Source organism: Numenius arquata, chromosome 1 (genome assembly GCF_964106895.1).
Source record: "Numenius arquata chromosome 1, bNumArq3.hap1.1, whole genome shotgun sequence".
NCBI lineage: Eukaryota > Metazoa > Chordata > Aves > Charadriiformes > Scolopacidae > Numenius > Numenius arquata.
In genome coordinates this window covers 108,523,163-108,595,251 of record NC_133576.1, presented here as the reverse complement: position 1 = coordinate 108,595,251, position 72,089 = coordinate 108,523,163, and the positions used below count along the sequence as shown (strand labels likewise).

General features: G+C 41.4%; 2 protein-coding genes across 2 annotated transcripts; one reads left to right on the top strand and one right to left on the bottom strand.

The window, feature by feature from the left end:
- Window positions 1-40,969: 40,969 nt before the first annotated feature.
- On the bottom strand, window positions 40,970-46,071 carry LACC1 (laccase domain containing 1). Its single transcript, XM_074155382.1, has 5 exons — window positions 45,482-46,071; window positions 44,438-44,619; window positions 43,663-43,828; window positions 41,540-41,765; window positions 40,970-41,157 (listed from the first exon to the last, which is right to left on the bottom strand). The coding sequence occupies exons 1-5, from the start codon at window positions 46,047-46,049 to the stop codon at window positions 40,983-40,985; spliced, it is 1,317 nt and encodes a 438-aa protein (XP_074011483.1). The 5' UTR covers window positions 46,050-46,071; the 3' UTR covers window positions 40,970-40,982.
- Window positions 46,072-53,051: 6,980 nt separating this feature from the next.
- On the top strand, window positions 53,052-60,895 carry CCDC122 (coiled-coil domain containing 122). Its single transcript, XM_074159218.1, has 4 exons — window positions 53,052-53,165; window positions 55,387-55,785; window positions 56,963-57,079; window positions 60,731-60,895. The coding sequence occupies exons 1-4, from the start codon at window positions 53,052-53,054 to the stop codon at window positions 60,893-60,895; spliced, it is 795 nt and encodes a 264-aa protein (XP_074015319.1).
- Window positions 60,896-72,089: the final 11,194 nt, after the last annotated feature.

Genomic DNA, 72,089 nt, shown 5'->3' with positions numbered 1-72,089 from the left:
TCACACAGCCCATAATTCAGCCAGAAGAGTCACTGCCATAAATTTTTCACTGCTGTAAATTCACGGCCATAAACTTTTGGAATGCCAAAAGTACAAACAGGTCGACGAAAGAGACTGTGAACATTGGGCCTGAAAGGATAAGGTGGGATCACTGTGGAGAATAGTTTCAGAAGTCCCTAACGTGCAGTTTTTATTCGAGGTTAGGTAGGTCCCCTTTCCTTTTCCTTTTTCTTTTATTCTTTTTAAGCAGCTGCTACCGATAACTGTCAATGACATGATACTGTCTTGATTGGCTTTTGATTTAACTCAGTGCAGCCACTCATGTATAAGATTTAATGGACTGGCTCCTTTTTGGAGTAATTCCAATGTCTCCAATGAATTTGAAGCAGAAATGATTTCCTGCATGTTTGACAATTCCTACTTTGTTTCCATTTCAGCATTTCCTAAGGCTTAAAAGCTGCTCTTAGCCTCTGAACTTTTCCTTTGAGTTCATGTCTTGGTTCTCTCAGTTGGGCTCAGCATTACATTTAGACAAGCATTAAAAAAAAATAGTCTACTGTAGTATTTTATTAAATTGTCACAACAAATGGTGCCAAATGAGGGACTGGAACTCTCAGATATCCCAATGATGGGATGAGGATATACTACATTACTGCCACTCTGGGTATGAACATTTTTAAGTACCTGGCAAGAGAGGGCAGATAAGCTCTAAAGGGCACATTCCTGTACCAGTTATGGCAGACAAGCTCTAAAGGACACATCCCTGTAGCAATTATGGGAAACCTCTGGAAGCACCATACAAGGGCTGGGTACCACTAAGTGGCCATAGCCATCTGGGTCAGGTCCTAGCCCCCTGAGGTGGCTCCCTCCTCCTCTGGCTGTTTCTGTAGAAGAGGGAGGGCCTAGGAGGGCTTTTGGTTCCCCAGGCCAGGTGTGCCCTCAGCTGTGCACCACTTCCAGATGGGGCAGAGGCCCCCACATCCTTCTCCACTCCTTGGTCCAAGTTTCTGATGAAAGGAAACCTTGGGTGTGAGGGTCCCAGTAGATCTTCATGCCTCCGCTTGTCAGGAGCAGCACAGCCTTTCTTCCACCCAGCCTCTTACCGTCACAAACACCGTAAACACTCTGGGGCAAGTGCTGTCTTGTCCCATTGCACTGATACCGCCTACAGGGTCCCGGATGTAATTTGGGTCTCTTATCCAACCTAAAGAACAATAACCTGCTGCCTGTCTCAAAAGTATCTCCACCCTCTATTATGATAAGAGATACAATCACCCTCCATAACCACAGGAAGAAACCACCCGGCTGAGGATGGGGGTGATGTGCACTACAGACCCTCTCTGGCCCTCGCTGCAAGGACAAGAAGTGCCTGCCCTCGGGCTTACTTGAGTGCAGGGAAGCCCTGGACTGCTGCTCGGTAGTGTACATGGCAGCCATGGGCACTCCCTGGCCATCAGGGTCTTGCTGCCAGCTCTCCTGGGCTTCTCCCCCTCCTGAGGAAGTGATCCAGCAAAGCACAGCAGGAATGCTAAACTCTGTGTTATCATCTGTTGGAAAGAGCGATCTGTCAAGGCTAATGCAGTCCACAAACTGAGCATTCAGCAGTATCCTGTAAAATTTATCAAGGACTACAGTATGAGACCAGTCCTCCATCTGTTTCCTGAAAACAAGCTAGAGAGTCCTTCCTCCTAGCTACTGTCCTGCTTTAAAAACAAGCCCTGCAATTGTAAGGAGAGCCTTTGCAAAGCTGGAGCAGCAATTAATCCAGGGCGTCTGATCTCACCTTGACTTGTTCTTTCACAATAGCCCTTTCTTATGGTATTTGGCACTGGAAGAAGGGACTGTTTATTGAGAACCACCAATGGCCTGACTCAAAAGAGACAGCAGCTTCCGTTTTCATTTCCCAAAAGCAGGGCCACCAAAAGGGCAAAGAAGGTTGATGAAATAATTGAAAATAAAGGTGGGTTGAACTTTTACTGGGAACAAACTGGGACTGCCTTTCTCACTTCTGCCCACCCACAGTCCCATGGCAGTGAAGCAGCTTACTGCATAGCCCCAAAATCCAGAATGGAGCAGTATGGAGGCCTGCTAACATTCAGCAGAGCTGATCCTCTGGGTTACATCTTAGAAACCAGTTGCAAGGCTATTCTGTCTTCCTTTGAAATGAAGTTCATTTTTAATGGAAGACAGAACCATTGCAAAGAACTGATGGTTCTTCGGACTCTTGGGACGTCTAATTTCATGTACCTATTTACATCAGTGTAAACAACTGTACTATCTCTTTACTATTAGTGCAGGCTTTAAGTTTAATTCTTGTCCATAGATAGTAATGATAAACCTGTTCTGAGGCTTATTGTGTCAATAAGAACTCTTCCATTTATGTTAATGGTCTTTGTCCCCGTGTTAAGAAAGGGTATTTAGTGAAAAGAGATCATTCCAGTATGCAGCTATCCATCCATCTCTTATCCCCACAATACCATAATGACCATCCCTTGCAGATTCCGGCTCTGCCGCTATTTCTTCTTGCCTTCTGAGACTTGGTTTATGTTCAAGATTTTGAGACTTTCACCTGGCTGGCTTGCTTTCCTCTGGCTCTAGTTTTCTAAATTCACTATTTAGCTTATCCTGCAGGCTAGTTTGTCACAGGAGAAAATCCACTTTTGTTGAATTATTATATCAACCAGACGCTCCTTCCAATACGCTGATGCTCATCCAGAATCTGAATGGAGCTGAGCCAAGCTGAATGATTCCAGGAGTGTTTTCCCTTACAGGGCAACTCCAGCTGAGAGATTAAATATTAGATGGGCACTTACAGTTGGGAGATTGATGGCAGTGCTTCGCAAGGGGTGGCCCTTTTGCCCATCCAGTTCCCACTAGTAATGTCAGAAAGTACATTACACACCAGCACTATCTACCAGTGAGAATTTCTGTCACGCCACCAAGGCCATTTTGAAATGAAAAATATTGCTAGTGTTATCTCCTGTGGCCAGGACTTGTACTTGCACAGGGAGTTTGAGGCTGTGTGTAAGCTATTGCTAATCCTTTGATAGCTCCTTGTTGCATCTATGCTGTTGCTGTATTTCCAGCTAAGCGTCATGACAAAAAGCTAGTTGGTGTTATGGAGAACAATTCCCCCAGTTCCTGAAGGCCTGCAAACTCAGGTGTAAACCTTTGATTGAATAGATATTCTGAAACTCCCTGGTAATTTTGCTATCAGCTTCTGACCCAGCTCTTTCCTGTACGGTTGATTAAGCCTGGCAAATACATCTTGACTAATGAGTGTGAAGACAGGGCTAAGTGTGCTCTTTCTGGATCTCCTCATCCTATGAATGGGCAGACAATGCAGAGAAGGGCAATTTTGAGAAGCAGTTGTGCCTTTGGAAGGGTGGAAAGTCCTCCAGGCAGGACTAAGATGGTCTGTGTAACCACCCAGAGGTAGCTCTGGAGGGAGCAGAATTTATGTTTCATAGCTTTTGTTTTACTTATCCAGCTGTACAAGCTCAGTGGAGGATGGACAGGGAGCTCAGTCTGTTCTGAGTTGACACCAGTTGGTGGTACATTGGATAGCTTGATTGGATGGTACTTGGATGGGCTTTTTGTTTTACAAAAGTGGACACAGATTTAGTATACAAGTGCACGACTAAAGATGGTGGTATCTGCTTGTCATTTATTTCATACTCCAGCATTTGGAGTAGTTCCTCCATAGATACACCAGTACATTTGTCATAGGGTATCAGAGCCAGTATCAAGCTATTGCTTCTACTTTCAAGAGAAGAGGAGCCAACCCTTATCATTGTAACTGACACAGTATCTTGGAACATAAGCACAGAAACGTCCACAGGGGATGTAAGAGGTGATACTATATAGAGGTGATAATATATGAATTATATATTTGGATTTCATATACAGGCATATGTACAAACAAATTTATTTTACTTGACTTAGATATATAAACATACATGACAGGACATACCTGAATCATGTACACTTACAAACTCATGTATACACACACAGCCATTTTCACTCATACACATACACAAGTTTATGTGTGTATGTACATACATATAGACAATCAAATATGACATATATCATATATCATACAGACATACAAATATGTATTTGTACATACGTATATGTATATATTTGTACAAACATATATCATATATCATATAGACATACAAATATGTATTGTACATACATATAGACAATCTCCCAATGTATAACATGTTTCTGTCCCTATCTTACAAAGCAGGCAGAGGCAGTGCTTTTAACCTTAAATACTTCCAGATAAATGGTATCCTCTGTTGTGGGACTAATTGTTTCTAACAGTTTTATTTTAGCTGTGGGTTGGTTCCGTTTTAAGACAGCGCTAAAAGAAATTAAACATTTTTACATTTTTTTAAGCCTGTTTTCTTTCTTTGCTCTTCTTTTAATTTCATGGCTTCAGAACATGTTCACCACCTCCTAGGCTCCTTTTGTGGGATATCAGTTCTTCAATTTGTCTAGGTTACAAATTGGTTTGCTTTGCAGGTTTGTAGTTTGAACCAGAACAGCTAGTGGGAAACTCAAATGAATAAAATGAAAGAGACCCTCCAGGCACCACATGAATTTATAAGCACAGATTGCCAGTGCCACCTAGAAAACAGAATAAGATCAAATACTAATCCATCTATGTCTGCCGGATGCTATGGAATCCAGCATGGCCAAAATTGGATACATCAGCCTTTTTTAAATATGAGTTACATTTCTCATACATCAACAGAAGGATATAGATTGGCTCTCTCAAAGCATTATGAGATTTGTGTATATACTTGCATATATTTACCGCATGTATGTATTTCTGTAGTTAAGTTACTGTAGATATTTTTTTCTTAATGTAAATTGCTTTAAAATGCTCTCAGACTACATTTAATAACACATTTTCCTATACAATGCAATTCTGTGTGTAAGAGCCATTGGCGACCTTCCCTTGCAAACCAAGATGCAATGAATGTGGTGAAAGCTGTACACATTTCTGTGATCCTAGTCAGTAGATTTATGATTTCATAAACAGCACAGGGAAAAAAATTAGCTAAAAAAAACCCTCCAGCCTTGCCACTCTGCCAAGAGCACCTAATTGCTCTAGAGCTCAGTAAGAAGTCACAGTTTAATAAACTCCACCTGGTGTTGCCTCACCAATGCCGCTTCGTACATCTGTATTGCCCAGGATGTCTGAGGCTGATTTTATTGTTCTGAGTCTTTTGGTTATACTCAAGCTAAAATGAAGGATTGAAAATTCTAATTTGTGGTGACCTGGTTTTGTGAAAGGGCCTTGGGATGAGCAAAAACAGAAATGAGGCTCGTGGTCCTGTGTTTTAAACAATTTATTGTTACTACTGTGTACCGTCTCAATTCTGCAAAGCTTCTTTACCTGTGGATTTAAATGTATTTTTAAGACCATTTGTTTTATCCAAATGTAACCATGTGTTTAAATCTATATCTACACATAAGAGCTTGGATCAGTAAAGTCGTAAAGCAAAATGCAATAACCAAGTTTTCATAGCAAATGAGAATAAAGCTGTAACATGGTTCTAAACAATATGCAAACTGTGACATATATTACAGCTAATGTCATAGGAGGAAGGGAACATTTCTGGCACAGGGAAAAGATCAGCACTGACAGCTAATGGGGGAAAAATACAAAACTCCTAAATCACACCAACAGCACACACAAAAATTGAAGCTGTCACTGTGCTAAGAGCTCTATAAAAGAAAATACAAAACTCTCCGTCTGTCTAGCCAACATCAGAAAATGAGGCAAAAGTGTGAAACCAAAGAGGAGTAGAAGTTCATTCAAATTGCTCCCAGATGCCTCAAGCAGGGAAGAGGAGGAGACTTGATTTAAGCTGTATTGAAAAAGAAGGAATCCAATGCATCCAAAGCGGAGCAGGGCAAAAGTAAATTGAAGCCCACATTAGTGGTAGCAAAAAATGGACAGTCTCTTCTAAAGGAGAACTTGATCTGAGTACAAGTAAAATGAGTTCTCTGTTAGATGTGATTTAAGAGGAGAAGAAAAAAAACCCTCATGGATAGACCACAGAACCCAAAACCCTGATTTAATTTTAACAAACTGCACTGAATGCTGCAGATGGAAGAATGACAGGGAGGTCTAAGTGGATAAGAGGTTAGTGTTGATTCCAGAAAAAACAGCCTTTTCAGCAATTTCATTACACCTAACACGGTGCCTGCGGCTTGTTGAGCCATTTGTTTTCTCCTCTTTGTGAGCTTCATGTTTATACTAGTTCAATATTAAGTTTTGCGTATACACATGCTACAGGATCTGAAAAGGTAAAACTAAGAGAAATGGGACAGAAGTCATCATTTGCTTCCTCAGCCAAAACTCTCCCAAAGAAGTGCTGGATAATATATTGCTTCCAATGTTTACTACGCCGGACACAGAATAGACAGCTGTGTAGGAGCTTGCCCTGGCAAAGGAGTGGAGAGGGTAACCTCATCTACCCTTTCAGCCTCTGAGCTTTGATGATTCATATTTTGCAAGAGCAGCTTTGCTTATAAATAAGAGCAGGTTTAGCAAGTGAAACCAGTTAGCCTTTAAATACAAACTAAACGCATGCTTCCTAACAAAAGGAAGAGCTTGAAGTCAAAGAGCAAACCCCTCTTGCTGTGAAATGCTTTCCAGAATTTAATTTTACATGTAGGACCAGTAGCACTCACAGCAGGAAGGCAGAATGAGTCATCTGGGGATGTCGGGAACTGGGATGAGAAAGCATTGCAGAAGTACTCATAACATAAATTGCTTATCATCCTGTCCTTTGTTCTTCAAACAGAGATGACTTTGGCACTGTATCCTGTTCCAAGGAAAGAGAAAAACCAGGAGGGTGCTAGGCTGAAGGCTAGCCACCCACCAGCACTCTTACCATCCCGAAAGGCAGCATAATTGTTTCTTGATCAATGCTATAATGCAAGATAAAGGAGAGAAAATAATATTTTTAGAAAGTGGGACTGCTTCTTTGTTGCTCTGTTTCTGTGTGGGCTGATTTATTTTACAGTAGATGAGAAAGAAAAATCATCATTCTGGTTTGACAGAGTTCCTACCTGTTTTCGGAGTCCTTTGCACTATTCTATATGATAAAATGCAAGGCAAAAGATGTTCAAACATCTTGGCAATGACAGAAACTTAAAAAAACCCCTCCATCCAGTTTATCTCAAGTTTGGTCTTGCCTTATCATTCATATCACTGTCAGGTCAGCTGAGAGAAAAGGAGAGGTTTTGCCCAGCTCCAATCTCAGGACAAGAGTAGACATTCTCAAAACAGCGTATGATGGTTGCTATTTCACAGGGGCTTTTATTCCTGACCACCACCTGCACAAGTGAGGCCACTTCACTTATCTTGTGAAGAAAAAAAAACCCCAAAACTCTTCCCACCGCATTTCTCTGGATTGGATGGTTGAAATGGTGTCTTCAGGCAATGACAGAATAATGGCAGTCAGGGAATAGGTACAAGGATCAGTTCCAGCTGCTAATATTTAGTTTTTTGGTGTTCCGAAGGATTGATGTTGTCGTATCCTTTTTTTTTTTTTTTTCTACTCTCTTTTTCTATTTGTAGGTAGAACAAAATAGATATGTTTCCTAAAAAGTGCCTGTTCTGAACAAGGCAGCAGGTACCGAATGCTGAATCACAAAGTCTGACATTCCTCTCCAATGCTACCTTGGCACAGATCCTGGTACACACATAGCATTATAACAGATCAACTTTTTCAGGGAAAGGGACAGTGATTTTCTTACTGATGTGGTAGGTAATTCATCTTGCTGTGAATCAATGAAATCAGGGCAAAGACAATCTATACTAGCATAGCTTATCCTCCTCCTTCATTAATGTGTATTCCTCTTCTGCTTTTGTTTCTTCCCAAGAAGTAATTGCATTAGACCAAAATCTTCCCTGACGCAGACTAAACAGTCTTCTGCCAAGCTTTGGGAAACACGGAGATGTCTCATCGTGGTGGGGGTCAGTTGGTTCACTTTGTACATATGAGCGCAGCCCGGTGTTTTGTTCCTCTGTCAGAGAGCAGGGTCAACCGTGGGAGCAATGCAAAAGCCCCAGGGGTCCTTTCTTCACCCATGGCAGTCACCCACCTCAGCATAAGGTGGGGGTGAAACACTCCCCCCACGATCCAGTGACATTTAATGCCAGCCTGCGCTGGGGCGAATGGCGGGACTCAACTGGGACCCGAGAACAGAAGCCAACAGCAAACATGCCACAAATGTGTTCAAACAGACGTTGTCCTGGCTCTAAAAGGTACAAACTAGCAAAGCTTTTATGGAATTTGGGCTTATTCTTTTAGTTTGAGTATCTCTGAAATGGGTGCCATGAACTCACTTTTCCTTGATGCTTTCCCTCACCACAGCAAGTTTCCACGGAACTGAGCAAAAGAAGGGTCCTCTGGCTGGTTGGCTTGGGGTTGAGCGAGTCACCTGCTTGAGAAATGTGCCTGCCGTGTACAAGAACCTTCTGCTTTCACATGAGGTCAGCCAGAAGGAAGAGCAGGTCCCTGACAACCCGGGGAAGCTGGAGATGGAGGAATGAAGGGGTATGGCTCTCTAATTCAGAGCCGATTAAAAATATAGTGCTGGAAAATGAATCTGTATTTATAGACTTACCCCACAGCACAAGGATCATATCACTTCATTCAGCAGCAGGATACATAGGAGCATCTATATCCTAGATTTAGGTTTGGTCATTGCGTTTTTAGTGTGGGATTCAGCTTATTTAACTTCTGATGTACACATGTAAGCCAGTCAGACTAAGCTCTCTTTACAGTCAATGGAAAGAAATGGGCACTTTCAAAGCATCGTTCACCTGATCTATTGTAGAAGATTTCTGCAGGCTGAGACAAATGGAACTTTTAATGTCTTCCACCTGTGGTGATTGTTTTCTAATTCTCACAAGGTAAAACATTTGATAGACCTATAGCGAACCTCCAATAAATGCAATCTCCTATAAAGTATCCCAGTGAAGATAAGATCATTTTTACTTTATTAGACAGCTTCTTTCACTAAACAACACTTTATAGATAATCCCTTGAACATCACCTAGCCCGCACCACAAATTAGCACTAAAGGAGCCTGCTGGCAGGGTCCTGTGTCTATAAATGAGATGCTCACTTGGGTATCCCTCACAAATCCCCATCCACATTGCTATCCCTGCCCAGACGCACCGCAGGGTCAGTGAAGTCTGCCTACCAAAGCAGGTGAATGTGCTTACCCCTCAACCTACTACTCCCTCCCACCCCACAGTCTGACATGTCACATATCTGAATTTCAGAAAGCTGAGATGGCATCAAAGCCTGTCTTCTCCTGCTGGCATGCTGGGTCACAGGATGGTGAGGAGCTCCAAATACTTCTTTAGGCATGGATCTTCTGGAAAGCACTACTGAAGCGAAGGATCTGGGAGTCCTGGTGGATAGCAGACTTTCCATGAGCCAGCAATGTGCCCTTGTTGCCAAGAGGGCCAATGGAATCCTGGGCTGCATAGGGAAGGGTGTGGCCAGTAGGTCGAGGGAGGTCATTCTCCCCCTCTCCTCCACACTGGTGAGGCCACAACTGGAATACTGTGTCCAGTTCTGGGCTCCCCAGTTCAAGAGAGACAGGGAACTACTGGAGAGAGTCCAACGTAGGGCAACTAAGATGATTAAGGGATTGGAGCATCTCCCTTATGAGGAAAGGCTGAGAGAGCTGGGACTCTTTAGCCTGGAGAAGAGAAGGCTGAGGGGAGACCTTATCTATGTTTACAAGTATCTAAAGGGTGGGTTGAAGGATGATGGAGCTGGACTCTTTTCAGTGGTTTCCAGCGATAGGACGAGGGGCAACGGGCACAAGCTGGAACATAGGAAGTTTCATTCAAATATGAGGAAGAGCTTCTTCACGGTGAGGGTGACAGAGCACTGGAACAGGCTGCCCGGGGAGGTCGTGGAGTCCCCTTCCCTGGAGATTTTCAAGACCCGCCTTGATGCAGTCCTGAGTAATGTGCTCTGGGCAATCCTGCTTTGGCAGGGGAGTTGGACTAGATGATTCTCCAGAGATCCCTTCCAACTCTGACAATTCCATGATTCCGTGATTCTGGTAGATCACTTGCACCCTAAGAGGGTTCCTTTGAAGTGTGTGCAGTGCCTGGGTGACCTGCAGATCAGAGGATCCCCCGACCAGCTCTACCTGCATGGCACATCCTGGGGTGGGTGAGACACCACCGCTCTGCATTATAAATGCATTAAGCAAAGGTGGATAGGGAGGCAGCCAGGTGGGAGCTTCATGCTAAAACACACAGGACGCGGCAGGTCTGAGGACTGCAGCTGATGATTTCAGGGAGGAGCTGTGTTTAACGTATCCGAGCTGGAAGGACAGGTTAGTCATGCATAGGGCCTAAAACAAGGAAGAAGCAGAGATGAAAGATGGGGAATCCCCAAGCAAAGAGAGGTGCAGGCACACACACCCCCAGTAAAGAAAACCCCAAAGCTTCACTTTGGGAATGGCTGCTTGCTCTGGCATAACAAGCACACAAACAACTGAACATCCGTGAATGCTATATTTACCTTTTTCCCCGTATCAACAGTGCACACATGTTTTTAACTCCCACTAAACCGGAGGAGCGGGTACTCACATCTGATACAGCCTAATGCAGGGGTGAGCACGGCTGTGGCCTCCGTTAATGACCTTCCCTCTGTTATCCTCACTGCTTTTGTACTTGTGTGTGTGTGTGTGCTGGTCATATCCCACAGATTTGTGTCCTGAGAGGTTAGGGGTGCTGGCTCACAAACTGAGCAGATGGCACATAGCCCATAAGACATGTAATTGATCTGCTGAATTATGTTAAATCATAAATATTATTAATTTTCCTATTGGATAGGCCACAGATCCATGGCAATTTTGAAAGCTACTGGTGACCTGCTGGTCCAAATATTTGGAAACCACTCCTGCAGGAGTCCTCCCCAGGCAATTGTGGGAAAAATTGTCTGTCCTTCATGGGACAGAACAAGCACCTGAGTGAGCAGAAAAGGAGGTGAGTTCAACTAAACTTGCTCTAACTCATGCCTAGTCATGTAAATTAATCTTAATCTCTATTATGGAAGTACAAGCAAGGGGATGGGCACGCAGTCATCTGTGGTACTTTTCTGTATCCTTTCTCTTACCCCACACTGCACACAAGACTGTCTGAGATCATGAAACTGCTGACTCTTCCTTGGAGTAACCTCCTGACACAGGGTAGTAACTTCTAGGCAGCTTATACACAACAATACATCACTTAGGAAAAAATTTATTTGTCAGCCGATATCGCTGATACGGGATTGCCATACTTGTATAACAAAGCTTTGTTTTCTACACACCAGGTAGACAGACAAGCCAAGAAGAGTTTGAGACTTTAGGCTGGCTCTGCAGTGAAGACCTGTCCTACTCACACAGAAACACTATCTGAATCACAGAGGATCAGGAAAACTGACTACAGGCTCCCTGAATTTCTGTATGAAGCAATCAGAGTTACACAACTCGTAATTGAGTTTACTGCACTTAACTCTCTGTTCTTTATTACAGTGTTGACTAATGAAGTCTTACTTTAGAATAAAACCCCGCTTCTGGTAACATTGGGGTGTTAACATAATTATTCATTGTCTGTGTGTTGTACTTGTGCCAATGTGAAAGAGCAGATGTTAATAGTGAAATCTGAAGAGTTTATTATAAGCAAAAATAATTAGCTTCCTGTTCTGTAGGAACAAGTCTGCTGTCCACCAGACTAATTAGAACAACAGTCAGTAGTGTCATGTTGTAACCAGATCTCTAAAATGTTATTTTTTAAGGTTCAAAGGCCTGACAATGAGGCAACTCATCTGGACATCATATGAAAAGCCTGACTGCTTCCATTTATCTCTGTACCACCTTGTTCACTGAAGTGTTATTATACAGCTAAGATGCTGCTATAATTATTTTTGTCCTTGTTACTGTTAAATGCTACAATTATAACATTTTATTTTTATTTTTGTAGGGTCTGCAAGCTCCCGTGCACATAAACAGAAAAAGGAAGGGAAGGGAAGGGAAGGGAAGGGAAGGGAAGGGAAGGGAAGGGAAGGGAAGGGAAGGGAAGGGAAGGGAAGGGAAGGGAAGGGAAGGGAAGGGAAGGGAAGGGAAGGGAAGGGAAGGGAAAAAAAGAAAAGAAAAGAAAAGAAAAGAAAAGAAAAGAAAAGAAAAGAAAAGAAAAGAAAAGAAAAGAAAAGAAAAGAAAAGAAAAGAAAAGAAAAGAAAAGAAAAGAAAAGAAAAGAAAAGAAAAGAAAAGAAAAGAAAAGAAAAGAAAAGAAAAGAAAAGAAAAGAAAAGTTGAGTTCTAAAATCCAGAGAAACTTGAAGCTGAAGTCCAAAGCAACAAAAGCAGATAGAGTCCACTTTAGAAAAGATACAAATCCACTGTACAGACATCAAAGAGAACAAAGAGAATGACCAAACATATGAGAAGGGACATGGTAACCATTCTCAAGCACATGAAAGACTACTGCAAATAACAAAGGAATTAATCTTCCTTCCAGTATTCATGTTAGATAGGACAAGATTTAACCTGCAGCAATGAAGATTTCATTAAAACACCAAGAAAAAACTTTCTAATTCCAAGGACAGTGAAGCAGTGGAATAGACTTTCTAGGAAGACTGCAGACAATGTTTTCTCTGAGCAAGTTAGATGTCTGCCATTATTGTGGATGCTGCTGTGGGATAAGATCAGGCGACCCTTGAAGGTTCTTTCTGTTTCATGACTGTATGGGATAGCTGGGCAGGCTGTCAAGGCAGTGAGATAGACATATTCTGAGATGAGAGTGAGGGTCAGAAGAATAGTAGAGCTAAGGTAACTGGGATAGGAGCTGGCAGGAGGCTCTAGTTATGACATGTCAGGAGAGCCTAGGTGACAGCGAAGGCCCACAGGAGCTGCTCTAGGACCAGATTTAGGGCTTCGCGTTGGTTCTAAAAGGCAGTTTAAAGAATCTGTATTGTAAAAGAATTTGAGTCCACAGGCTATGATTGAAACGCAAGCCACTGTCTGACTATGGTGCCATGCAAACACACAAAAGGAAGCTAGTCACTGCCAGAGATGGGTCCACATCCAATTTCTTCAGTACCAGGCTGTTGAGAGCCAATCACCCTCATATAAAGCTTTATCTGGAAAGCACAATGGTTAATGGATAATGGTGACTTATTTTTCTAACCAGCTCCCTGCTCACGCAGGAATTTTTATAGTTGGCAAGTAAAAACTGAGCCTAAAATACCCAGGGTAGTCTCTGTCACTGCAAAACATGCCATATGAAGTATGGAGGAGGGGAGTGGGGCCAGGCACCCAGACATTTTGGCGTGCACTCTGCTCTCCACAGAGCTGCCCGGCTCCTAGGCTGAAACATCACCAAATCTTTTACTACATCTGCTGGAAAAGGCAGGCCAAAAAGAGCAGGGACTCATTCGTACGAATCTCTCCTCAGGTCTGTGTTGTGCAATGCTGGTTTCTGTTCCTCTTCTTGCAATAATAAGCTGCAACTGCTGCTTCAGGGATTCTACAAAGGGTGCAGTTTATGTAATATCCATTTAGAAATGACAAAGCTTTCCTTTCTGGGCCTTTCATGTAGTAGTCCACCCACATGCAGGCGGTGCACGCAAATGACGTATCACCCGGGGGCTGAGACTTGCTGCAGAAATTGATAGTAAGCCGTTGCTATTCTAATTATGTGGCCGTCTTCCTTAATTAAAGCTATGCCACAGGTCATTTACCCTGGTGCAGAGTCCACAAGCATTAATCCTGGCAGTGTTTTGGAATCAGAGAGTTCTCATTAGCATAGGATTGGCTGTGAGGGAAGTATAATCATCTGAAACCCTTTACAAAGGAATGTAAATTAGCATCCATGCCTCCCGTGTACTATTGACATAGTGAATTATTTTACTGACTAGAAATGAAAATGAGCACGGAGCAATGACATTCATATTTGCAGCTCAGGCTGTACTCTGTTTGCAGTGGGGATTTGTGTGTGTGTGTGTCTCTATCCACAGCCAGAAACTCCAATTATCCTCTCTGATGGCTCACCAGCTCTCGAAGCTCACGCTGCTCCCTTTGCAAAGCGCTGCAATCTGTTTACACTGAAGTAATGGCTGAGAATAAAAAATAGACTTTATAATGCCTTATTAATCTTGGTGTGCTTCACTCAGAAGCACAGAGCCCCATATTAGGAGTGGATTTAGGTTCGGGAGTGGCTTCTGAACATCCTTCTAATAATGGGAATAACTCTAACTTGTCTAATCAAGCAAAGTTCAAACTTTCTTTGGTCATAAACCATGCTTCAAGATAGATCTTTGTTTTTGCAAAGATTGAAACAGACCTCAAGAAAAGAAAAAATGGCTGTTTTTTATCAAGTACCTCAGCACTGATTTCGCATATCATCAAGAACATCACCCACGGCTCATCAAAAACACATCCCTCCAAGGAGGCAAGCTAACAGTGATCGCCCATGCTAGAGCTGAAGAAAGGGACACCACACCCAGGAAGAGAAGCCAGATGTTCTGACCACTGGTCCCCTATTCCATCTATCCCACGCTATTGCTTTTGCATTACATGATTATAGCAGCATAGAAATAATAGATGCAATTTTACAAAAGGAATTGTTTTTCTAAACAGTCGAGTTCTTCTTTACTTGGAATAGTTACTTCCCTGGCATAGTTCCCATCCTGTTCAAAAGCAAAGCAATGGTCACGGCTAATAGCCAACCATGGTCAATGGTACCATGGCTATAATTTTGGAAATTCATTTTCAGAACAAAGACTTATGCTCCTGGTAGTAAAATACAGTCAGGACAGTAAGCTGTGATATAAATTAATATAATATCTCACTGGCATGTATCAAAAAAAACGTATTATTCTCCACAAACATAGTCAGAGTAGTTCTTCTTAAAGTGGAAAAAGTCAGGGAGTGGCAGGTTAAGTCCTGTTTTCCTCAGAGTTAAAGAAACTGATTCTAAGGTGTGACCCTCCCGGCAGTATTTACTGGAAGAAGGAAAAAAAAAACCCAAACAACTAAAGAATAGGAAATTGTACATTAGAAATGAGCAAAAATAGATATTGATCTTAAGGGCTGCATTTAGACTAGGATAAAGCAGTCTGCAGTAAAGCAATTTCATTTCTATTTAATTTATATTATGATACTGATAGGATTACCAGTAGCACAGTATCCAAGTAGTTCACAACACAGAGGTGTTATTACCAACATCATAATTTTACAGATGAAGAAATGAAAAGTCCAAATTCTCAAAGCTATTAAAGTACACAGATAAGGTATCTTGACAAAGTGACTCGCACTATGGTGGGTCAGGAAATCAAATTCAGGTTTCTCGCTCCCTCAGCAGCATTCATATAACTTGTCCAAGGTCTCCTTTCAGTGGGATGGTTTTGCTTTTGTTACAATATAAAATAATTTTAACCAAGACCATATGGTGTTACTGACTCCTGTCCTGTATGGATATAAGAACTGTTCAATCTCACTTTCACTCAGAGGAAAGTAACGTATGCTTTTGAACATTCAAAGTGATCTTGTGTGTGTGTGTTTGCTAACAACTCTCAACTAATTTATTTTCCCAGGTATATCTCTGGTTTTAGCATCTATTTGCTCCTCGTCTCCACTCTTCATCACATGGTAATTCAAAACCAGCATACTGGCATCAGAATTATTTGATCTTCAGGGCGAGAGGACACTTCCACAGAGCCCTGATAGAAGGCCTGGAGCTGACAAAGAGGCTCCTTACTCAGCCAGGAGCTGAATGTATTTTGCATCCCATGGTTCTAAGGTATTTAATCAGTTTTCTCTTTTTTGCTGGGGGTGGGGGATGTGTGTGTGTGTGAAGTTGGGACATCAGTTAACAAAAAATGAAGACTGGTCCATAGAGTAGTTTTGGGAGGCAAAAATTCAAACATTCCCCACTGCTGTCTATAATTGAACTTTCGCCCCTGATTAGACATCAGAAAACTTGTAAGCCACAAAGTTTTTTCCAAATAATGTGAAAGCAAAGGAAGGAAACCCATTGATTTTAATGGCCTGGTAATATGACTGTGGGGTGGGTAGGCAGCAGCTGCTGGTTTTAGTCTATGGAGTTAACAAATGTGGCAAAGTTGTGGCAGCAGGACCATTGGCAAGGGGGAGCACCTAACTCAATCAGACATGCACAAGACCGTAGGACAAGATGTGATTCATCAGATGAGGCTGAGAGAGGTGGCCAATGTCACTGCAAGTCCATTCCCTATTGTCTTTGAGAGGTCATGGTAATCAGGGGACGTTCCTGATGATTGGAAAAAGGCAAATGTCACAAATGTGATCTTAAAGAAAGTCAAGAAGGAGGATCCAGGGAGTTACAAGCCACTGGGTTCACCTTTCAGTCCCTAGAGAGGTCAAAGGGAGACCTATAGGAAAGATGGGGAGGGAATTTTTATCAGGGAGTGTAGTGATAGGATGAGGGGTAACGGTTTTAAACTCAAAGAGGGGAGATTTAGATTAGATATTAGGAAAAAATTTTTCACTAAAAAATGGGTGGTGAGGCACTGGAACAGGTTGCCCAGAGAAGTTGTGGACGCCCCATCCATGGAAGTGTTCAAGACCAGGCTGAATGGGGCTTTGAGCAACCTGGTCTACTGGGAGATGTCTCTGCCCATGGCAGGGGAGTTGGAACTAGATGATCTTTAAGGTCCCTTCCAACCCAAACCATTCTGTGATTCTATGATTTCCAGGCATACAAAGGACAAGAGGGTGATTTGGAATAGCCAGCATGGATTTACAAAGGGCAGATCATGCTTCACCCATCTGGTTTTCCTCTATGATGAGATGATTGGCTCAGCAGACAATGGGAGAACAGCAGATGTTGACTTTAGGAAGACTTTTGACACAGTCACCCATAGTATTCTTAGAGCCAAATTGGTCAGATATTGACTGCATAAGTGGACAATAAGGTGGGCTAAAATTTGGCTGGACCTTTGGGTTGAAAGGCTTGTGAAGAGCAGCACAAAGTCCAGCTGGCAGCCAGGTGATGGAACAATGGTGCCCCTCTGGGCTAGACAGCACTCTTCAGTGTCTTAAACAATGACCTGAATTATAGGACGGAGTACACTCTCAGCAAGTTCATGGATGATACCAAATTAGGGAGAGCAGTTGATAAGCTGGAGGGCAGAGCTGCTAAACTGTTTAGAAGGAGAACAGTAGGCTGGAGAAATGAGCTGACAAGAGCCACAAACTTGAACAAAGGCAAAAGCAAAGTGCTGCACCTGGGACAGAGTAACTCCATGCACCAGTATAAGCTGGGGGTTAACTGGATAGACGGCAACTTTGCAGAGAAGGATTTGGGTGATTTGTTGGAGAGCAGGTTGAATATGAGCCAACAGTTTGTGAAGAGGTCCAGCCACATACTGGGCTCTGTCAACAAAAGTGTAGCCAGCAGGTCAGTGGCAGTGATCACTACCCCCTGTTCAGAACCTGGTGCAACTGCATCTAAAGTATTGTTTCCAGTTTTGGACACACAAGAGTGAGCCCAGAGGAGGGCAACCCGGATGGTCAGGGGGCAGGAGCGCATGGCATATGAAAAATGGCTGAGCTTTGTTGAGGGGAAAATGACTGTTACGGTTGACTACAACTACCTAACAGGAAGGTATAGAGAAGACTTTCTTCTCAGAGCTGCTCAAAACCAGCAAAAAGACAGGCTGCAACCTGTTACATTCTGGCTATATGTCAGGAAAAAAAAAATCATTCTGAGGGTGGTAAAATATTGGCATAGCTGTCCCAGAGAAACTACGGTACCTCCATCTTTGGAGATACTCAGAACTTCACTGGATACAGCTCTGAGCAATCTGATGTAGCTGGTGCTGCTTTGAGCAGTGGATTGGACTAGGTGACCTGGTGAGGTCACTTTCAACCTAAATTATCCCATGACAGTGCAATTCCAGGTGAGTCCAATGATTTGCATTGGACTTCTGAGAAGATAGCAAGTCCTAACCTTAAAATTTAAGAAGACAGAAAATCCATTTCTGCTATTACTGCTGGGTTTCAGCTGCAGTATTAGAAGTGAGCTCTTCCTCCCCTTTCAAATTGTTTTCTCAGTTGTGATATGTGAAAGAAATAATGACTGTGCAGAAATCAAAGATAACAGATTCTTCCTTTACTTACAGTAAACCCCTGCCAAAAGGCAGATGTTCATTTTACCGTGCTTTATTAGAACTGCTGCCTACGCTCTCGTCAATTTGTACCACTTGTCATTAACTCCTGGGCGGGTCCTCAGGACACATCGACCTTTTTATGAAATGCTGCCACAACCCCTAATATAGCCTCAAATGGGCCCTCCAGTAATGGTAGCAACACAAATGCAAAGAAACCCTAAAAACACACAGCACATACAAAGGGCTTTTCCCCTCCCAAGTAATTTTGGGATGACAAGCAGGTCATTCCCTCGCCCTCTATTTTCAGTTGGGAGGAAGCCCTTGAGATGCAGGGTACGAGGGCAGAAAGGACAAATGTGTCAGTACCAGCAAGCTGCTTGGGTGTGGGAGATGAGTCCACACCTTCTCCATGGAGAGCCAGAGAATGAGGAGGGCAGGGAGCCTTGGGGTGGATGCAGCTGTCTGTCGCTCCCCACCTCTTACACAGCGGTCCTTGAGCAAGTGAGGCTTTTGCAGCCAATTGCTGCTTTCATACCAGCACCACCACATGCAAGGACTTTGGTCCTTGCTTTCATATTGCTCAGACCACACAGGAAAAAAGGCAGCTGTTTTCCTCAATGAAGTGTTATGAGGCTGCATCTATGTTGTTCATCTGATCGTTTTGACTTTTGCTCCTCTGCCTTCATCCTCCACCCAGCAAGGCAGGGCAGGAGAGGGGTCTCAATAGGCACAGTGCTCTTTCAGAGACAGTGTGATGCATCACAGGGAGGATGTCCCCGCCGGGATGTCAAGCTCAAGGCTGGTCAAAAGTTAAATGAGGCTTCAATTGGCTTTTCTGACAGTGAGAAACAAGGAGGGCAGCTGGTAGGTCTCCTGCTACAGAAAGGGGAGGGTAAGGGGTGGTTGCTCCTGGCAGCTCCATGGGGCATGAGGGGCCATGCAGGGAGAGGCTGCTTCTACTTCCAGGTGCAAACACAGCCCTCACCACCACAGCCTTGACCACAATGGACCACCTGGCTCTGCAGCCTTGACAATGTGGTGATGGGCCATTTTGCAGGTCTGGCCATCAACTCCTCCCGGCAGCTGCCTGATTTGCCTGTGCCCTACAACAATTGCAGAAGAAAATGCCTGAGACTGAGAGGGAAAGCATCCAAACCCGAGCTGACACAGCTCATTTAGGCTTGGCAGAACAACTCTCAGGGAGCAGACCTTCTGGATTCAAAGCCAGTGAAAGGATGGGACTGGCAAAAAGACTCTCTGCTGCCTGTATTTCTTTAGAAAAGACTTGTTTGTTGTGCCACCAGTCTTGGGGCAAGGGCCTTTGAGGGCAGAAGGGCAGAGCTACTTGAGCTACTTCCAGAACTTGGCTCTGGTCTGGAGGGGACATGGAAAGCAGGCCACAGTCTGTTTGTTTGGGGTTTTTTTCTTAAAACATATAAGACAGAGAAAATAGCATACATTATTATACAGAAGGGATGTGCAGCCATAGAAGCCCATACGTGCCCATGGGGTTGTCCATCGAGCTCGTGACTGCTGGGGTCGGCCTGGCCCAGTTCACCTTTAACTGAAACTGAGACCAAAACCAATTAAAATGTTGCAGGACCTTCATGCAAGGTCCCCACAGATTATGTAGGGCTACTGACTTCAGTGGGATTTCAGTACCCTATATAACTTTAGGAGGTCGGGCTTCAGGGTATCCCCAGATGCTGTAGCTCTGAGTCCCTCCTCCAAGCACTGTGCCTGACTTAAAGGCGTTGCTTACTGCTCTGGGTGTGTGTCATATATCAAGTCATCCAACAATAAAAAAATACACATTCCTCAGGCTTTTAGCTCTGTCTGTCAACCACAAAACTATCTTCAAATGTATGTAAACTAAAACCATTTTGCTACCGAAGAACTGGCAAACCCTCTTCCCTCTTGCTTGAAGCACTTGCAATCCTTTGTTTAACAATGCAGGAGCGGTGAGCTAGGCTGCAGGAGCAAGCCTGCTCTCCAAAATGGCAAAACGTCATCCCCCACGGACTCCTCCAAAACACACACACAGAAATGAGGACAGAAATTGCAGTTCTGGGCAGGGAAAGGTGGAGGAGGGAAGTGGCTCCGCCAGGCAAAGCAGACAGAGTGGCCACACGGAGACTGGTAAAGCTGGGAGACTTCCAGTTCCTGAAGCCGGAGGCACATCTCATGACCAGGGAGAGATGGAGGCGCATGCCTGCAGCCGTTCCCATCACCTCAGTCTCCTGTGGAAAGGAGATGTGGCATCCTGCAGGTGGGTGGCTAGTCTGCACAATGTGGGGGCCGGGACACCGGCGTGCCTTCCTACATAGCCCCAGGTAGCCCACACCAGCCACAGCAGTGCTCAGATCAGGACTGGGAGGACTATTGGGATGATGTGCGGTCAAAAAATCAAGGAACTGAACTAATGGAAATTGCAGATCCCATTTCTGTTTGACAGGATTTGAAATGTTTCCCTTTTTACCAGTTTATTTTTATATCCTTCCTAAAACTTATTAAATTAGCTTAAAAACATAACTGCTAATCATCAAATACCCAGATTTCCAGGTAAAAAAAATAGCCATAATTTTCAGAAAGTGAAACTAGAAAACTAGACATGATTTAGATATCGACCTGTACAAAGCCATTTGCCAGAAATATTGTACAGAGCATGGCAAACAGTAAACACTGAATTATTTTAAAGCTGAAAACTTCCGCTGTTAAGTTTCATCTCCAAAAAAAAAAAAAAAAAAGACAGGGTTGCTGAGAACATTTTAATATTGGATCTTTTGAACATCTGGAGGCACAGATGTCATTTCAAAACCAAAAACAAGACAGGAGGGGAAAAAAAAAATATCAAAACACTTCCTACCAAGTCTAAGTGATGAAAAACTCCTTGACGACTGGTGCCGTGTTTGGACGCAAGCCGGAATGGCGTTGAAGCCTTTTGAGTTACCAGCCCACCCTTCACGGACACCCGTGATGCAAACACTCACGATTCATCCACTTGTGTGCAGACCCCCGTGACTTTCCGGGCTGAGTTTTAGGCGAAATGCTCTTTTTCGGGGAAAGGAGGGGGGGGGTGGTGCGTGTGTCCCCTAGCTGAGGTGTGGAGTCACCTGCCCCCCAGCTCGAAGCAGCCCCGTGGCGGTCCCCGAGCGTGCGTGGGTGATGTCCCTGGGTGGGTGTTGTCCCAGGGTGGTCGCAGGGGATGTCCCCGGGCGGTGGCGGGTGATGTCCCCCGGTGGGCGCTGTCCCCAGGCAGTGGCGGGTGATGTCCCCGGGCGGTGGCGGGCGCTGTCCCCGGGCGCGCCCCGCGTCGCTGGGCGGACGGTGCCGCTCCGTGGTGCAGCGCCGGCACTGCAGGTTCGGCGGGGTGAAAGCCCCGGCCCTGGCAGCCTCCCCGGCTCCGGACAAAGGGAAAGGAGGCTGTTGGGAGGTGAAATGACTGGTGTTGCCTCTGGACTCAGGGTTCAGCATGGGCCGGGCTCAAAGGATATAGCTGAGCGCAGGCACTCAAGGTACCAAGGGCTGGTTGAGGGCTGGGGTGGGTCTTATTTTTTTACAGTGGGGGCCCAAGCTGAGACTGCAGCATCTGAAAAATCCAGGCCTCGTTGTAGGAGCCCCTCGAGTCAACCAAAAAATACCCTTTGCAGCAGTGAGGACCCCGTGTTGCAGAGGATCCCAGTCGGCTAAGGACAGGGTGAAATTAAATGAAAATTCCTCTCCTTTTTCTGTCTTGCCTGATGATCCAAGGATTTGGAATGAGGATGTTTATAAGAAGCCTTGTTTTGTAAACCGGGGACTAGCAGACCCTTATGTTGTGCTGCAGCTGGTATTTATGGTGGATATTTAAGGAGGTATTTCGGTAACAGACCAAGAGGGGCCAGGGACAGGAGGATGCAGTTCAAGGCACTGTTCCCAGCTTTCCTAGAGGACTGGAGCAAACAAGTCCCCTTCTCCAGCCTCTTGTGTCCCTTACCTGGTTCCACTGGGCCCCCTCTGCCATTCCTGACACGCTGGAGCAGTGCCTAGCGCAGAGGGACATCTATTGCACAGATGATAATAGGAATAACGCTAACAGATGGCAGGTCTGAAGGGGAGCTACTGCCACCGATGCAGGCTGGCGGACAAACATTCCTGCTCTGGCAGCTGGAACAACGGTAGCACAAATGAAACATGAACAGTTTCCTCCCTGCCAGCAAAGAAAATAGCTCCAGGGAGAACCCAGCAAGAATAATTGTCAACCTCCTCTAGGTATCATGGGAACAGAGGCCATTCAGTAATCCTGGAGTAAACAACAGCTTCTTATTTTTAATACAGAATAAAACCCCAAGAATCTAGGAGCGGGTACTGTACAATTGCTGAATTAGCTGCTCCGGTGCCCACCCCCTCCTGACCTTTCACTGAAAATCATTTAAGTGAGGCTCGGAGGAGTTTTACTGTAACTGAAATGGGCTCATAACAGAGGGTGAATCGTTTGTCACAGAACGATGCAGATACGACAAATGCTTCACATTCTTCCTGCTTCCTTCTTCGAAGAAAATGCTGATCATTAGAGCAGTGAAATTCCTCCCAGCTTCAGTCCCTCTCCTGGGACTTGGCCAGGTTTCTCTTTATGTCTTCAGATGCTTTTTTTTTTTCTTTTTCTTCTGTTAGCCTTGGTTAAAATACACTCCAGCATTATAACATGTACCACAGGCCCGCCAGTGTGTCTCCAGAAACTTTTGGTAGCAGTAAGCAGGGTTGATATTGGCGTTCACAACAACATAAATGGCTTATCTCTGCTGATATCCAAAGAGCTAGACCAATGCAGAAGGCCTGTAAACCTCAATGAAGTCAACATCCTGTAAATACCTGCAGGTAATTCATAATAATATACTTATGACTGGTTCACTGGGACTATACCTCGCAGAGGGAACTGTGTCAGATGAGCAGAACAGCTGTATTCAGCTATAGTAAGTCTGTCACACCCAGACTTTCCAACAGCAGCTAATTATGGATACAAAGGGAATAATAAAAGGATAGACATACTTCCCTGATGTGTTTTTCCAGTTTCCATCCCATGCCACTGGTGCAGTACCTGGCCCTTTGTCTCTTAATATAGCGAATGTCCTTTCACATACTGAGGAATTCAGCAGATACTCTTGTCCTCATCCTAGCAGGTACCAGAACTCCTTTTGCGCAGAGGTCTCAAGCTCTGTCGTGCTCATTTTATGCCACAGCCTCTACTGAAGTACTTGCAGATGAGCCTGTTTAAGAGGTTTCTCTGAAACACAGGGTTGGTATATGGATGGTGCAGTAAATATATATGGCTACTGGCTGTTCCTCTCTGCAGTAACCCACTGAGCAACACACCTCTGGTATAAGAAAACTGATGAATACAAAACTCCCATGAACACACACACTGGAATGAACACAGCTGCTTTTTTTAAAAAAAAAAAAAAAGAAAGAAAGAAAGGAAGGGAGGAAGGAAGAAAAAAAGAAAGAAAGAAAGAAAAAGAAAGAAAGGAAGCAAGAAAGAAAGGAAGGAAGGAAGGAAGAAAGAAAGGAAGAAAGGAAGAAAGGAAGAAAGAAAGGAAGAAAGAAAAGAAAAAGAAAGAAAGGAAGAAAGAAAAGAAAAAGAAAGAAAGAAAGAAAGAGAAAGAAAGAAAAGAAAGAAAGAAAGAAAGAAAGAAAGAAAAGAAAGAAAGAAAGAAAGAAAAGAAAGAAAGAAAGAAAGAGAAAGAAAGAGAAAGATATTTCTATATCTAGGGCTTGGAGGGCAATTGCTTTTCATACCGCACAGCTTGGCGCAGGCACAGACCAAGGGAAGTTAATGAGAGGCCTGCTCAGCCCTTAGCACCCTTTTTTCTTTTCTTTCCCTTCCTCGGTCCTCTCTCCCCCTCGCCTCCGCAAGTAAACCCTGCTCTCATTTCCTCACACACGGCCACAGAAGAAATAACACGGGTAGGAAGCATGTTTTCCTTCTCTAGATTACTTGTACCCAGGAGCCCCACTCCAAAATGAATTCTCCATCCAGTATCTCTCATCCAACCTCGGCAGTGGAAAAAGCCCCAGAGGGAGACACAAAACACAGGTGATCCCTCTAAATCCCCCCTTTTTTTTTTTTCCTCCATCTGAGTCGGGGGGGAACAAAAAAATCTGCACATTCCTGCAATGGCAAATAATAACTAGAAAGCCTCTGATATTTCTCAGAGGAAGACCTTAATATATTTTGCCAGGAAGGTTGGTCGAACACTGTTGCGGCTTCGTAACCCTTCATTATTGTACACCAGGCCTCAAAACCGTTAAGGTCTTAGGAGAGTGTGGAGAGGTGGAGGGGGAGGAATTTGCCTTGTGATGTGAGTGGCAGCCAGGCTGGCCAGGATTTTGGCACATCTCCTCCCTGTGATGGGGAGGATTTGGTTTCCATAGCAGCAACGGCGTGATGTTTTTCCCCCCGACCGCCGCCTTCCACCCCAGGACTTGTATTCCACGATTGCATGGGAGTTATATTTCACCCCACGGCTTTCATTTTCCTGCTGCACGCTTTTGCCGTGCTCCAGCAGGTTTGGGGAGCAGGGAGAGGCGGGGGGGGGGGGGGAAGCCCTGGGGATGCTGCCCAAGCATCGCTCTCGCCTCCCTCTCCCTCTTAACAGCGCTCCACAAAAGAGGCAGTGTTCCCTGTCCCCAACTGACTCGTCTTCACCGAGGTCCCCCCTTTTCCTCGCTTGTCTCCAGCAATCAGCTCACGCATGCCTGGCTTTCCATAACAGAGCGGAGCTGTGTGTGAGTGCCAGGCGCTCGCACAAAAGCCGGAGCGCTGCCCGCGGAGGAAATGTCAATACAGGAACACCAGGCTATTTACAAAACTACCTCTTTATCCTGTGATGGAGATGCTTGTAGCTGTGAAAACAGTCCTACCTGTATATACTCCCCTTTTGATTTTAACCACATGAAATGTAGGGAGCTTCTTGTTGCCGAGAAGGACTTCTTTTTCTTCTTTTTTTTTTTTTTTTTTTTTTTTTTGCCAGCACAAAAGAGAGGAAAACACACTCAGAAATAGGGTGGTGTAACTGCAAACCACATCAACTATTCTGGGGACTCGTAGGAGGATCTGGAAAGCAAAGCCAATTCATTTTTGCAGCTGATCTGTCTTCAAAACAAGTGCTCCTTTAGTTTTACACGTTTGACATTTGTCTGCTGCAGAATCACCAGGCCAAACTCTGTTCTTATTAACACCATAAAATGTTTTCTCCTTCAGCGCAGAGTCCACACAGAGAAGAGGCCAAATTCTCTCTGATTTTGGCAGGTTTCCTGAGATAAAGGGGCACGGTATGTTGTGCACACATGCCGATACTACCTGTACTCTGGGAAGACCCCGACCCACGTATCCGGGGCAGATGCCCCCTGAGGAATCCTGCTGGCAGGTGGGATGGGGAAGACAGGGCTCAGCACTGTGCAGACGCCGTCCCCAGCTTTTAAATCACAGCTGGCAGTGATCCTACCAACACTGAGGCTGCCAGGCTGAGCAAAAACGTAGGCTTTTTGGTGCAGGCTCACCATGTAGGGACCAAAGGATACAGAGCCCAGCACAGCATGGTGCCTTGGCCTCTTGCAGGGGTCTCAGCCCCTTCCACCAGTGGGAAGTGCACAGTTTGTCATCCACCCACAGTCAAATATTGGTCGAGACTATTCCCCCTGCTCCTACAAGCTTGTTCCGACATTTTGGGCAAGTTAACTTCTCTTCACCTAGGAGAAAGAGTGTTCACTTATTGGCATAAAGATGTTTTTTCACCACTCAGAGGTGTTATTTATAGTCACTAAGGTTTCTAAGCACCTTGAGAGAAGTGGTTTTATCATTACTTTTAGTAATACTATTGGACTGATGTGGTGGAAGAGCCCCAAAGGCTGCACTCACAAATCAAGACCTCCTCATGGCAAGCGATGCTGAAATAAATTCGACCACAAAAATCCCATTAATTTCCATATGTCACTGAATTCTCCAGTCATCTTGGAAGAGCCTCTTGCTGGAGCGCAACATCTGTTCTGGCTCAGAAAGATGGTAGTAAACATCACATCTTAATTAAAACTGTGTGTACAGTTGTGGGAGACACACTGGTACCTCCTAGAAAAAAAAAAAAAAGGGATCTTAATGGCTTTGCTCCCAGGTGCTGACAAGAAATGCCTGTTACTGTCATTGTCTTGGTGAATGCCGAGTCTCTGTTTATCAGAGTCAAAACAGACGCCAGAGGAAAGGCAGTAAAAGGACTCTGCCCCCTCTTGGCAGAGTGTCCCTTGGCTGCAGAAAATAACTTTACTCTTCACAGCCAGCTTGGTAAAAAAGCCCCTCTAGATGGCATTTCAGAGGTGACAGGTGGAGATCGCACTTTCGGCATGGTATCTGTTAGGTAAAGGGACTTACACTCTACCCTTCTTTTCACTGCACTGGAAATATATCTCTAAAAATAATGACTTTTTTCAGCCATGCACAAATCCGGGTGATCCTTCTACATCAGCTATTATGTTCTCCCTCAGGCCCACAGATTGACCATGATGCAAATATTTCTTGTTCTCAGTTTCCTTTTCTTGCAGACCCGGTAGCAGGACTAACATAGCAATCATTTTGCTTCATTTTGAATACTACAGCTTCAAGAACCTCTTTTCAGCATTTGACCCTCACTTGGGCACTGAGGGTTTCCCAAAAAGTAGAATTTCATGAGAACTCTTTTCTAAAACTCTTTTGGTTTGAAAGAGACTGAAACCAAACCAGGAACTCTTCAGAGTATGCACCCAAATTGTTAAAACATCAGTTTTAGTTGAATTTGTTCGGGAAAAGGACATTTGCAGAGCTGTCAGGATCTATCATTATATACATATCAAAAATGAATATTCAGGATATCTAAGTGAGAATATGAGTTTCACTGAGCATCTGCTGAAAGCTTCCATGGTTCCCACGTCCCACTGAGTTCCTCCAAGGCCAAGCAGTCTGTGAGTTCTGGATCCCCATTGCCAAAACATCTTTTCAGGAGGTAAAATAGGTGCTGTTCTTCTTACCTAAATGCAGTTGTCTGCCATGTAGGTGCCCACACCTGAGGCAGGTGGCTTAGAGTCCTTTTGTAGCCAATAGAAAGAAACAGGCCCTTCTAGATGCAATTCATCAGACCTAAATAGTTTAGGATAAAATGAGTATCACCCACTTTCTCTTCACTGATTATAAAGGATGTCTCGGTTAACTAAATCAAGTGGAAATATCAATATTTCATCTCTCTGAAGTCAAGGAGACACAGAATGATTGAGGCTAGTCCAGAGCTCCAACATCCACTCAGAGCAGGGCTAACTTCAAAGTTAGATCAGATTGCTGAAGTCCTTGTCCAGTTGAGTTTTGAAATATCCACGGCTGGAGATTTCATTGCCTCTCTGGGCAATACTCTCACTGGGATGGAAAATAAATATTCTTACATGCAATCAGAATTTCCCTTGATACAACTGCTAACTGCTGCCCCTTGTCCTTTCATGGTGCAGCATGAGATCCTTTCACTTGTGGTTAGTCTGGCTCTATAGAGTCTTTCTCTATAATCCTCCATTAGGGAGGGCTATAAAAGCAGGAGTAAATCCCATCCTTGGTTCCCTGGTCATGTGGCAATGATCATCTGTGTATTCTTTGAAAACTCAGAAAACCCCAAGATGTTTCAGGTTAAGTACTTCATGCTCAAATGCTGGGATCTTCCAGAAAAGCTTTTGTTTTCCATCAGAAAATTTATATCCAGCACTAGTGCTGAAGTGGGAAGATTTGTGCTAGGCCACTAATTTATTTTCTATTTTGGGTTTATCCTTCCTTTGATAGCTGAGCTGGATTTACACCTCTTGGTATAATCTGATGTTGGTACAAGCATGTGTTTTGCTGTTGGAAGCATAGCACAAAGGCAGTCCCACAATCCAGGATATAACTCTTTCCTTGTAGGTCTTTCAGTCTATATAAAAGCACAGCAGAACCGAGTACAAAGCAGATAGAAAGAGCACATAGGTCACAACTGCAAGGCGATGTGACTCTGTAATGAATCCCCTGAATGTACCCATGGGCTTTAAGTTACAGCCTGTTTTGACTAGTTCCATTTCTTTTCTTCTTCTTCTTCTTCTTCTTCTTCTTCTTCTTCTTCTTCTTCTTCTTCTTCTTCTTCTTCTTCTTCTTCTAGCAGTTTTGTGATCTGCTTGTTGCCTTAAATAAAATTAATAAACAAATAAAAACAATGTAAAACATCCTATTTTATTCCTGTTTCTGTTAGGTAACTTAGTATGATAGTACAATAAGTCAGCTCTACAAGATAAATATAAAAAAGCTGATCTTCAATCAATTTTTGTTTTCTAATGGGAAATGTTGACATAAATGCTGACCATAATTAAGAGTTCATTCTGGAGCAGTTGTGCCTTTGCTGAAGGCAAATGAATGATGGCATAGCCTCACATTCAGGAAGTCCAGAATTACAAAAAATGAAGTGGATAGAATTAATCAAAAATTCAGAAGCTCAGTGATTTGTGTCCTTGTGAAAGCCTAGACAGATCATTTCATAGGGCTTTATTTTAAAAAGAAAATAGGAGCTGCATAAATATGTAAATGAGACATCCAAGAATGAGCAAGTGGGAGAAATATTATTGCTATTTGTCTGGCTGGCCTGATATATATATATTAACAAAAACAAGCTTGGAGTCGTCTATGGCTTTTGTGTGCATTTTTAAACACAGATGCATAGCTGCAAGGGTGTGCCTATGCATGTAAATAAGTGATAAAAATATGGGTGGAAGCATATGCATTCAAATGAGTTGGCACCTCTATTCAAAGAGCATAGAAATCTGGATGTTCCATTATTTCTCTTTAAATTCCAAGAATCTTTCTTCCTGGACTTGTCTGCATATTCTCAAGCACAAAACAAGCTCTCTGAGATACTGGAGACCTTCAACTTCATTGCTATGTTTCACAGCTTCTGCCAATAATTCTATGCCCCCTCTCAAAATATTTCCCATGCAAGACTTTCATATACTGATCTTACCACCATATTCTCCCACAGCAGTACTAATGCTTCTTGTCATTCAGGATTAATTTCTTATATTAAGAAACTATGGTAATCAGTACGGAGTAGAGTTTGCCCTCTTGAAGATGTCTCTCTATAGGCTGATGAAATTACAGGTTTTCCAGGTCCAGCTCACAGAGAACCCTTCAAAATCCAGGTCTAGTTCCCTCTGTGGCTTGACTTGTACCATCAGCATCACCAGTGACAACCAGTATCATCTCAGTTTATACCAGATATGCTAGAAAAAAAATAGAATTTTATACTAGATAATGGAGAATGAAGACCGCAACGCACATCATTAAAGAAAGAAGCAACAAGAGAGACTCTATGGGAGATTTCTTTGTGATCACTTGTTGGAAAAAAACGAGCACGGAAAGTGTAAGGAAATGTAATAGAGTGACGAGCTAGAGTTTCTGATAAGAAAAGATCAGAACCACTGGCACTGCTCATCTGTGATTAAAATATTGTAATTGTTACTGTCAGCTCTGCAGGCCAAAATGTGAAAACAGGCGTGTGCAGGGACACTGAAGGACTAATTGGTTTAATTTGTCTCAACAGATAGGAATACTAAGGGCACTGTAAAACTAAAATGGAAGAAACATCAGAGTACTTTACTCACAAACAAAGAAGTACATTGAATTACAGCTAAATATTGATCTAGACATGCAGGTGATAGGAAACGAAGGAAGCTGCTTTCATTAAATTAAGAGTCTGAAGCAATTTCCCAGGTAGCTCCAGTGCAGCAGTCCTACAGTATAACTGACAAACCAGGGTAAGCTTTCAACAGAATCTCATCTCTAATAGTCAGCTCAGTCTGTGAATCCTTCTGGATTACCTCTGAGGGCAGAAAAGAGTGTTTAAAAGGGATCTTATTTTACAAGCACCCAAGTTCTCTCTTTTTCCCATAGGTCACTAGCCAAACTCAGGAGGACAGTATCCAGAAGGCGGGTTTTTTCTTTTAATCCACACTTCATTTTGCAGCTTCCCCTCCTCTCATCCTTTTACAAGTCCCTCACAGCCGGCAGTCTAATTAGGTCTCCCATGGAAAATGATGAACTCCAATCTTTCTCCAATGCACCAAAGAACTCTGGAGTACACATCCTGTATCGCAGCTAAAAGTCTAGAGCGTGGTTCACTTAACTGTAAGGCTTTGCAGTCAAGGTGAACTACCAGCCTTTGGTCCACTATAGTCCCGTTTTTCCCCATTTAGTAAAAATAACACCATATTTGCACCACCCACCCAACGGGTCACACTGGGTCTCTGTGTTTTCTGTAGAAGGAGGCAGCACTGGAGAAGCTTGGGTCCCTTAACAGAGTGTATGCTGCCCTCCAAGTTTGACCAGAATACACTTTATCCCCAACCCTTCTTGGATCAAATGTACTATTAGTTCTCTCTTCCACTTCTTGCATTAGGATGAGGCTCTGCATGGAGGGAGAAAGGAAATGGCCCTTTGCATCCTGCAGTCTTTGTGCTTTTTGCAAATCCATGTGGGAACAAGGCACAGCACTGCCCTTCTCCTGTGAGGTCCTCAGGCCATCATTAGGCTTTTGACTAACAATTCTCCATCCTCCTCCTGCTTTTATGGGAGGTGTTCTGCTTTCTATAAACAAAGTGCATTTTCCACTCCAAATTATCTGGGATTATTCACTTCAGTATTTAAACACACTCTTTTTGGTCATGTTTTTACTCTTTATATTCTTGTTTTCACAAGCTTTTATTCATTTTTTGTTGGCACTTACTCTCTCATCAAGAGGATTTTGAACTCATGTCCATAACCACACTTTCAGTTCCCAAGCAGCTATACACGGGGAAAGGTAATTCATGATCCTCCAGTCAAAGGACTAATCTGATCAATCACAACTGATCAGTAAATTTAAACCCAAATTTAAACACATTTAAAACACAAACAGTGACCTCCACAAAACATTTGCTTGTGATCCATCTTCAAAGCTGAAAATTTTAAATACTCTCCAACTCAAAACACGCCTGTGAAAACTGCAATCTGCCAACAGGCGAAAAAATGCTACAGCAACTTCAAATTGTTCCCTCTGCACACTTCATAAATAAATAAGAATAAAAATGCTGCTTCCCACAGTGGATAACGCAGGAAGTAGGAAACAGTCCAAAATATCCTGACATGGTCTGTAGAAACTGTGTACTCAGACAGAATTTGAGAACAAAATGGTCAAAGTTGGTTTTGCTTTGTTCATTAGACCAGATGATTTGTGAAAACAGTAACTGAGAATGTAATAACTACGTTATTGCAACAACATTGATTTTTATTGAAACAAAGGGCTTCCAGCCTTACCTATGGCTGGAAATTTTGACTGCTTACAGAAGAAATTTTTTATAGTGTGCTTCTTGCTAGAACAAAAATGTACCCTGACATTCCTATCCCTTAAAAAAGTGTGCCCTTCACACAGTGGGACTTCTAACAGCAGCTGGAGCCAGTCTAAGAATGCGAAAGGGCATTACAGCGTCCAAGGGTAGACAGCTATGACTTTTGGGAGGCATGAGGGTCACAAGCTCTTGCAGAGCAGCTCCCAACCCAACTCTGTGTCCCACGACTCATGAAAAGGGACTGCTTTTATATTGCAGATGCTGTTCTTTTGAGGTGCCCTATGACAGACCCAAACTCAGCTGCAGATGCCGCCCAAACGTATCTTACGCAAAGCCATGGGATTTCCATTCTTCGGGTGTCTCCTAGAGATCTCCCCCTCTCCTTCCTCAGCTTTGAGAGCATCTGGTATGTGTCTCATGGCTCTGAAATTTTGGGATGGTGCTTTCGGGACCTGGAAATTTGGCACAACACTGCAGGCCTCCTGGTCTGTAGATCTTACATATCTACAAGAGGACCCCTTTAGAGTCGCACATCTTGTGAGCTATGGCAATGGCATTACTGTCTCCACTAGTGCCATTGCTGACAAAGAATAATAATAGAAACGCTACAAATTCACAGATTAGAAGTTTCTTCTTAATGTTTTCTTATGAGGTGTGGTAATAACAGGGTATTAACTGACCACTCCAAGTCTTGAAGTATCTACAAGTACCAATATGTCTGAGCCTCTCCCCAGGATCTAGGTAGGATCAAGGATACCAGAAATTTTAATTGCTGCAAAAGAAATAGTGCTCAAGATGCTCAGTAAATTCTCATTGGGCAGACTGGAGCAAAATACACAGTACATACTGTGCAAAAAAACTACTTTGACCTATTCCATGTATTTCTAGCAGAACCCAAGATAACTGGTTTATTCCTCTTTATGATTTGCCTCTTCTCAGCACCAGAGCCTTGCCCAGAGTCTTAGGTGGCTGTCATATAAATAAGGAGCATTTTCACCATATTTAACACACTTGTCCTCTCTGCCCTCCTAGGACTGACCAGGAGGTCAATCTGCCTTGTTCACTGTGAAATTACTTCTGCCATAGTAATTAATATGGCTGAGAGTAGGAATATTAATGGTAAGTGTTCACACAGGAGGGCACTTCTCCCTTTTAGTCAAGATGTTCAGATGGGGCCCCATAGCAGCAGGGAGCCTGGACTTCTAAGCAAGAAGTTTGGGATTTGCTCCATAACAAACAAGAAAAGATTCTTCAAAAATTTTAAACTCTCAGCTCTTGAGCCAGATGTACCTCATGCCATTTATTCTCACAGCTAGCTTCAGAGAAATATTATGATAGAAAATCTTCCAAGTCTGCAGAATTGGGCTGTTAGCCAAGCTGAGGGAAATTTCAAAAAGCAGTTTCTCTTCCATATTTTCAGTCCAGAAATACAGCTGCAGTGGGTGAGGGCAGATTTGCCCATCATTGCAATTATTCTGGACTCACTGAGGTCCCAGAGTCCTGCACGTAGATAATATATACAGTGGTCATTATCTGCCTCCCACAATAACTGTGGTCCTCCCCCTGCTTGCATAGTTTGGAAGCTTGTGATGATATGCCTATAGCAGGGTTTAAAATAGGGATGAAGAGAGAGGAGAACAGGGACATGTCCATAAGCATTCAATACTCCAACCTGTCCAGGTTCTGGGGGAAAATTCCTGACCACACAAAGATATACAGCCTTGATAGCTGTAGCAACTGGGGCAAATAACTATACATAGGAAGATGCTTGGCAGCACTGCTCTCCGCTTGGACAATGTGGTAGGGGGCCATGTTTCCACATGGATAAACTCTTCTTGCACTAAATCTTTAATGAGCAGGTGTAGAAATGTCTTCATCATCATGATGCTGTCTTTTTCTGCCTCTTCTATGCATCAGTGTTTCACCATGGATGTCTGTTTCAGGCTAGCTGCATCCCAAAGGAGATTTTTGTTCCCTGCTTCTGTTTATTTATACCAGCCTCCAAGAGTGCTGCAGAGCCAAGGAATGACTGGCAGTTTTTTCAGTCTCAGATATTGGCTTGGTAGAAAGTGGTTCATCATTAGCCCGAGCACTGTTTAACTCACTTGCTAAAAGGAATGCTGCTGTATCCTTCTTTTCTGGTATCATTTATTGCAGCAGGCAAACAACCTCACCCTTTTCTTCCAGCCTCAGCCCAGTTTACTGGGGATGAATCAGTACATACAAAGGCATCCAGTCCTGATATGAATATAATTCAAGGAATGAATATTCGGTTTCACACATTGTTAAACTTTTCCCCCCTCCACAAAAACTGAAATTATTTCCGTAATTTAGTTTCCTAGTGTCAGCTTTCCAACATGAGATTTTTAAAAAGCTTTTGCTTAAGTTAAAAATGTTCTCCTACCATAAATCCTGTGTCAGCCTCAAAAATGCCGACTATTTTTCACTTTCTGAGTTGAGCCTCCTTCATGAAGATTGCTTTTGGAACAATGTGATGGATTGTGAGTTATAGCTAGGAAGCCTAAAATAAATCCTAATTGAAGTGCAATAGACTATGACTCTTTTGAAAAAGAGGGAATAGAGGGAGACCAAGGTTATTCAATTAAGGCTGCTTCAAGTTTTTTGTACTGAGAAGAACAACTTTGCAAACCTACCAGAAAAAAAACAGTCCCTCTTCAAAGTTCAAATGTCATTCTCCTTCTAAAAGAGCATGTAAGTGAAAACTGATTATCGCCTAATTGACATTAATAGGGCAGTATTTAGAGAATTAAGAGCTGGAAGGATCATTTTAGGAAAGACTAATGGAGCTAAATATCACATGTAAAACTTAGCTAAACATTTATCGAAGGGAACATAACAATCTGCAATCTATGAAGGAAATATTTACTGAAGAAATAAGAGGATTGGCTCATGCAGTTATACATAAATACTAAAACGAGCTCTGTGGAAGTCAGGCTCTCTCTTTTCCGCATGACTTGAGATTTCAATGTTTGTTTTAATTTGCAATGGCACTTCTTCAGTTTTAAATGGTTTATTTCAGATTGCTCTTAATATTTAAAACAGGAAATGAGTTGTCCTGAAAGACGGATTGAAGTGTGTCATCCAGAAGATGTCGAAACTAGCCATTAGCTTTGTCTGAATCTTTACTCTTTCTCCTACTAGAACATTTTAGCTCGAGCAGTGCGATTTCCTTGTTTTGCGGCACCTGTATTTTCTGACAGACTTTTATGTTAAATAGTAATATAAACTAATGAAGAGAAGTCGGCTGAATTTTGCACTTCCTGGCCAATGTATATGCAGTCAGTCTCTTCTTAAGAAGCCATTCTTAAAGGAAATGACAGAAGTATAATTGAACAGCGGACAAGACTCTAAAAGCCAAACCACGTCGCTCTGATGAAGACACGTACTAGATCAGGAGAGGGTGCAAAGTTAGCCTTAGCTTTCCCAGTTTTGTGAAAACCAAAAAATTGCTACTGACTTACAGCCCCTAAGTAATGGCAGGGCTGCTCAGGAGATTTTTCTCAAAATATCTCACCATTGTGGCATAATATTTTTATCACAATGCCATTTATGCCAGCACCAGAAAAGTTGAAGAAATGCTGCAATGTGAACACCACTACCAAGTCTACATCTGTGCTTCTGCCATTGCTAGCACAGACTTACGTGAGCCGGGATGTTTCAATGCTGGGGGAACTTAAGGATCAAAGTTGCAGGGTAATTGAGGGAACTGAGGAAGATCCAAGTATCGAATACAGCAAGAAACATCTGCATGCCTAAAGGAGCCTCTCTAACACACTTCTTGCTCTGCTCACCTTTCATGTTCTGAAAGCTCTTTATGGAGATGGTATAAAGAAGCAAGCAGAGAGTCAAATTGTCTGCATAACCCTGTTTTATTTAATACCAATTTTACAAAGCACTTAATAAAAGTGCCTATTAAAACCAACCAAGCAGGTTTGAGCCACCTATCACAACTTTGCTTTTACAACTGAGTTTTTTGGGATTCATTCTTGTACAGGAAAATCAAGCTCATAACTTTCAAAGAAAACAAAAGCAGAACAGAAACGTTTTCCCTTAGCAGCAACACACGCTTGAATGTTCCTTTAGGATAGTGCTCAGTGCCTCAAAGAGAAATGTGAAGATATTTATTTCAGATAGGCAGGACTTTCTATAGCTGTCATTGATAAAATCACTTTGAACTGAAACATCTGACCAGAACTATGAATCACTGTCTAAAAATATTGCATCACATGAGAAAAAGTGAAATTATACTTTTAGATATAACATGTTAGATGTGGTGTTGGGGGATATGGTATAGGGGAGAACTTTGTAGAGTAGGGTAGATGGTTGGACTCAATGATCCCAAGGGTCTCTTCCAACCTAGACGATTCTATGGTTCTATGATTCTATACATCTTGAAATGCAAACATTGCTTTCAGCTTCTCTTATAAAATGCTTGTTTGGTTTCATGGTAGGTAGACCCCAAATTTTTTTGTTGCACCCTATTTATTCCAGATGTTTAGGCTTTTGCAACGTGTAGAAGAAACACCACCAGAAAAACAAATAGAGTAGTTAGTAGCTTTGAAATAAATTTGTACAAGAAGAGAGGAAATGCTCCATTAGAGAACATTAATTGTGAAAATGAACTCTCATAGTTTAGTCACATATTGATTTTTGTCTCAGATCTCTTTTCTGTTGCAGGAATCAAATGGAAATCCATGCCGTGCCCTTCTCCCATGACTGTCAGAATTCAGGTTGCCCTGGAGACACGATGCCACATTTGCAGAAGGGGAAGAGAGAGACCTCAGCCCTGCTGTCCTCTGGGGACTGCGCTCCCGAAATTCTTCCATGGGCCTCCTTTGACCCCCGAGAGCTCGCAGACAAAGAGAGCCAGCCGAGTACTTGTAATGTGAGATGCTACTGTAAATTAAACGCTTACTAATGAAAGATCAGAGGGATCACTTTAAAAAACTAGCTTCCGATTTCTCTGCAGGCCTTTGGGAAATACATAATCAGGCTTTTTAGCAGCACAGCCACAGGCACTGTGTATTTAAAGCAAGAAGAGCAGTGAAATCTTTTTGCCTCATAAAAAGGTGCAACACTAGATAACCATTAGTAACATCCTGGATAAAAGACTATGCCGGATTAGGACCGTTTTTAAATCCATGCACATTTCTATCTGAATCATTCATCTGGAAACACTGGCTAGTATCTGCTGGAAATGGAAAGTAGAACAAGTCAGCCTTACAGGCTGAGCTTGCTGTCAGTCTTTGGAGGTACGTAAATCCCGCAGCAGGTCAATACATTATTTCCTCTGTCACATATAGGATTTGCTGCTCCTGTCGGTGCACTGTCCTGTTGTGTTGTTGCACAAGAGGCTGGAGTTGGGGGAGGACTTTGGTACTCAGAGAACAAAAGCCTCGCACACATGACATCAAGGCGAGCGTGCACGCACACACACACACACACACACACGCACACACACCCCCTGCGCCTCGGGACAAATGAGCGCAGCTCGGCTCCCTCTTTGCATCACCCAGCAGCAAATTGGGCATGGAGTGGAAATGAGGACAGCAATGAGGGAATCCAGGAATATCGACTTATTTGCCCTGTAGGCTGGCAATCGGGAGCTCTTGGAGAAAGCTGTAAAATGGCAGTGGAGGAGGACACTGATGGAGATCCTGTGCTGGGGACACGAAGTTTCACACTGCTGCTGAAAGGAAAAAAAAGGCACATGCATACAAAAGAAAGCAACGCTGGCGCTGCCCTGCACAGAATGGCATCTGTTTCCTCCAGCACCCTGCGACTGGATTCAGAAGCCTTGTAGGGCGATCGTGAGCGGTGCTGGACAGAAAGACAGGAATGTACAAGGGATAAGCATGAGGAAAATAAGACTGGAGGCAAGGGCAAACTGTCTTACTGCTGGGGAAAGGAGATGCCTTCCTGTAACTGAATGCTTGTAATTTGGGAGCAATTATATGCTTTCTGTGAGTGGAGATGTGCCCAAGTGTTTTGCTAAAGGTCCAGTCCCATGGCTTCCCAGTTTGCTGCCACTCACAAATACAGCCATCAAATGCCAAACTCAGACCAAGCAACTGTCTAGTCCCCATCCTGTCTCCTTGGGTTGTCAGTAGAAAGAGAGACTAGCAGTCACCGATGGACCTAACCTCTATAAATTAATTAAAGACATTTTTAATCTAACCCCCTTAACATTTTTCACCTTTGCTATATGTGTGGCAATAAATCCCAGTTTGGGTAAACATTTCCCTAATTATCTCAGACTTTGATCTATGCCTCTGAAGTTGCACACTGCTTCCCCAGGGACTGGAACCAGAACTCTGTGTTGGAGCTGCCCTTTTTTACTGGAATAGTGAATAAAGCCTCTCAGATATGTTTTGGTACACCCCATTCCAATATATAAATGTAAATGAAGAGGTCCATATTCAGAACCTACAATGGCAACAAATGTTAATTGCACAGTAATAGCTATCAAAAACAATATTCAATGTGATCATTTCTTGTGCTCGCCTCAGGGCATACCGCAATCGTAATTAATAATGTCATTTAATAACAATAATAGGGTGAATGCAGCTTATAAATTCACGAGCAAGGTTAATAAATGGGATCTGATGATTAGGTAGGTACAGCTGAACAATTTATGAAGCATTTTAAGAGCTTCCCTAGAGGTGGTGAATCAGGGCTGATCTCCTTTAGTGAGCAACAGGAATGAAAAGTAAATAAACAGAGAAGCGAAATAGCCTTGCCTGCTTTTCATCACACCCTTTCTCTCAACAACTTCTTTTTTTTTTTTAATACCAGAATTAAAATGCCGTTGTCGCAAGGATTTTTGAAAGAAATTCTGTATGATACAGAGCCTAACCTGTTTGGGGACTGAACATTATTATTATTATTTTCTTATTGGTTGTGGAGTTCTCTGCTCCTGCAATCCATGTACAAAAGGCTGCTTCCTGTCTTGACAGCTTTACAGTCTAGGTAATTCAGTGTAAAATAAATAATGAACAAGGCTTGTGGTAATGATTTGTCTTCTAAAACGTAAAGCTTTTGGTGTTTCTGCTCATTCCAACACGGTCTCCTTGCACGGTCCTACCATGACCTGTAAAGGGTATTTTCCTAAACAGAAAGTCTCTGCTGTCATTCTTGAGCAGGTATGAACAAGCCAGGGCTTACTATCAGTATCACGTTACTGTGACTTGATATATTGATGAGCATTTGAACTGTGGTAAGTAGCACGGCCGCAAGGCCTTTCTACTTACTTACTGCAAAGTTAAATGCATTAGTTTAAAACCATCTTTGAGGTGAGACGGGCTAACAGCAGGCACGGGCACACCTACGATGCTTCAGCTGTCAAGCAGTACCTTGCAAAACCCAGTAACTCAGCTGTTTTTGACGGCTTGCGCTTAATCCCCAAGGGAAGAGGGTTAAGCGAAGGGCACTGACAGACAAGCTTTGGCTGAGCTTCAGGTGCAGGGACTGAAGACTACGTGGTGTTACTGCCCCCAGAGCAGAAACAGCAGAAGGGAAGACACCTTACTCACTCCACTGCTATGTCAATCAGTGCCCATAGAGTAGCTCACTCTTAGATACCAGGGCAAAGGGACAGAACTAAAAGGTGAAGGTAGGTTGGTGGGTATCTAGCACAGCAAGATAAGCTTGTCAGTGTCCATATTATCCTGTATTTGAAATAATTCAATAATACACATAATACATATACATACCATACACACCATCAGCTAGTGTGCAGTGACACGCTTGGCAGAATTGAATTGAGGAGTGTGAGCGTTGCCCCTCTTGGAACCTGAACATCCAGTGTGAAGGAAATTGTGAACATCACCACAGTGAAGTTGCAAAACAAACCGAGAATGATGAAAACGACAGTGAGGTTTTTAAAAGGTAACTGAAAATATAAGAATTTTTATTGTCAAGGACTGCAGTGCTACAGCCAAAGAGGAATAATATTTCTAAAGAAGAAGTAGGAGAGTTGGAAGAAGTATTTGTGTGGTAGATGGTTACAGTCAGAGGGTAACAGAAATAGGCTCTTCTCTGAGAAACACCATTCACAGGTAAAAGAAAGATTTTTTTCAAAACGTCTGTTCTCCCAGAGGACAAGGAAAGCTCTAATTTGGGCAGCTCTGAATCGCAGCCCAAGAAAATGAAAAATAGATTTAAGCACAGACACTAGAAAAACTTGGCAGATGGTTACATAGGCAAAAGTAGCAGCATATGCCATACAGTGCTTTGCAAAATGCATGATTTGAAAACCTGTATATAAAGTGCAGAGTTAGCGAGCACTGACCTCTAGTGGACATAAAAGTCTAGAGTTGGAAAAGGCCGTTGAATTTAAAATATAAAATACGTCATGCGGACAGTTCACTCTGCAAGCTCGTCAGCATAGTTTTACTATTAGGAAGCTCTCACTGTCTATGTGTCAGAAACTATCACATCTACTGTAATGTCTTCAGGCAAATATTTTACGGCCAAAAGAAAATAGTGCACACTTAGAATTTGCTTAGTAAGACAGATAAGTCAACTATTGGTCAATAAAATTACCTGAGGCTAAATTCACTCTTTTTAGATATTTATTTAATAACTGGGCACTGTTGAGACCATTTCAGTGGACATTAGCAGAGCACCAATAGTTTAAAGAAAAAAAATCCTAAGGACACTTGAACATACATGTCATATCATATTAATAGTTTTAGTCCTATTTTTTCTACAATCAAAAAATACAGAATGGTGAGAGTTCATGTGTTTTCAATGTCTGCCCCAACAGAGATTGCTTGCTTCTCAATTTCAAGTTATTTCCACAGGAAAAGTCACATAAGTGTTTTGGAGCTCTTCTTTAAACTAATCCAAATAAGAAAAACAATCTCTGGCATGTAATTCAATAAGCCCAGCCTTCAGCTGAAACTACCAAAGTTGAGTGTTCCAAAAGAGTTAATGTGCAATACAGGCTTCCCTTCCTATATGAGCAATTAACTTCATTCAGAAGTCTCACCCAGAAGCTAATGAAGACTGGCTTTTTGTGCTTTCCCCACCTCACGACAGTGAAGTTTCTGAGAAATATCTGGTCAACAAGGCTCCAAAAAAAACTTGGAGCTTGCACCTGGACTAGCAGAAGGGCTTTGTCATTGGTGTGGGTTGTCCTTGCTTGCTTCCTTTGCACCCTGTCTCACACAAGAATTATTAGCCCCACACCCTAGACATTTCTTCATGCCTCAGAATGGCAGGGAAAGGAAGAAGCAGGAGAATCGTAAGACCCGTGAATTCCCTATTGCAAGTCTGTGAAAGGAAGGAGGAAGAACTTCTACAAAGACAGCAGGATGCCAGTCAGCGCACCAGACTTATTGTCTAAATACTATTCAGGAGTAAGAGATACTATCTCAGTCTTTTATTGATATAAAGCCAATCTGTGTCCCGAAGTTAGTGCCATCACGAAAGTGAGAGTAAAATTTATCAGGGTGGCAGGCAGTACAGAAAGTGATATTTTCATTCTGGTCTCTGACAGAATCATCTTGGATGTTCTCAGGAAGAATCCCACCGCTCTCAAGAAGAATCCTTAAAGAAAGAAAGAGAAACAGAAAATAATATTCTTTGTACACCCTCTCATTCTTTAAGACACTATCCTTCAGACAGCACCTTAAGTACCAGTTGAACAAACTGTGCCTACACTGTGACTGGGACTTTAATTTGCTTTTCTTTCTTCCAGCATTAGACTAAAATAAGTGCTTTACTGCAACCAGTAAAACCACATTTAATTTGAATATTTGTCTGTAATCCATAAACGAACAGTATAACAGTAAAAAAATAGTTGAAACCCAGCAACGGAGTACTTAAAGATGGTGAGGACCCTCACCGTAATAGTGCCGGATAATACAATATTAAAATAATTATTGGTAACTAATGTGGAGTTAGTCTTTTGTTCACTCAGGAGGCTTACCGTGTTGCTCTTCTAATATCAATATAAGGACATGCAGAGTCAAATTGTCTCACACACTTTGGATCAATTCTGTGAAATTCTTTCGCTGATTCGTGAGGAAGTTTGTAGCAGCAAGGTCCTACAGATGGGCCCAGCACCACAAGGATATCTTTCACATTACAGCCATATTCAGATACCATAGCATTTACTGTGGCCATAGAAACTCCTAACAATGTGCCTTTCCACCCTGTGAGAAATGAGAGGTTAAAAAAAAATTCCTATAAATTGTCTCTTTATTTTTACAGTAACTAAAATATATGCTATCATTAAAGGTACAAATTAGTAGATATATTTATATCTAAAAATAAATAATTATGTCTAATAAAAAATAATTATTTTTTAAAAAAACCCAACACATTAACAACTATCAGTTATTTTGTGGAGATGGAAACTTGAGAGAAGAATTTAGATTTGGATTCCAGAATTCCTTTTGCCCACTGTCCTGGTTTGGGCACCTAGAGCATACTTTACAGCTTCTCTTGCTTGAAACACTTGAATGGGTGTATGACAACAGAAATATGTTACGGTCAGATGTGTATTTTGATAATATGGTGAAAATGGTTTTCATGTTATTTTAGGAAAAAAAAAGGCTCAAGCTAGAGACATTGTTTGGAATAGACAGAAGAAAGCCAAGCTTTGCACTTTGGCATTGCTTGGAATAGATAGAAGAAAGCCCAGCTTTGAGTTCTTATATCTCAGTTTGAGTCCCAGGAAGCCTTTGCATTGCACAAGGAATGCGTCATAACGAAAGACAGGATATGCTAATAATTTTTCCTCTGCTTTTCTACATCCAAAGACTGAGATGACCTTATACCTAATTGTCTTTATTTGTACACATAGTATCACGTGTTCAAGTTAAACATGAACTGAGGTGGGGTTGGACAGGAAGGAAAGGACTTAGGACACGATAACTGGAAGCCTGGCAAGGACTGTGATGTGGGAATGAAGGCCAAAACTTGGGAGATGGAAGGTAGGAGTTCAGGCTGGAGCTGCAAGGTATGCTGGGAGAAGGCAGCGGTGTAGGCTGGGGAACAGTGTGGTGTGTCAGGGATTAGATAAATGAAGAGGCAGCAGAAAAAAGAGCAACTACAGATTTAAATATTTCACAGTAATTAGGTTTGAACACTTACAATGTAAAACTCTTAAAACTTTCAAGAATAGATAAAATTCTCTTCATCCCTTCTCCCCATCAAAACCCACAACATTCCCTTCTCCTCCCAGACAGTTCTCATTCCTCTCACTTTCTCTAACCTAAGCTTGCTAGGCACGGAGCGGGACATGGACACCCACACACACCCCTTACTGAAGGAAAGTCAAAGTTCTGATTATCTTATGAAGACTTACAAATTGAATTTATTTTGGCTAACTTATTGAATGTATGAAGAATTGTATGAATTAGGTAGCATTCACAAGTTCTAGGCAGAGGCGAAGCGTCCTACCGTATCAAGGAGTGTACGAGCAACAAAGTTGAGGAGAAACTCTCAGCTATGCATTCCCCTTGACCTCATAAATGCAGACTTTTTTATAAAATGAAACAGGCCCGGCAGGAAAATCTCACTACGGGATATGTGTTTTAGCCTAACAGTTGGGACATTTTCTGAAGCCAGACACAAATGCAGGTTGTGCTAACCATCCCTGCTTCAGTTTTATTATTTGGTTTGGGTCAGAGAAATATTTCTTCTGATTCAAAATGACTGTTGGGGGCATTGGCTTTATAGACATTTTTTTACATAGAAACTTAGGGCACAAAAAAATTATTTGGTTTTGGCTACAGATCAGAAAATTAAATGTATAAATAGATAAACAATATCTATTACAGTTATAAAATAAAATACATAGCTTGGGAAACAAACTATTCTTGTTTGAATAGTTTGAAGACTAACCTTGTTTTTGGCAGGATACAAATTTAACAGGTCAAACTTACCTATACTACACTTAACAAACTTAACTAAATTGTTATGTGATCTTGCATTTATTCATTCTAATTCAGCATTTCTTTGGTTGCTAATTTATACTTCTTAGTCAAAAACTCCCTTTCCAGTAGTCTCCTAGTTATTTCGATCTCCGTGATTCAAAATTCCTACCAGAATGAGCAGCACCGCAGGCTTTTCTGACAGGATCAGCAAACAGCACAGGTATGCAATCAGCGCCCGGAGCTGCTATGGTAACACCTTTCTGATTTGTAACTATTCCATCATAGCTGTCAGGCTCTGTCTTCCCCATAATACACACAGCATTAGCGTGATCAGTCTGTCAAGACAAAACCAGAACACGGACATGTTTACGGCAGAAAAAAACCCCAGTTCTGACTAATGGGAGGATTTTACTTTGGCACAAAGCACTCTTCTGCACCAACCGATTACGTGTGGAAATCAGGCACTCCCTTGTTCAAATGCCACGCAGATGTATCAGTAGAAAGCCACCACAGAAGTTATGTGTATTTTTCTTTTAAGAGAAACTGCTCTGATTGATTATCTCATTATTTTGCTCTGTGGTAAGTTAAATGTTAGAATATACTTGGAAGAAACAGTGCTGCTTCTCCATATAGTGCCAAATGGCTCACAGTTTGGATGGCTTTTCCACCAGATAAACTGCCAGCATAAATGTTTTAATTATCCTGCTTCTCAGAAATTCTTGCTGAGAAAGATAAGAATAATGCCTACAGTTTTAGCCAGTGATACATGAAGGAAGAGCTTTTCTTCCATGCCATGCAGCACGGGGCTTTGAGCAACCTGGTCTAGTGGGTGGTGTCCCAGCCCATGGCAGGGGGTTGAAACTAGATGATCTTTAAGGTCCCTTTCAATCCAAACAATTCTATGATCTGACACCTTTACGTAAGTCCATTGTTCGATAAGATACCTTGACTCTGTGAAAAGTCTCTGGGTTAAATCCTGCAGCATTAGCTAGCCGGCGGAGATTTTCCTTAACAACAATTTGTGGGTCCCTCCGCTTGGAACTGCTGAAGAGATTGCAGGAGCTTAGAGTTGGTATGTAGGAGATCCCACCTGTCCTTGTGCTGAACCCATGTAGGAAGATATCATCTGGAAAGGTAAAAAAACAATTGCTTTCAACACAAGACCAGTCCAGTTATTACATGGTTTTATACTGAAGAGACCTGGAATCAGCCAATCAGAGTGAGTATTGCTTTACCTCGTATTTAGCTGTGGCATTTAAATTTAAGGATTCTAAGTTTCCTTCTTGCTTATAATCATAATCCTCTGAGGCCAAGGTAGAGGGGTTTGAGCAAGATGGAGTCCTGGCATATTTAGCCTGACTTGCAGAGTTTTATTGCAAACCCTAGAGAAGAGGTAATTCACTGAGGAAAATGAGAGCAGATTTTTAAACAAATGTTCTAAGGTGGCACATCCCAAGCTCTTTTGGCAAACAAAGTGCCAGTCCTCAAGACCACACAGAATCTCAAACATCTTTCTAAAGTACACTGAGAGCCCCAAAAATTTCTAGAGTTATTGAAAAATCCTCTGTTTTCACCATGCGGATCATTTATTGTGGCCTCACACACCAAATGCAATCAATGTTTTTGGGGGCAGTGGAGGGGAGGGAATCTGCATGGCAAAGTTGAACACAGAAAGATAGTCCCACAACTGGTATTTTTGCTGTCGTAACAGCTGACAAGCCTAGTGACATAATCAGAGTTGAGATTCAAAATCTCTTTTATGTATTGTGATACTTTCAAAGCCACAGTCAAAATCTTGAAGCACAACGAAGGCAAAGATGGCTTTAAGTAACTCATGTTCCTCTCAGGTTCTGGATCGTTTCATACACTATTACAACATCATATAGAGTTATTCGCTGCCTGAAGACATGTCCAAATCTTACCCATTTTGCAATTCCCAATGCTTGGGAACAGTCTCTGTAAAATATATTAGCTGGGATTCCCTTTACCTGGGATCAGGGAAGATCTGAGGATGGTGAGTTCCCCTTTCAAGCTCGGCAGGCTTTCCAAGTACATCTGAATCTCACTTCGGATGAGTGCCACGTCCTGCGTAGGAAGCGCTTGCCCTTCACTCTGAGGTTCAGTTCTCTGTAGGTTTTCACAATCTGATGCCACCTGTAAATCCTCAAATTCAAACTGGTAGACTGCTGTAAAGAGATGGTCTATATATACTTTCATTAAGTCTTTTCTTAAGGCAGGGAGAATGACTTTAATGATGCTTAGGTCTTTTTCATCCAGTCTTTGTTTGATGGTGTACAAAGCAGCAGCTGTAGTCAGAGAACGCACCACCTCCAGTCTTGTCTTCAGACTCTGGAAATCTCTCAGAGCTGGAAGCAAGGACTCTTCTTCACTGTTCCTTTCACTCCCCTGCCTCTGGCAACACATGACATAAACAAATGGAGCAGGGATGGAAGAGCATTTCTCAATAGTTTCCACTGTGTTACATAGTAATCCTTGGATGTTGCTCTGCAAGTTGGCTGGTAGGCTGAACAGATCTATCAGTACCGCTTGCACCATACTCCAGGATATTTCAAGATTCCTACAACTGCCAAGTAGTCAGTAACAAACCATGAAAAACAAAAAGGCAAGACAGCATCATTAGTACAAACAGAATTATGCTATTAAGGCAACACATTCGGTAATACTGTGCAGAGAAGGTGGCATAGCAGTAGTTACTGTCTTGGGATTTCCTCACTGCATCAAAAGAAATTGCAACAAAAGTAGCGGAAATGGGAATTACCAGGGTTTTATTTAAGTATTTAGGTATGTCCCTACCACCCCGCCTACCTCAGGTTTTTCCCAGGTCAGGGATGATAAAAGGTTAGTACATAGCATTAGATTTATTGAATCAATTAACTCACATTAGCCTGATGGATCTTTTTGACGTCTGACTGTTGGGCCCTCCTCCAAGTTCCCATGAGGGCAACCAAATACAGAGGTCCCTCAGCTTGCTGGGACTGGGGAGGTTTCTATAACCATTATTTTGGAGGCATTTTACATACTTATGGGTGAGATGGAGCTCATGTCTGCTACCCCTCCTGGCAGCCTCCAGGGGTGCTGGGCTGTGAGCTCAGTGACATCTTTCCCACAGGCCTCCACCAGACCTTTCGCACTTCTCCCTTTTGCATTACCAAAAGTATTGACTTGTAATTTCTGACTTCTGTGTGGAGGGACAGTTCCTCTTTTCAACAGGCACAGGAACTCAGCACAGGTTACTGAAAATTTACCTAGTAATGCAAGAAGTGCACACAACTAAATGAAAACAATGTCATACTATCCAAAAATTCCTGACTCCATTTTTTTTCACTCTGGTAGCTGCACTCTCTGCTCTGAAATCAAGGCTCATTAAGCCAAAATCATCCTGTAGTTCACAGTTGTCTTCTAGCCCATGGTGCAAATCCAGTTTTGGTGGGGTTGTTTTGTCCCTTTCTGGACTTCGTTGATCCAAGCCCAGTTAGGCTGCCTGCCCGTGGAAACTTGTTCATCTTGCTACGAGAGCCTATTTTACATAACCTCTCAGAAAAGTCTCATTTTCTCTGTCTCTGAAAATTTTTCAGTTTCCAGTATAAGCTTCCAGAGGTCTGGAACAAAAGACTAGATCCCTTTGCTTTGGGAACCTTGAACAGACGGCTATTCAGATTTCATGACTAAGCACCATGCTTCATCTAGAAGGAATACGTGCAGCTTTATCACCAGTTATAAGACCCCATAATCATTTGGAGTACTCCTTAATGCCATCTTTTATCTTTTTTTTTTTGCACAGTAACAAATCACACGTGAATATTAATTCCTTTGCAGGAACAAAGGACTTGAGAATTTTTTGAGTCTCTGAAATCAATGCTCTGCTACCAGAACTAACTGCATCAGATAATGCCCGGCACTATTTTCCTGCCCCAAGCCTTCATTCTCCTGTAACTACAAGCATGCTCTGGCTTCACAGCACTTCGTTATCCTGCAAAAATACTGCTTCTGTGTGTACTTGAGGTCTACCGCTACGGTGGACCTGGTGTCCTCCTGGGCGTTTTACAGTAGACAATGGATTCCCAGAGTTTCTACACTCAAATGAGAGGTCAAAGGCCTCTCTGGTTTTAATGAATCGTTCAGTCAGAGTAGGTTTTACAGAAAACGTTCCGTGTTTTCTTCATTGTTCTTTCTCCCAGACTGGAAGAAAAATAACCTTGAGTGAAAATGATGTTTTCCTTTCTGCAAGTTGAACGCTGACAAAGATTAGTAAGTGACTATCAAAACAGGTATACTAAAAGTATCAAAGTGTGACAGCGGATAAAAGCATCTGCCAAGGAATTTACGACTCCTGATTTTGCTCAAAGTATTATTTACACACAGCTGATAACAGACTTTAGAGAAAACAGCCTGCTAAGAAAACAGTGTCAAAACAGACTCATGTCAAAGACCATGACTTGGGAAATCAGGAAAAATCCTTCCCTATGCTGACACTCTCTGTGGGAGGCCTGTTAAGAGTATGACACGATCCCAATGAAGGTATAGCTAATAGCCCCAGCAAAGACAGCAAAACTTAGGGGTGAAGTGGAAAAACAGATTATTGCTCCACTTCAGATACGTCAATAGTGGAAGGTAAGTAGAGTTCACTGCTGCCCCCGTACTTCCCCAGAAAAATACCACCAAAGAAAGGGTGGAAGGAAAGTGTTTGCAGAGGGAGAGGTAATTGCCTACGCTGTTATTGTGTGTGTATTGCAAAAAGTCCACAGGGTCAATTATTGGGATGTACACAAAGAAACAATGGGGCTGATTCACCCTCATATCCTTCCAGTTTTGCATCACAGAGTCCTACCTCCTCCTGAGGTTAGTGGTGTCAGAAGTAAATTTGCCTACAGTCATCATAAATTTTTTCTGACTGCTTTCTAAGTCCCCCAGCAAACCCCTTCTCAAAATACAGACTTGCCAAACACAGCAATGGTTTAGCTTATGAGAAACGCATTTGTGGTTATTCAGGTTTTAAGTAACATGGTCTACAGCCCCAGTGTTCCATGGAAAGTCTCACTGCACATAACCACATCAGGAAAGATTAAGTGCATTTATTAAGGAGTTGCTCATTTCAGTACACAATGCAAGGCAAATACTTGCACAAACTTGAAGCCAAGGCCACCCCTGAGTTGTTTTGCTCACTCTCTGAAACTCTGTCAGTACAAACATTTGGAGGGTAAAAAGATTCTCTTGCACAGACACCAAGAAAAAGAAAATAAAAGAAAATGATAGATAACGGGAAGAGAGGAGAGGTGAGGAGGGTAAGAAGACCAAAAAGGAGAAAGGCAAAGTGAATAAGAAAAGAAACAATGAAGGAAATAAAACCAGGCTGCAGAGAAGAGACAGGCTCAGGGAGGAAAAAAGATCCAAAAAAGCAACTTTCAAAAAACCCCAGAAATCTAACTTTAAAAGCTCACTGTTCCTGAAGACAAGATTGTTGGCAATTTCCTGCACCTTTCAATCCTACTGTTCACCTTGTCTTCTTACAGAAACATAGAGAACTGATACTGTTTAGGAAAAATAAAAAGGCAATAAATATTTAACATCTGCCAGAGTGAGATGCCCAGAGGAAAAAAAAACCCAAAAAACCAGGTCATTAAAGCAGCCCAAATGAACAGGCATAAGAGCACTTTTGTAATAAAATTTTAACAACAGCCAAGACAAAAAAAAAAAAAGGGGGGAACAAAAATAAATACATAAAAACCTCTTAAATTGGATGAAAATAAAACCTTCTGCCTCTCTTAACTTAGGGGTATTTAGGCAAGGTTGAAGAAAAAGAAATCAGCACTTACAATTAAAACGTTCAAGTGTATGCAGTTTTCATAAACAAACTCAGTTCAAAACACAGGAATTTACTTACACAGGTAGTCAATCCTTTTAAACTCTTGAAAGGTATCATCTGATACAAACACACATTACCAGCTTTATATATCTCACTTCTCACTGTCAGTCTTGCAGCTGATTTGTACAAGATGGAAATTCCTATTCTAGGTAACATTGTAGTGGGAACCTGTATTTCTTCTTTATGATGAGACCCTGCTTTGTTGCTGTCAGAGTATCCACAGGAAATAACAAACTGTACTGAAAGGCACCAACATGATTAAGTGCCTGGGTAGCATTAAACCCGGAAGCAGCATTAACCCTGCCATGTAACTCACTGCTATAATCATATGCGCTAATACATCGGCTTTGCACAATCTCAAACAGATTCAGAAATGTACAAAACAGAAGAAAAACACAAAGCAGTTTAAGGAAAACTCGTGCAGACTGAAAGCGTTTCCTTTTCTGAGCTGTAACTGCATGTTCCCATGAAGAATTTGGCAGTCAGTCAAGAAAAAAGTATATTCAGAAGGACCCAGATAGAGAGGTTACAAGAGGCCAGTCCTCAGGGCCACAGGCCCGACAGGAGGATGCTGATTTCTCCTCGGAGCAGTCAGGAATTTCACAGAGCTCTGTAAAAACGTCTGAATGTTTTGACAGGACAACGCAAAGGTCAAAAGGCAAGTGGAGGAATTAGGGACTTGCACCAGGCTTTGTTCAAGAATCATTCGATAATAAATATTTTTTCTCAACTGTGCCAAAGTCAGTCATGACAGATAAGTATATGACAACTAAAGGACAAGGAAAAAAAAAAAAGTAATTTTTTCATGAACAGAGGAACTAATAAAATCAGATTTCCTGTGAATTGCTGTCCTATGTCCCCTGTTCCTCCCTTGCCTTCAGCTCCAGTAAACCTGCGTTTCTGCCAGATCCAGAACACTCCCTGGGAGTCCCCCACTATTCCCCCTCCCATTTTTCCTTCCAGAAAATGCTGGGCAGAGGGATGAGAGCTGAATCCTCCTGTCTCTCTCTCCCAAAGGGAGGATACCGTTGTGGGTATCTTGTCCTTCCCCACACAGACATCTATTTTCATGAAGTCTGCAGGAATCAGTTATTTCTGAGGCTTTCCACCCCACTGTCAAATGTCCCCGAACTAGGACATTAAAAATTAACAGTGGGACTTGATGGAAAGAGACCAACACAACCATTTTCTTTCCTTCAACGAGACTAAGGAAGAAAAAAGAATTACTGGTGTTATTTTTGGCGCAGAATGCTGAGACAGGATAAAGAAAAGGTCAGAAAAATACCCAGGGTACAAAACAATATTGAAAAATGACAAATTGACATTATGGCTCCAACTGAAATACTGGAGACTCAGCTCCATAAACTCAGCTTCTGCAATGAAAAACAAAAAAAAAGGGGGGGGGATGAAATAAATAGATGGTATGCAGAGATGAGCAATTAAATTATAAAAATGGTGGGATTTAGGGTTGAAATTCCTTAACCCGGAGTTCAGAGGAATACGAGTGGGCACGAGACAAGCCTGTGTCCATAAAACAGGGGAAACTGGGCCACAATTCTTCCTCATAACCCAATGGTGGTCAGCAAAGCTTACGTTCTCTGCAGGGCACATCAAACGCTAACAAATTATGACTGAAAATGCAGTTTAATACAATGAATTAGGCAACTCGGTGAACTCAGAAGTGAAAAAAAAAAAACCACGAAGTAAAACTGCCTCAGCCACAGGGCGAGCCAGGCCGCACTATGGGCCCCACCGCCAAGCACCCACCCATTTCTGAGAGGGTGAGCTGTTCCCTCCGTTCCTCTTCCGTCTCCTGCCGGGGCCAGCCCCGCTCCCCGCCCCTCTCCCGGCTCTCCGTGCCCCTTGGCCGCCGCTAAGGGCCGCGCTCCTCTCACACCGCCTCCCGCCGCTCGCCTTCCCTCGCTGAAGTTCTCCGACGCTCCCTAAGCCCCCCGCACGCCACGCCGCGCCGCCGGGCCGGCCCTTGGCCGACGCTCCCTAGGGCTTGGCGGGCGCCGCGCGCGCGACAGTTTGGGCGGGAAGGGGCGGGGTCGGGGCGGCCGTTGCGGCCCCCCCCTTCCCCTCACTGAGGGGGTGGCGGTGGCGGCGACGGTGTGAGGGGGCGGCCAGCGCTGCTCGCCATCCCCACCCGGCGGTGGCTGGGTAGGTAGCCGAAGGAGGTGTCGTCGTCGTGGCAGGGCGCCTGGCTCCGCTCTGTTCGCCTTTCGGTGCCTTTGGAGGGTTTGGGACTGCGTGCGGCAGGAGCAGGCCTGCTTGGGGGTGTGGAGTGCTCGAGCGGGGTAGGGAGAAGTGAGGAGTGCCGGTATAACCGTTGCAGCAGCCCTAAATATAAGATGATTGATGCGGTTGCCTAGTCAAGACTAGAAACCTTCAGGCACAGTTCATAGGTCACAGAATTGCAGAATGGTAGGGGTTAGAAGGGACCTCTGGAGATCATCTGGTCCAACACCCCTGCCAAAGCAGGCTCACCTAGAGCAGGTTGGACAGGAACGCATCAAGGCAGGTTTTGAATATCTCCAGAGAAGGAGACTCCACCACCTCTCTGGGCAGCCTGTTTCAGTGCTCTGTCACCCTCAAAGTAAAGAAGTTTTTTCTCATGTTGAGATGGAATTTCCTGTGTTCCAGTTTGTGCCCATTGCCCCTTGTCCTGTCTCTGGGTTCCACTGTAAAGAGTCTGGCCCCATTCTCTTGACACCCCGCCCTTTTTTATAAGGATTGATGGGATCCCCTCTCAGTGTTCTTAAGGGTAAACAGACCTAGGTCTCTCAGCCTTTCTTTGTATGAGAGGAGGTCCATTCCCTTCATTTTTGTAGCCCTCTCCAGTAGTTCCTTTCTTGAACTGGGGAGCCCAGAACTGGACACAGTGCTCCAAATGCAGCATCACCAGGGCAGAGTAGAGGGGGGAGGCTGACCTCCCTTGACCTGCTGACCACTCTCTTTTTAATGCACCCCAGGAGACCATTGGCCTTCTTGGCCACAAGGGCACAAGTGTCTTCTGAATGCCATTTAATGCATTGGGCCTGAAGATGGGCTTTGTATGTGCCAGACTTGTTTCATTTTCCTGAGAGTCACTTTGTATAACAACACAGATTTTCTTAATTACCTTATTCTATCCAAAGTGATAAAAAAATACTACTAAATATTTTTTAGTCACTGGGGGCATCTTTACAGACTTTCAGTCTGACTTTCAGTGTGAGTGCTTTCTCAATTTCTAGTTTATCTTATATTAATATTAAGGATAGTTTAATAGTTAGTATAGCAGACACAGTATGGTAACTGCAATAATGTAAACATTCAAGCTAAGTATGAGAGCATGCTCTCATGCATTTAAGATGCTCTTAAGAGCTATGACTGTATTCACAAACTGAGGATCTATTCTGCAGAGAAGCCAGAAGAACATTGCAATAGTTTATTTTATAAAATTCTGCAAGAAAGAATTATAATTCTTAATCATTGACTTTGGGCGTCCACTCATTAGTAACCTGTTCTTGTTAATAACAAAATGAACCAAATGAAATAATGTATTGATCTGGGATCCCACAGGAAAGGTGTTAATATTGCTATCCTTCATTAATAGTCATGAATTAAATAGAATGAAGATAAAACAATTCATGTTTTTTCTATGTCCTTATAGTTCCGCACTTTTGTCTAAAATGGCCAAGCAAAATTCTCCATCACTAATTGAAGTTGTAAAACAGGTTGCAGAGCAGCAGCATTCACAAGCGTCAGAGATAGAAAAAAGCAAAATAGTTCTTTTCCAACTGCAGGTAACAAACCTTATTTAGAGTAGATTAAGTAATTTAATTTTTTCCTTAGATGGGGAAGTATTCCTATGAACAAGAGAAGCTGATGGTAATTTTTTCTGTGTGTTTGCATTTAAGTGTAAGGCAGCTGTTCTGTTCCTGTATGTGGTATTTAGGCTTAGCCAAAACTGTGTATGTGTATTGCTATTTGTAAGGCTGCAACACAGCTAAGACTAAGGTTTTAGCAGAAGCTCTTATTTTTTCATTTGGAAACAATAAAACAAACCAAAGCCCCCAAAACACTGAGTAAACCTACAAAAAATCAATACGAAGTTAGAGCTCTTTGACATTTTTTTTGTGGTGATTTCCTGAGAAACTAATAAAAAAAAAAAAAGGATTTTGGAAGCATCCTTTTTGGCAGATTATCACCAGACTTAGCATTTTTTCTTAGCACCTTTTTGATACAAAATACTCTTTTTCTGTGTGTTTGAAGTGGGTATCCTAAATAGTCATTAAATACTGGTTTTATTTAGTAATATACACTGAATACATGTGGCTTTTGTGAAGACTAAAAATTTATGTTCTCATCTCTCACAAAATTTATGAAGCTTTCAATTATTTTACCTTTGAGATCAAATTTTTATTGAGACTTACATTTGAGTCTGAGGAAAGACACAGTAGCATTCAGGCGTTTTTTGAGCATGGGAGAATGCAAACCGAAACAGTAGAGTTCCAATTATAACATCTGAATAGCCCTAAAACTGAAATGATGTTTGAAATTTTGTACAAAGATAACTTTTCTTAAGAAGTGGTGAAAACTTTTATTGCTTAGGAATGTCAATTGACTGGCTACACCTCGCAAGAAGTTTTCTCCTAATGATATACCATCTCGTAATATAGTATGATGACGCTGCAACAACTGATTTGTGATCAAAGAGTTTAAACAAGCATCTCTGTTTTCAGAAAACCCCACAGGACTTTAGAGCCTTAGGTAACTAAAGTAGCTCATTTCTTTTCTTCCTCTTCCACACCTTTTCCTTTTTCTTTCCAAAAACTCCAAAATCCAGGAAATTCCATACAAACATTAACGTTAGCAGAAGAGAAAAAATAATAATAATTAAGAACTTAAAGTCAGAATGCAGAACTGCGTTTTCATCTTTGCATCTATTCCCATGTGCTCATGTCACAGCATACATGGAAAACAGTAATTTCCTTCCAAAACTGAAGATCTTTGCCATTAAGATCTTTTGCTTTCCTGTCCTCAGTAAATGGTGGCTGGCACTGATACAAATCCTGCTAAAACTGTAGCCCAAGATTTCCAAATTAAAAGTTACGCAGAAACTTTTTGTTCTTACCAGTTAATAATGTCTTAATCTGTTCAAGACATTGAGTAAGAGATTTCATAGCACTCACATTGCTTCCATTAGGGAAAAGATAATAGGTGACATAAATCACAATGCTAATTCTCTCACTTAATGCTCTACGGTTGGCTCTTACTTTGGGTGGGATTCATCATAGCCAGCTTACATCACCTACAAGTCAGACGTTAAACCCATATTAGTCATCTAGGCTCCCTTGGTAGTCAACAAAGAGGGATAAACATTTATGAGGCAGCAATTCAGCCCTCCCATCTTAGACTTCTTATGATGGGTTGAAGTACTGCTTCCTGGAGTTGTTCACTTCTCATCAGTGAAAAGATGTGGAGGCCTTTTTAGGACTAGATGCATAATTTCTTAGGGGGTTAAAATAGCTGGGATTAATCCTACTCTCAAGTACTACTGTGATGAAGGTGAGATAAAAAACATCAGTAGAACAGGCGAGTTAAGCTCGATCACCTCGAACACCCATCTATGTGTTTGTGTGGGTTTTTAAGTGATTTTTCACATCTTAAGTTATTTTTAGTCTGATTTGGACTTAACCAGATTTTGGCTTTAAACAAACATGAGGATTGGGTTTGATCTGTCATATCCTATGTATCTTGCAAATATGAGGTATTTAAAGTAATTTAAAGGTTACTTTATTTCATATTTTAGACTCAATCTAAGGGGAGAAATCTAAGATAGTATTCTTGCATTGTGCCTCTAAGGTGATGATTTTAGGAGATGGAACTCTAATTATCTTACATTCAAGCCACATTAAACAAGTGAAAAAGAAGACTGTTGAATAAATATAAATTACAGTGTTTAACTAGATACTTAGTATCCCCTCAAAAATGTTCTTAAGCAGACACTGAAATATTTTACAGGCAAAGTTTCAGGAACTAGAAAAAGAAATGGATTCTATTCTATTAGAAACGAAGACAACAGAAAGGGAAATATACCTGCAAGATGATGCCATAGAAGTGACAAAATATCACTGTGAAAATCTAGAAGCCCAAGTCAGAGCTCTATATTCTGAAAATTTAAAGCTGAGGCATGATGCAGAAACAGTACAAGAAGAGTTTGAGATGACATTTGCAAGAAATAATGAGTATCGGGAAAAAATAAAGGCTCATAAACATCTCTTTTGGGAGGTGGAAAGTAAAATGCCTGTTATGATTGAGCTTGCTAAAAAGAAAGCTGTTGTTAAACAATTAAAGGCAAAGAAAGAGGAGTTAAAGCATGATCTCCAGAATCCAGAAGGATCTGTTATAAAACAAGTGCAGGTACTATATTTCCTTGTAGATTCTTTTCCTATTGTGTAAATTAATTCTGACATAGTTTAACTAATATGCTTATTTTGTCTAATATGTTTACAGTTCATGGGGGACTATGGGAGATATAGATAAATTATAATGTTACATTAATTGAAGAAATTTGTACTTCGATATGCCGTAAAAAAAACATATAAAATCATCAGCCATTGTTATCTGTATATTATTGTAAAAGTCAGATTCATTGTATGTGATGGAATGAACTTAGCTATGAAAAAAAGAATTACAGAGCTGTAAATTGAACTATCTCATTACCAAACTATTTGTGGGCTTCTTTGGGTTGTTGGGTAAACTTACATGAGCACTTTTCAGAATTCTGTGAAACATTGCCATTTTATTGCATTTTTCATGTAAGAGTGCAGTATTCTTTTAACTTTGTTGTCAGGTAACAAACTACAGTTGAGCTATTTGCCAACAGGAGGTAGATTTGATGAGATGGTGACAGAAAGAAAGGGAGAGGAAAAATATATTTATTTTTTAAATATGTGTTGTTTTTACTTGACCCTAATTGCAATATTTACTAAAAACTACCAGGTAGGAATTTTTCACCACAAAACTTTTACTAATATATGAAAAAACACAAGTGTGAAGTTGAAATGGGATCATAGATTCCAACTTTGATGCAACCTGCATTATTGAAAATCTGGTGTTACTCCATTTACGTAAACTGATGAAAATTTGGTTGTACAAGCAAATCTTTAAATATTGATAAATATAGACCCATTAACATTGTATTTCCCTATGAGAAAGAAAAATGTCTCAAGTATTACATTAAATATTCTTTGATTTTGCAATAAATTGTAGTTTAAACAAAATTAAGACCACCAAAATGAGTTCAAATTCCTGTATTGTTGTCATTGTTTGCGTATTTCAGATCAAGAGTAATCTTCTTAAGTATCTAAAGCCATGTTATAAGTTACTTTAATTATTAATTTTAATTACAGTTCTTAAACTATTATTAATTTAATTGTAATTAATTATTTTACTGTGAAATTGTTTAGTATAGATCTTTATCTCATCTCTATTAATGAAGAGATACTGTTAAAATGGGACATTTTTAATAAGTTTAATAGATGTACAGTGCAACTTTTTAAGGAGGGGATTTCTGTGTCTTGACTTACATCTGCAGGAAGAAATTACACTTTTAAAAAGGGAAATCACAACATTGAAAGAGTGCATCAATAAAAAAACAGATTTTCTGGAAGAAGAGAAAAAAATGCATGCTAAGCTTAGAAAAGAAATTGAGGTGAGTCATTTGAATAAAATATAATTACAGTTCGCCTGACAGAACGTAGATAATGTAAATGAAGTTTAAATACTTTACACACCATTCCTTGCCATGCATTATTCAAGTATATATAGTCACCATGCTATCTTAAATTCTTGATACTGATAGTCTTTCTAAAATTAAGAACTTAATTGCTATAATGAGAAAAAATGAAGTTAAGAACATTTTTGCTTAAGTCTTAAGAAGGAGTTCAGCTGTGAACTTTTGGAATTATGTCCTGAAAAGAAAGAGGTCACTGAATAGTAGTAAAGCAAAATGCACGTTTTTAAATTTCTGTAATAATTTTGAAATACTTTAAATTTCATTGCTGACTTGATTATTCATGACTTGTTTCATGGTTCCTGATAACTCATCAATGGCAGAATCAATTGCACCAAGAAAATGGACTTCCCATGAATCTCCCTAATTTGAGTTGACATTAAATTAGGGATAACACAGCAGCTCCTAATTAGCTGCCAAGATAAAATTCTGATAAATAGTTAAAACCTTCTCTTTTTAAATAATTGAACTATATTTTACATTTTGTTCCTTACTAAAATACTTTGTATGCCTAGATAGTTTTTAGTTTGGGAGTTTCACATCATTTATCTTGTTAGTTCAAATAACTGCCACAAAATTTAATGAGCAAAGCTTGATAATATAAAGATTAACTGATCTAAGGTTAGCTCGATTGCCCATTGTAAAATGTAGGAGGAAAAAAGAATCATTTTTCATGTAATAGGGAACAGCAGGAATTTTTAAACTGAAAAGCCACTTTATAATAAGTCTATGGTATTCAACATCTGAGAAAATGTTTTATTATCAAGGCAAATACTCCTAAGAAAGTTCTCTAAATTCAAAGTGAAATCAGGCAGCCTAAAAATAATATTCTGTTATGTAATCAAAATAAACTTAATTAAATAGTGAAGGTTAACCTGTTCTTCTGTTTGGATTATGCAATCTTTTTGTCTGGGAAGGAAGCAGGTCTAAAAATGGAATCTTTCAGTGTATTTTTTTCTGTTAAGAGCTCTCTGGAAAACAATCCAATTTTTAATATAAAAACTGACAGCGGTCAGGCAGAGATATTAATACCCAGCAGTCCCCCGGAAAGAATACTCAAGCCAAGCATGGGAATAAAATAATATACTTGACACATGGATGAGGTTCCATTGAGCTGCAGTGGTGGGATTCAGCTGCAGACTGCCAACACCTAAATGTGGTTGTTTGCCTGGAAGTGACTACACAGGAGTCAGACAGGTTTCCTTTATAACCACTGGAGTCAGTGCGACAGATGTATTCTAGAGATCAATTCATTTGGCCATATGTAGGTGTTTACAGTAGGGTGAGCTGCATAATCTGGTCTTTCTAGACTTTATAGTGTGCATTGGCTAGATTTCTATTGACCAAAACAGGAATGTAGACATGTAGGTCACATACACAACTAGGTGTCTTAATCTGCACACTGACCTCACCTCAAGACCTCAGCGCTTGTCATAGGACTTTTATATATTGCATGGACTCTCACCTTCTAGCACTACATGGGCCAAAAGTAACTGGCCTCCTTATAACCTCATGAAGTTCAATAAAGCCAAGTGCAAGGTCTGGCACATGGGTCGGGGCAATCCCCAATATCAGTACAGACTGGGTGATGAATTGATTGAGAGCAGTCTTGTAGAGAAGGGCTTGGAGACATTAGTAGATGAAAAGCTGGACATGAGTTAGCAATGTGTGCTCACAGCCTAGAAGGCCAACCATATCCTAGGCTGCATCAACAGAAGTGTGACCAACAGGTTGAGGGAGGTGATTCTGCCCCTCTGCTCCACTCTGGTGAGACCCCACCTGGAGCACTGCACCCAGCTTTGGATCCCTCAGCACAGGAAATAGATGGATCTGTTGGAGTGGGTCCAGAGGAGGACCGCAGAGATAATCAGAGGGCTGGAGCACCTCTCCTATGAAGACAGGCTGAGAGAGTTGGGGTTATTCAGCCTGGAGAAGAGAAGGAGCCAGGGAGACCTTATTGTGGCCTTTGAGTATATAAGGACAGTTGTAAGAAAGATGGAGACAGACTTTTTAGCAGGGCCTGTAATGACAGTTTTAAATGGTTGGTAGAGGGTAGATCTAGAGTGGACAAAGGGAAGATTTTTTTTTTTACAATGAAGCTGGTGAGACACTTCAACAGGTTGCCCAGGGTCATCATTGGAAGTGTTAAAGGTCAGGCTGGACAAGGCTTTGAGCAACCTGGTCTAATGAAAGATGTTCACTAGGGAGTTGGGCTCTTTCCCTCACATCACTGTGTGGCTGTATTATTCTTGGAAGATGCTTGTCTATCCTATCCTTGAAGGACCCCGGTAGTGAAGATTGCTTGAGTGTCCAAACAATTTTTTCTAATGTTTAACTTTTATGTACACAAGGCGCAGTAAAAAGAGCAATGTCCTCCCTCTCCTCTGTCCAGTAAGTGTATGAGTGCTCCCTGCCTCAGCAGATGTGCCAGAGAGTTTCCAATAATGATGCTAGAGACACATTTCTAAAAATAGCAGATAATATTGATCATAGATGTTTCAGTGTCGTACAACGCAGTCCTAGTGATGTTCACATCCTGCAAGCACTCATCCAGATGAGTGAATCTGACAGCATCCCTTGAAAAGTTGTGAAGGATTGTAGTGGAGAGCCAGGCAACATGAAGAAAAACAACCCATCACCAGTAAAATAAGGCAGTGTAATTTATAAAATATTAGTGAAGGGAGAGTTAGTTATACATGAAGTTTGGGCAGCAAGACCTCCAGGAAGTCACTAGCAATGCTGTAGTTCTGGTGCAGCTGTACATCATCGTGTGTATGTTAAATACAGCGTAATAATGTTTCAATAAGCAGACACGAGAATAATTATACACTATCACTCATATGCCGTTCAAACTAGGGTAAGCAAGCCCAAATTTTCATTAAATGAATACCCATTATTTCCATTTTTATTATAATGAGTGTTTCATGCTTTTATGCTTCAGAATACAAATCTTCAGAGGGTTGTCTGCAGCAACCATTCTTTGCATAAGGCAGCAATGAGGGTAAAATTGATACAGTACTGCATTGCCACAGTATTGCCTTTCTAAGACAAACATATCTTTTAAGTGCAGTGCAACAGTGAAGATGCTACTACAGCCATCTGGTTTACCTCATTTGTATTCTAATTTATACTTAAACATACTTGTCAAAGAGTTAAAAATTTCTTCCTTTCTCACATCTCACTCTGGATCCTGAAATCTTCCACATACAAAGTGTTGCTACATCTGTGAGATGCTGACTCTTTGGGTGGGATTTACTCTGTTAAAGTTTAGACATCTACAGAGCAGATATCCACATTGAACTCCTCACCTAAGCTCTTAGTGGGACAGAGCTTTTCTTTCCCTTAGTGGGAACGAGAGGCATGATTCATTTTGTCCTCAAGCAGACATCTGAAATAAGTCAGATGAATTGCTTCCTAGATGTCTGTGTCTCTTCAGTAGCTATAAAGTGAACATGGAAGGACTTGGTCAAGTATCAGGATCTACACTTAGAGTTCGGTGAGCTGAACCCACCTCTGTAAATAGTTTTACTTGAAAGAAATTTTGAAGTGAATTTTATTCTATTTTATTAGGTACAAAATAAAAGATATGATGCTATTCTAAAACGTTTGCATTGCCAACTGAACAAACTCCATTCAAATAAAAGACAATGGCACTGGAACATTCAGCAGTTGGAGAAGAAGGCAGCAGAACTAAGAAAGTGTCTTGGAGTAGTGGAGTTACAAAGTAGCATATAAAACAAACCTAACAAAGCTACAAAGTGAGCAACCTTTTCCAGACAGAGTAGCTTTTTTTTTTTCTGGAAATACTATAGATAGTAAAGTAGCCCAATCGCTGGGACAAGGCTCAGTGATTTCTTTCTTTTTAAAGTTTTTCTCTCTTTCATTCTGTGGCCTAAACTAGGCTATGTTCAATCTGTAATGCCTCAGAATAATTTCACTTTTATTTTTTACTGTAGCCAGAGGCTGTTCAGGAAGAAAGTTATTAACATATCCAGGTGCTTCCAAAACATGTGCCAATTTTATCTAAAAAGTCCTTTGAAGTCAACCAAATAAAATTTAAGGAGTTCCTTGTTATTTGATTAGATCTTTGAAGATTGAGATCTACATTGTTTTTCCCACAGAGAAATTAGTATCAGTGTATATTTGCATTCTTGAGATACCAAAATTCCAGATCTTTTGTCCACATCCCTTATTATTGCAACTTAGTAAGGAACTCTGAAAGCTGCAATGGCCTGTGTTTTGCTGTGTGGGAAATTCGTATAGAGGATGTTATAGCCTGTTTGCCCTGTATCTGGCCAGGGTGACCAAGCATGGCGGACAGGGAGGACGTAGGCTTTCCAGCTATAAAAGGCTTAGGAACAAGTACGCTCAGAACTGGTCTTCAGATAATCTGGCTTCAACTGGTCTGTTACAAGTTAGCAAAGAGGAATGAGTAGGTAAAGAGACTACTGGGCAGCTTTTAAAATGGAACAACTCACCCTCTAGAAATAGAAATGCATTGTAGGTGATTGACTGTAGAGGATCTTAGCTAATTAGTACTAGCCATCTAAGTGCTTAATGTTAGGTAAGATGATTCTTAACATAAATGATGACCTATTAAAAATTCTTGTTAAAATAGTAGTGAACAGTAGACATTTTTCTTTGTCTTACTTTTATTATGTGCTTGGCATTTGAGGAATTTATAGTACTTTCCCTATTCCTACACTTAAGGTAATAGTTCTGACTGGACATAACCCGTAACATCTGTTCTATGGAAGTAGCTTTTTATTTGAGGTGTTGTCTTGAATAATTTAGATTTATCTTTACTCCTGAATATAAAATGAAGATTTAAGCAAATTGCGTATTTACTGTTGAAAATGTTAAACTGCCCATATATTGTTAGCTTAGGAAAGCAAAATTTAAAATGCAATACTGTTAATACTTTGGTTAGAACATTCATATATTCATGTATATTTACATTTCCCTTAATATGTTACTTCACTGAATGTAAAGTTATTTTAAGCAATATGCTGACTCATGAAGGCTCTGTCTCAACATTACTGTACTCTCCGGTTTGTTTGGCTTGGTCTTTTTCCTTTGCAATATTATCAACCAGGCTATTTTCATTAAAACAATAACGTAGAAATGAAAACCTCAATATCCTATGCTATAGTAACAGTAATGTGATACGAATAATTTGCTGGACCTGCACTTTCCTTGCTCCTTTTCGTAAATCTCAGTAAGTTTCAGTATCTCATATTACTTTCATGGTTCTTTTGTACTTGTGTTGAAATTGTTTAATATAATTTAATAAAGGTGAGTACAAGACCTGTATGTAATACTCGTGTTAATGCTGTGTGCAGAGGAAATGTTCCCTTCTCCTACACAGAGACCTACCTCCCTATTGTCCAAGGCCTAAGTTGTCTAATACTCATTTTTGCTCTGTACTTTGCAAGAGAGCTCATGTTCTCGTCTACTGGGACCCTTGACCCTCTTCAAGGGACCTCACTATCAAAGGTGTATTCCTCTTTTTTCTTCAGTGTAAAACTTACTTTTTCAATATAGATATTTAAATGGACTAAACTTCTCTTGAGTTGTGTCTCAAATCCTCAGTTAACTACACAGGATTCCCCTACATCTGGTAATAGCTGGACTCTCTATCAAAAAAGAGCCCTGGCCACTTGTGATTCCCTCTAATTCACATCCTGGTTTTCCCAAGAAGAAACTCAGCTGTGCAGGCCAGAAGGGAGCTGCTGCATGGTTTAGCTGTATCCCCATATGAATGGTGGAAGCTTTGGAAATTAAAAGTACACCTCAGCTTCTCAGCTTTCCTGCCACAAAATGTAGCTATAGTTCAATTATTTAGTTCCACTGTGTGCCTGTGATACGTATAACTATTATGCTTTCATATAATTAAATTTTACTAGAACTAAACTTATCTTTAATTCCATATAAAATAAAAATATTAGTATTGGTCTTAATACTAATACCTGTGGAGTCCCATTATGAATACCCCCTTCGCATTTTGGAGCTTCTTTAACAATTATCTGTGGAAATGTGTTAGCCAGTCCCTAATCCATTTTACTTATGCCTTGCTGACTACATAGAGTATGAACTCTAATACAAATGTTGTTTAGTACAAAGTCCACCACATTGCAAAAAGTCTGTTTCCTCTTTGAAATAATTTGTTATAAGGACTCTGACTGTTACTGTCATCCTGTATCACTGTCCTAGTTAAATGCCGCAATTATAATTGCTCTTCCCACATAATCATACTATTAGTGTTTAACTCAACTGCCTTGACACGTGATTCAAGTTGAATTAGAGTTGATTAGAGATGAGTTGATTCGTCTCTAATCTTTGAGCTTTGATTGTCCTCAGTCCCCACTAAACTTGTAAAAGTTTCGTCACTGAGTACACCTGAAGTCTGTATTCAGTTGTTTCATGTGCTAAACACCACATTTTACAGGATCAAATACATTTTGCACACTTCTGATTAAACAGAACTTTGTATCATGCAGTATTTATATATTTTCCCATGTGCAGCATTTCAAGTTTAGCATTTAATATCTAACAGACAATAAATGCAAGAAAGGCACAAACATTTTACTGGTGAATTGCAGTTAATTGGGAGAAAACCTTATCTGGGAAAAAACTCGGCTGAAACAAGGAAATATAAATTACTGCCTTCTCTAATCTATCAGTATTCTGTACAACATATGAAAAAAGAAATGTATGTAGCTTTTTATAAAACGTCTAGTTCCAGCAAATCCTGGCAACTTGCTGAGGCAGGTTTGTCTTGGTACAATGTTGAACAGTAGTAGGTTGATCTCAGGGCATTTTTATTTTTTTTCTTAGCAAGCAAGCACAGACAGTAGGAGAATGATTTACGATTTTTGGAGGCTAAATCGGTGAATGCACTTTGTGTTCTTTACTTAAGGCTCTCCCAGCTCCCAGCAGAGAATCGTGCTGCCAAACCCATATCAGTCATTTCTGAGGATGGGTGTGGGTCTAAGGGAGGAATTCCTGGCTTCGGCTCTCTGCAGGCAATGGGAGAGGAGTGACTGCCCACTCTCAACAGCAAAACCGGCAACAAGCAGCAACGGACATGTAAATAAATAAGAGTGTGGAAAAACTTACCAACCAATGAGTCCTACTCACAGCTCAGCAAAAGTTTGAAGTACAGGAAGCTGGATCGATTCCAACAAGATAATGTAAATGAGTGGGAAAATATTTGGGGAACTCCACGCTCCCCAGGGAAACAATACAGCCATTGGGTCGTGTCATGTGATGCAGCAAATGTACTGATGGGTGCTACGGGGAAGGATTTCCCCATGCTGTAAGCTGACACTCCACATAAAACCCTTTCACGTGACCCAACAGCCTCAGGTGCTGAAGCAGAAGAAATGTGTTGGATAATACAGACACACCTGCTAAGATCTTTGCTCTCACCAAGGCTACATGTCATACACAACAGAAGGGGGAAGGTGAGTTGGGGATAGACACTGATGTTACGCTGCTTTGCCTCTGCTGCAGAGTTTGCTTTGGCCCTCAGGAGAGCCACTCACAAAGCTGTGTGCATGAGTGTGACAGTACGTAATGCGTGCTGTTCTACTATGGTTCATACACGATGCTTCAGAGGAGGAAGAAATCATGACCACTCTATGCATTGATGGTATGTCATGCTGCTGAGGGTGGAAAAAAAAAACCTTTCAGAACTCTTACCCACTTTTCTGAAATGCATGAATATATCATTGTCAAAATGCAGTTGCAGCATGTAGCTCTGAGTCACGTCAAAGCACTGACTTCTTGAGGAATTCCAAGCAGTACTGGAATATTTTTCTTTTAATTGTCTACTTTGTAGGAGGGAAACACTTTTTCAGGGGCAGGGTTAAGGCAGTGCAATGAACTGCCTCAGAAGCGTGGATCAAGCAGAAACAATTCACAGCCTGCTTAAAGTACCACATTCAGTTCTTTCACTTGGCTTTTTCTAGTATTTAGAGGAAGCAACATGTAGCAACCTAACAAAACAAAGGAAAAAACCCCAAAAACGCAAACTGCAAGGGTCAAAGCAAGATAAACAAACAAAATCTCTACCCTCTCTATCCCAAAAAGAAAGATAATTGTGCTGCAAATTCCCTATCTGGATGAAAGCAGGCAGAGCCTCTCACTATTCTGCCCTGGTGAGGCCCCATCTGGAGTACTGTGTCCAGTTCTGGGCTCCCCAGTTCAAGAAGGGCAGGGAACTGCTGGAGAGGGTACAGCAGAGGGCTACAAAGATGATTACAGGCTTTGAACATCTGTCTTATGGGGAAAGGCTGAGGGACCTGGTTTTTTCAGTCTGGAGAAGAGAATACTGAGGGGGTATCTGATCAACGCTTATAAATACTTGAAGGGTGGGTGTCAAGAGGATGGGGCCAGTCTTTTTTCAGTGGTGCCCGGTGACAGGACAAGAGGTAACGGGCACAAACTTGAACATAAGAAGTTCCATCTGAACATGAAGAGGAACTTCTTGACTTTGAGGGTGGCAGAGCACTGGAACAGGCTGCCCAGAGAGGTGGTGAAATCTTTGTCTCTGGAGATACTCAAAACCCACCTGGACACGTTCCTGTGCAACCTGCTCTAGGTGGCCCTGCTTTGTCAGGGGGGTTGGACTAGATGGTCTGCAGAGGTCCCTTCCAACCCCATATCATTCTGCGATTCTGTGAGGTGGCACTTTTTCATGTCACTAAATATAATTCTAGTTGAAAACAGTTGCTACAATAATGAGCAAAGGACAGTGCTCTGTGTTGAACAGATTTCTCCTTTTAGGAAATTACATGAGTGTTTCTACTTTTTGCAGTAGCTTTTTAATTTAACATAGTCTAGTTTTACATAATTCAGTAAAATTCTTTCTAAATCTTTACAAGAGCAGCAACCTTCTTAATCTCTCATTTTATTATAAATATCATACACTATATATTCAAAACTTATTGACTAAATGTCACATAAAAGCTTCAATTTTTTTTTTTCATCTACACATTATATTAATCTTCGTAATATATCACTTGCAGTGTTTTCAAGGAAGTTCTGAAGACTTTTCTGGAGTGGAACTAGCACTGATAGTTTGAAATGCAGTCGCTTTTCTCCCCACCGACAATAAAGTCTAATAGTTCCCTCTAGTGGTGAAATGACTTTTTACACCATAAAGGCACCTTTCATACTTGTTTCGATTTGAAGATCAATACTTACCGTAAGAATAATTAATATTCCTACAGAACATGGTGAATACTCCTACATGCTGTTTTATTTCTAAAAAGACAGGATTGAGAGGAGTTTCTGAGGATTCTAACTGTTAAAACTGCAAACAACTTCTGGAGGATTTGATTTTTTTATTCTTAATTATTGATCTGTTTTTAAAAAAGGAAGAATTTGGCAAATTTCCTCAGACCTTCTGCTCCAATCTGAGTTGTAATGCAGTTTCCACTACAAATAGAAGGACTTCAATTTTTTTTCCTTAAAAATCATTTAAAAAAATGGGGTTTGTGAGCTAAAAGCAGTCTTCTACAAGCTTTTCCTTAGATCACTTTCCTCTTAGTAAGAACTATTCTGTTTAAGATCACTGGCTTCCTGCTGTTTGCTGAAAAATATATTTCAAAAAGATTACGTCAGACTTATAGCTGACTAAAACTGACTATGGCTGGTAGTTATGGATTTACAACATATTATATAAACCCGTGTTTTCAGGCTTCTTAAATAGCCCTGCCTGGGCTCAATGTTTTGGCCTGAAACTGCAGTTCTCTTTCAAGGTCAGTGTTCTGGAAAGCTTAAACATAAGGTATGAATGTCATCGCTTGAGGCACCCAATATACTTGACAAGAGAAAGGCATCCCGCAGCCGATTCAGTGCCTGCGTGCCTTATGGCAGAGTCTGCCTCTTTCCAGTGACTACAAAGGAATCCTAGAGCAACTACCCTTAATTTAAAAGACTCAATTAAATGCCTATTTTGTGTGAGATAAGCACGGCAATGGCACAGCCAGTCTGTTGCTTACCCCTATTTAAAGGTTTATTTTATGGCTATGTGCTCTGGAGCAAAGGATGGAACTTTGACAGGGACTTTTGAGGGGAGAGGGAGGATATTTTCAGGCTAACCATCATGTAGTTACCTACTTTTATCACCTTTCTCTTTTTCAGTATTGGCACAGAATTATAATCTATTGAATTCTGACTTTATAGCATTCATATAAAATTTACATCAGAAGACCAGCAGCCTTCTCAGCCAACTTGGATAAAATTTATCTAGGTCTCATGATTAAAATTTTACCCTCAGGTTTTGTCATATCTCTCGCAGTTACTGAAGGGTTGGAATGCCCTGCTCTGGTGCAGTACAAACATGCTATCTACCTTTCGTACATCTCTGCTAAAATTATTACCATATCTCAAGTTATGAGTTGATACTGTTGCTAAGACTTATTTAATTGCTAATGCATTTGTATTAGGTTAACTGATGCAGTTGGAAAAACAAGCAAACATTTTGGAAGAGGAGAGCTTGGGTATCTCAACAGTTACAGCTGTTGGTTGGTCCTTTATAGTCGTGGAGGGAAAGAAACACTTCTAGGGGATGTTTCATCTGCACTGCTTTATATAGTTGCATTAGGATGACAGGAATTGTGTCCTAAAAAGTCCTGTTTTTCTCAATTGACTGTAAAGGGAGTGAAGGGTCACTGTAACTAACTGTATTCTGATATCTAAAGTTAGGTAAGATGTATCCAAGCCCATATATTTTTCTTTGTATTTCTCTGTATTTCCCTATTGATTTCCTAGGCTGTAAGCTTCTCATTTATGTATTGCATTCAATGTCATATTTTCCATATATTACATTGGGGACCAGTGGGAGGCTGGTTCTAACAGCTATCTCCATTTGCCAGTGAACCAGAGTAGGCTTTCAGTTAAAGATTTCCTCTTTCTTGGTGGAGTACTCTTTGCTTTTTAAGCATCTTTTTAGTTTCTGTCGCAGAACTCCCATTTTTCATTTGCTTTTTTCTATCTGCTTTTCCCCAGCCAATTTCACTCACAATTTTCATCAGCCATGGGAAATTAGCCATTTTGCAGCATCAGCTACTGTGCAGGGGATTCACCTTGCCTGTCTTGGAGACCTATTTCAAATTTAGTAACTCACATCCTGGTAGTGCCTTGCCCTTTGCATTGACTATGGAGGGGATCTAGATGGAATTAAGGCTACCTTTTGGACAACTAGCATGAGGTGAGATGAGCCATCCTAGGGCTGTAAGAGAGGTGGCATGACTTGCTTTCTAGCAGTGCCTATTTCCCTCTGCTGCCTGCAGAATGAGTTGAGGGCAACTAGTTCTAAACTCATGGCAGATGATTAAAATTACATGACATAAATCCCATCTATCACGTCCAGTTATCCCTCACTGACTTCAGACCGGGAATTAATACAGCTCTATCCATCGCAGTCAGACCATAATTGAGTTACCCTGTATTGAGAGCAGTAATACTTTCTGTGTTAAAGGATCACAAGGAATAATTTTAGAAACTCTAATAAGTTGTGTGACCTCCATGCTTTATTTCTGAAATTGAATTCTCCCATGGCAAGACAATTGCTCCCCCGCAGTCTGCCTCTCACTGCAGACAAGTCGTCAGAAATAATTCTAGTATGGTTTTATGGTCTATAAAGACTGTCCCTCCTTCTCACTCTGCTGTATTCTCTTCTTGTCTTTTGTGTTTTAGCACACTGACAATTAGTTTCTGAATTATCAGGTTATACAGACCAACTAGCAGTGTCTTTGTAGTGCTACCACTGTATCATTCACTGCTTTCATGTCTTCCCCTAAACACATTTTGTCTAAAGATCTTTAGCATTCCAGTCAGGTGAACTGTCTCACTGCTTGCCAGTAATACTTGCATCAGTGAGAATTTCCAGTCTCTTCTTTGTAACCTAGACTTTTAAAATTACTACCTAATGACCAGAAAAATGCTGTGCACTCCCTTGAAAATGAGGATGAAGTTGGAAGTGTAGGTAATAAACTTAGACAAGGATAGCAGGGGAATGTGAATGGGAGACAGACACAGGCTATAATGAGTGGAAGTAAAAGAAACTGGGGGAGAGCAGTCGTACATGAGTCGTACATTTTATACTACAGAGCCTGTAGTAGAACGTGGGGTTCCTAAGTCTGAAAAATCCTCCACAGTCAGCAGATAATCTCCTCTTGCTCCAGCCACTGAGGAATCACAGTCTACATTCCTGTCAGCGTCCATTCACTCATGTGCCAGAGACCTGTGCAAATGATCCAAAGTATGGATCCTGATGTTGACTTTATGAGTATCAGTAGAATCTCACAAGGTTACTTTTCAAAAACTCATTCTTTGAACTAGGCTGTGAGATTTTTTTGATGCTCAGTTTCCCATGGAACATCTCTCTTCCTCGCGGCATCTCCAGTGCTTCCTCACAGGGTGCAGTAATTGGTTAAATTTTTGAAGGCAGTAAGTACGGCAGCTGAAGAGGTAGCACCTGGATCCTGTTGCAGCTCAACACTTCAGCTACTCCTTCACTGTGTGACCTCATGGCTCAGGTGTATTCAACCATCATGGGACCCAACATTTTGCTGTCTTCTGCACTAGAAAACAAATGGCTTGAAAGTCCAAAGCGGAAGAGAGTTTTCTCATTGACATTCTATGTTATTCTGTGGGCTCTTCAGTGGTGTACATTATTTCCTACACCTCTAACGCACTTCAGATCTGTTTTTACATGCAGAATTTGAGTTTTGGTGAGTTACCCATAATAACAGAGGAATTCAATGGCTGAACTTTGAATTCTACCAGGATTGAAGTACCTCACAGTACAGCCCAGTGCAGTTGTTGTCATTTCCTGATCTGCTTCTGAGAGAAGCTGTGTGCATGAAACATTTGATTTTCTGGATAGGAAAAGAATGTTTTTCAACAGATTGCTTGCATATCTGCACACAACCCCTCACTGAATTGCTGGAAAATCTCATTTCTATAGCCATACCCATTTTAATGAACTTCTCTTTTGTAATTATTCAATTATCCATCTTGCTTCTCAAAAAAACCCCAGCATAACAATGATTTAACACAGCACTGCAGCAATTAGCACTCAGAAAACAACAAAGAAACACCTCAGTAGTCAAAGAGGGATCAAAGTATGAAATCAAAAGTAACGCATTACAATCATCGTAACACCACTTCAGTTCTTACAGTAACAATCACAATGTTTTGGTGGGTTTGATTCCTTTCTTTTTAAACCTAAACAGAAGCTACAGAGCATGTTTATTCCATTTTCAGAAATATAGTAATTAAGAATTTCAAAGCCTTTCTGGTTTTCTGTCAAAAAGTAGGAGCTAATAGGTCAGTTGCTGATTTGCTGCAGCTTTTGTCTAGTCTAACTCTGCTCACTTCAGTAAGTCTGGAGTTGAAAAAGGAACCATATATTGGCAGTTACACCTGTAGGTAGTTTAGTTGTCATTTTTAAAACTTAATGGAACTCACTTTGCCTTCTTATTGCCCAGGCAGCTGCAGATGGCTTTCTTTCCATTTGAATGGCTTTGTGATGTTGGGTTTTTTGCTCAGTACTTATTTATTTATTTTTTTTCTTGGTGTTACATTTATTACTAGCTGATGGCACAGGGGATTTTGACTACTTTTTAGGTTATTTGCACCAGAGACATTCTTAACCATGCTTATTAGACCTTCAAGAGTGCTAATTTTCTCATACAAAGGGAGTGTTGAACTTTCATTAGTGTATTTCCCAAATGCTTTCATTTTCTGATACCATTTAGTATAATTATGTTTGCTTTTAATACATAAGTGTGGAAAATAATGTACATGGGGAGACAAACAACACAAAAGCTGTCATAAAAGCATAAAAGAGCAGCTGATAAGAAAAACAGCAATGCAACATTGTTTTTGGAAGCAATGGAACACAAGAAGAGCTGACATATTGTGATGCTAACAACTTTAATTAATGATGTATAGAAGGTCAAGTATAAACGAGAAAGAGAAGATCTGTTAATTGAAAACATGTGCTAGTATACTAAAATTAGAAGTTTAGAAACATACAATATAAAAGTAGAGAATTCTGATGAAATGTTTGATTGGAAATACATTCCTTGAGGTTTTTTTTCTCTTGTGAATGGAAAATGAGGCATACTTGTTAGAGATAACAAAAGGGAAATTTGGGCTATTGAGTCCAAAATATCGGTGTGAAATACGTGTCCACTTTATTTCTTCCTCATTCATATATGGCAATCGTCTTTAGGGCAGAGTTCAGGATGTGTTTGTTTAACCTAACAGGTAGTTTGAATCAATAGCCAAGTGGGAGTACCTTTTCAGTGGGGATTTAGGAGTCATGAAAGCGAATGGCCTGTTTCACAGCCATTAATTCTCTTACTTTTGCTGATGTGCCTAATAAACTCCAACTGGGAATGATGCTCCTTAGTAGATAGACTAGTGCAGTTCTTCAATGCTGGAATTCCAAGTAATTTATCTGCAAAACGCCTCCCTTCACAGCCTGCATTTGGATGTGTTAGCTCATCAGCCCCCTATCCAGCATGGCAAAGAGATTTTTAATAGTGGAATGCGCAGCAAGGCAGAAGACCACTTGCAGCAAAGCTGGCTGAATCTGTGGGGTTCTTCTTGCCTAACCTTAGCCATATCAGGCATGTAAAAAAATAAGCTAGATTTCCTATGTGAAAAAGGTACCTGAAGAAAGTGATTCACCCTCTTCTCAAATAAGTGTTTTGACACAATTAATTGCTCTAAGAAAGCAGAATTGCTCTGCAGTGGTGTCCTTCACTAGAAATGTTCCATTTGGCTGTCTTGGAATTTGTCTTGTCTAATATTTAGCCATTTAAGGATTAGCTAATGTAAGCTAATCATCTAGGCTTCTTGGGCTGAGAAGCACATCCAGTGTGTGTGTTAAAATTGATGCCCG

Excerpts from the sequence above, each read along its gene's own strand:
- LACC1 (XM_074155382.1), bottom strand. The coding sequence starts at position 46,049 with ATGGTGCAAGCGGTACTGATAGATCTGTTCAGCCTACCAGCCAACTTG. Across the intron at positions 43,829-44,437 it reads AGACTTTTCACAGAGTCAAG|ACTGATCACGCTAATGCTGT; the intron begins GTATCTTATCGA and ends TTGTCTTGACAG. Across the intron at positions 41,158-41,539 it reads GATATTAGAAGAGCAACACG|GATTCTTCTTGAGAGCGGTG; the intron begins GTAAGCCTCCTG and ends TCTTTCTTTAAG.
- CCDC122 (XM_074159218.1), top strand. The coding sequence starts at position 53,052 with ATGGCCAAGCAAAATTCTCCATCACTAATTGAAGTTGTAAAACAGGTT. Across the intron at positions 53,166-55,386 it reads TAGTTCTTTTCCAACTGCAG|GCAAAGTTTCAGGAACTAGA; the intron begins GTAACAAACCTT and ends AATATTTTACAG. Across the intron at positions 55,786-56,962 it reads CTGTTATAAAACAAGTGCAG|GAAGAAATTACACTTTTAAA; the intron begins GTACTATATTTC and ends TTACATCTGCAG.